The sequence below is a fragment of the Triticum dicoccoides genome, chromosome 1B, assembly GCF_002162155.2.
Source record: "Triticum dicoccoides isolate Atlit2015 ecotype Zavitan chromosome 1B, WEW_v2.0, whole genome shotgun sequence".
In the NCBI taxonomy this organism is placed as follows: Eukaryota; Viridiplantae; Streptophyta; class Magnoliopsida; order Poales; family Poaceae; genus Triticum; species Triticum dicoccoides.
Genome location: NC_041381.1, coordinates 460,518,147 through 460,571,871, shown reverse-complemented (window position 1 = coordinate 460,571,871; position 53,725 = coordinate 460,518,147). Strand labels below are relative to the sequence as shown.

Sequence of the window (53,725 nt, the reverse complement as noted above, 5' to 3'; positions counted from 1 at the left end):
CCGGTAACCTCCCGGTACTCTGGTAAAATCCCGATTTCACCCGGAACACTTTCGATATCCAAATATAGGCTTCCAATATATCAATCTTCATGTCTCGACCATTTCGAGACTCCTCGTCATGTCCGTAATCTCATTTGGGACTCCGAACAAACTTCGGTACAACAAAACTCATAAACTCATAATATAACTGTCATCGAAACCTTAAGCGTGCGGACCCTATGGGTTCGAGAACTATGTAGACATGACCTAGAACTATTTCCAGTCAACAACCAATAGCGGAACCTGGATGCTCATATTGGCTCCTACATATTCTATGAGATCTTTATCGGTCAAACCGCATAACAACATACGTTGTTCCCTTTGTCATCGGTATGTTACTTGCCCGAGATTCGATCGTCGGTATCCAATACCTAGTTCAATCTCGTTATCGGCAAGTCTCTTTACTCGTTACGTAATACATCATTCCGTAACTAACTCATTAGCTACATTGCTTGCAAGGCTTATAGTGATGTGCATTACCGAGAGGGCCCAGAGATACCTCTCCGACAGTCGGAGTGACAAAACCTAATCTCGAAATACGCCAACTCAACATGTACCTTTGGAGACACCTGTAGAGCTCCTTTATAATCACCCAGTTACGTTGTGACGTTTGGTAGCACACAAAGTGTTCCTCTAGTAAACGGGAGTTGCATAATCTCATAGTTGTAGGAACTTTGTATAAGTCATGAAGAAAGCAATAGCAACATACTAAACGATCAAGTGCTAAGCTAACGGAATGGGTCAATTCAATCACGTCATTCTCTTAATGATGTGATCCCGTTAATCAAATGACAACACATGTCTATGGTTAGGAAACATAAGCATCTTTGATTAATGAGCTAGTCAAGTAGAGGCATACTAGTGACGTTAAGTTTGTCTATGTATTCACACATGTATTATGTTTCCGGTTAATACAATTCTAGCATGAATAATAAACATTTATCATGATATGAGGAAATAAATAATAACTTTATTATTGCCTCTAGGGAATATTTCCTTCACCACTGTCGCTTGTACATAAGGTTGGAGTTTGAGAAAGACTAGATTTCCAACAGTAAAGGCACACTCAGTCCTCTTCTTATCAGCGTGTGCTTTAATCCATTGCTGGGTGCGAAGCAAGTGCTGACGAGCAGACTGTTGAACCACTGCTCTAGCTTCCAGCCATTGTTGAAGATCAACTGGGGCTACTGTATCTGAAACTGGGATGCCAAAGTAACGAGGACTGTGACCATACAACACCTCAAATGGGGACTTGTTCAGAGCCGAATGCCAGTTTGTATTGTACCAGAATTCACAAGGGGCAATCCAACGTGCCCATTTCCTTGGATGTGCGCTGATAAAGCAACGGAGGAAACACTCCACTTGTTGGTTAACATGCTCCGTTTGCCCGTCTGTTTCAGGATGGTACGCTGAGCTCATATTAAGTGTAGCACCAGTTCTTTTGACCAACAACTGCCAGAACTGACTAGTGAAAACCGGATCCCTATCTGAAACAATCAGCCTGGGCATACCATGTAGTTTGTAGATGTTATCCAAGAACAGTTCTGCAATTTTCTGTGCATTGTAAGGGTGCTTCACTGGTATAAAATGGCCATACTTCATGAACTTATCAATCACAACCATGATGCAGTCAAACTGGTCAGAATGAGGCAAACCGGAAATGAAATGCATGGTTACTATATCCCAAGCTCTAGTTGGCACTGGCAGAGGAGAGAGCAAACCTGGGTAAGCTACCCTTTCTGGTTTAGCCTGCTGGCAAACAAGGCATGATTGAACATACTGTTTCACAAAGTTTTACGCACCCACTTGAACAAGACATGAATCCTTTTATATGTTACTGGAGAACCTGAATGACCACCAACAGGGTTGTCATGGAAAGCTTGACAAATTTTGGAGTGCAGAGTAGGGTTATTGCCTATCCAAATTGTTCCTTTGTATCTGATGAGCCCTTGCACTAACTGATAATGTGGTTTAGAAGCAGCTTGGACAGCCAACTGTTGTAGCAGGTTTTGAGCAACATGGTCTTGTGTATAGCTGTTGAGGGTCTCTGTTAACCACTCAGGTTGTGCACAAGATATAGCCATCAGCTGATCACCATTGTGTGGCCGTCTGGATAGAGCATCTGCAACAGTATTCTCTAATCCTTTCTTATAGACAATCTTATAATTGAGGCCCATCAGTTTTGTTAAAGCTTTTTGCTGCCAAGGAGTGTGAATTCTCTGCTCAGTCAAATTACATAGGCTCTTTTGATCAATTCTGATGAAAAACTCTTGGCAGTGCAAATATGGCCTCCAATGGTCCACTGCTAGCAATATAGCCAAATATTCCTTTTCATAAATGGACAACCCTCTATTTCTTGGTCCCAATGCTCTACTTAAAAAGGCTACAGGGTGACCTTCTTACATGAGCTAGTCAAGTAGAGGCATACTAGTGGCGTTAAGTTTGTCTATGTATTCACACATGTATTATGTTTCCGGTTAATACAATTATAGCATGAATAATAAACATTTATCATGATACGAGGAAATAAATAATAACTTTATTATTGCCTCTAGGGCATATTTCCTTCAGTCTCCCACTTGCACTAGAGTCAATAATCTAGATTGCACAGTAATGATTCTAACACCCATGGAGTCTTGGTGCCGATCATGTTTTGCTCGTGGAAGAGGCTTAGTCAACGGGTCTGCAACATTCAGATCCGTATGTATCTTGCAAATCTCTATGTCTCCCACCAGGACTTGGTCCCAGATGGAATTGAAGCGTCTCTTGATGTGCTTGGTCCTCTTGTGAAATATGGATTCCTTTGCCAAGGCAATTGCACCAGTATTGTCATAGAAGATCTTCATTGGTCCCGATGCACTAGGTATGACACCTAGATCGGAAATGAACTCCTTCATCCAGACTCCTTCATTTGCTGCTTCCGAAGCAGCTATGTACTCCGCTTCGCATGTAGATCCCGCCACGATGCTTTGTTTAGAACCGCACCAACTTACAGCTCCACCGTTTAGTAAAAACACATATCTGGTTTGCGATTTAGAATCATTCGGATATGTGTCAAAGCTTGCATCGACGTAACCATTTACGACTAGCTCTTTGTCACCTCCATAAACGAGAAACATATCCTTAGTCCTTTTCAGGTATTTTAGGATATTCTTGACTGCTGTCCAGTGATCCACTCCTGGATTACTTTGGTACCTACCTGCCAAGCTTATTGCTAAGCATATGTCAGGTCTGGTACACAACACTGCATACATGATAGAGCCTATGGCTGAAGCATAGGTGTCGGTGTCAAAACCGGCGGATCTCGGGTAGGGGGTCCCGAACTGTGCGTCTAGGCGGATGGTAACAGGAGACAAGGGACATGATGTTTTACCCAGGTTCGGGCCCTCTTGATGGAGGTAAAACCCTACGTCCTGCTTGATTAATATTGATGATGTGGGTATTACAAGAGTAGATCTACCACGAGATCAAGGAGGCTAAACCCTAGAAGCTAGCCTATGGTATGATTGTTGTTCTGTCCTACGGACTAAAACCCTCCGGTTTATATAGACACCGGAGAGGGCTAGGGTTACACAGAGTCAGTTACAATGGTAGGAGATCTACATATTCGTATCGCCAAGCTTGCCTTCGACGCCAAGGAAAGTCCCATCCGGACACGGGACGAAGTCTTCAATCTTGTATCTTCATAGTCTTGGAGTCCGGCCGATGATGATAGTTCGGCTATCCGGACACCCCCTAGTCCAGGACTCCCTCAGTAGCCCCTGAACCAGGCTTCAATGACGACGAGTCCGGCGCGCATATTGTCTTCGGCATTGCAAGGCGGGTTTCTCCTCTGAATAATTCATAGAAGATTGTGAACACCAGGATAGTGTCCGGCTCTGCAAAATAAATTCCACATACCACCATAGAGAGAATAATATTTACACAAGTTCAATCTACTGAAGTATTTTGTGGCGTGACATCACACCACAACCAAGCCTTTACTCGAATTGTTTTTTATTACACCACCTCAGCGCGTTTAGCGAAGCGGTTTCCTTGGCATGTCTTGTCGAAGCAGAGATCGTGTTCCCCTTATTCCGGGATTCCCTTCAATACGGACGTGGGTAACCCAACCGCGCCATTGATTATGGCGCTTGGGAGATAAGCGAGTTTTACCAGGCCGGTGGGTACGCATAGTTTCGTCCGCCCATATAAGGGGATAAAGATCCACCCTTTTACCTACGCCTTTTTCCTCCTTTGCTTATCCATCTCCGTGAACTCGAGCTCCAACGCCCAAGTCCGCACATCTCACCTCAACCTTCTCCAACTATGTTCAGAGCGGGAGGCAAGTGGATGGCCTCCTCCGTTACGGAGGGGCACATCAAGAAGCTGCACAGCGCCGGATATCTGTCCAGCGACATCGCGCACCGGCTCCCCGACAAGGGGCAGCTCATACCCACCCCCGGGCCCCGTGAGAGGGTGGTATTCCTTCCCCATTTCCTCCGCGGACTGGGCTTCCCACTCCACCCCTTTGTCCGGGGGCTCATGTTCTACTACGGCCTGGATTTCCATGATCTGGCCCCAAATTTCATCCTCAACATCTCGGCGTTTATCGTCGTGTGCTTGGCCTTCCTCTGCATCCAGCCCCACTTCGGCTTGTGGCTCAAGACCTTCAGTGTCAAGCCGAAGGTTGTGAAGGGCAGCCAAGCGGAGTGCGGAGGTGCCATGGTGGGCAAGATGCCCAACGTTACTTGGCTCGAGGGCACCTTCGTGGAAACCATCAAGGGGTGGCAATCGGGGTGGTTCTACATCACCGAGCCGCGTGACCCTGAACGGGCAGCGGCCCCCGAATTCAGATCTGGCATCCCCATATGGCTCACCTCCTGGAAAGAGAGTGGCCTAACATGGGGCGATTCGGAGGAGCTGACCGGACTCCAAGTCTGCGTCCAAAAGCTAGTGAACAAGAAGCTCAAGCTTGTCAACGTAGTCCAGGTCATGCTCATCCGCCGGATTCTCCCGTGCCAACAACGGGACTTTAATATGTGGGAGTTTGATTCGGCGCAACACCAGACTTTGAACATGCTCTTCGACACTACATACGAAGAGGCCTGGAGGGTGCTGTTTAAGGGCGCCGAGGCTCCCGCATCCGCAACCAAAGATCGCGGATTCAGCTCGCATTGTCCGGCTAGCGAGGTAAGTGATTTTACCCTTTACGGGACACTTGTTTTCCATAGTTTGACTCTATGCGGGATCTAAACTCCCTCTCCTTTGACAGGACTGGCTGAAGAAGGCCGAGCGGACTAACTATCCGGCCCCTTTGCCAGATGACCCAGCGGACGCCCACTTAACGGGGCTGCTAGTTCCGGCACCCCACATGGTGCCGGAGAAGAAGGCCAAGAAGAAGGCCACGGGGACTCGAAAGAGTTCCTGTCTTCAGGTGTCATCGGACTCATCATCCGATGACTCAGAGGCGGACTCCTCCCATGAGGACGAGGAGGAGAAGAAAGAGGCCTCTCCCCCAGCGGGGGGAGGGAAGAAAAGGAAGGCCTCCCCAACGAGGGAGGCCGAAGGGTCCAAGAAGGGAAGGACTCTTCCCCCGGACTGTTCCGCCAACGCCGGTGACGACGACGAGGATTGGCCTTCAAGGGCCAAGCCCCTGGTGAGATTGTAAGTGTCCGGACTCCCGAATAACTTCATGATTTTTCTTTTCGCCACATGGTGTCTTTCTAATGCCGCATACAACCCTGCAGTCCGCCCAAGGACGATCTTCCCGCTTCGTCGAGCGGGTCCTTGGGTGCGTCGGATGTGGATAGTACATCACTTCCGACCGCCTCCACCCCCGCGACGCCGACGACGCCGAGGTGGGATCCCAGAGAGGGACCCACCCGGAGGAGGAGGCCCCGGAGGTGCCACATGGCAACCTCCCGGACTTCGTACCGGACTCCGCACCAGAACGTGCAGTGGTTCCGGAGTCCGGCGGGCGGCCCCTTCGTAAGAAGGGCAAGACCGTGACGCCGGCGGCCTCCGTCCAACCGGAGGCGCCAAATAGCTTGCTGGAGGCGCTCAACGGCGCCTCCATCAAAGAGGAACACCGCACCGTCATGAGTGCGGTGATTCAGAAGGTTCAGCTCGCCAAAAGCGGGCTGACCGAAGCCTGCAGCAGCCTTCTAACAGGCTTTGAGGTAAGAATTTTAATATATGTAAAATGGTACCGCATAGACAGTAGCCCCTGATGCTCGGTTTGGTGTTCGGAAAGAAAAGCCGGACTGAGGATCTAAAAAGATATACGCAGGAGTCATAAAAAATATGTCAATATGGGATTGCAGGCTGCGCTGCTGACCTCTGCCGCACTGACTGCGGAGGTCAATGCTTTGAAGCAAAGCTACAAGCGGTCCGAGAACGAGCTCGGCCGTGCCAAGAAGCAGCTCGAGGACAAGGAAGGTGAGTAACACCTTATTAAAGTTGTACCTTACAGAAAAGGATTTGGTTGCAAGAAGAATGACAAGGATAACGTGGGTATTGCAGGGGCCACGAACGAGGTGGCGACCCTAAAGGAGGCGGTGTCCACGGCCAAGCGTAATGCGGCCACGGAGCGCACCGAGCGAGAGAAGCAGGAGGCGCGGGTGGCGGAGGTACAGCAAGAGCTCCAGGTTCTTGTGGAAAAACATGAGAGTTTGGAGCGCGACTCTAAGACTCGAGAGTCCGAGCTTGCATCGGCTCTTGAGAGTGACAAAGCCTCTAAGGCCGAAGCCCACAAGGCCCTCCAGTAAATCGAGGCGTTGAAGAAAATAGCGGCGGGTAAGGCATTTTTCATGCAAAGCAAGCATGTGAATGTGAATTACCTATTACTTACCCGTATTCGGAGCTCTCCAGGAGCGTTCGCAGATCTGCCCCGCAGCATGTCCGATGCTGCCGCTTTCTACAAGGCCGAGGAGGGGAGCTTGACGAAGAAGGTCTTCTGGTCTCAGTATGCTGAGGCCGGACATCCGGTGCCCCTTAGCGACCAGCTGAAGCAGCTGGTCGAGCTCCACAAGGTGGCCGAACAGGCCATGAAGGGCCTCGTAGTTCGGCTGTGGCCCAAGGAGGCCATGCCTGGGAGCTACTTCGGTCTGGTGCGGCGGCTGGTGGATGCTTGTCCATGGGTTGAAGTCATCAAGCACTCCGCCTGTGTTGAAGGTGCCCGTCGGGCCCTTGCCCGTGCAAAGGTGCAATGGGGCAAGATGGATGCTGAGAAGCTTGTGACGGACGCCGCCGCCGGGCAAGGAGTATCGCATGCCCGAGATGTATTATAAGAGTGTCCTGAAGGGTGCCCGCATTATTGCGGGTGAGTGCTCCAAAGATGTAATATTTGAGTAGACTCGCATTTTGTTATCCTATGCGCTGAAAACTTTGTTCATATGCGCTAAGCAATGTTTATTAATTTAAAATATTACCTTCTGTGCGGCTGTTTATCAAATTTGAGAGATGGCAAGTCGTCGGCTTCATCCCCCATGCCACGAGTGCTGGGGTGTTCGGGATAAATTTGAGCACTCTTGTTCCCATTTTCGGGTCCATCTAGGGAGGCGCTCAACACAACGAACGAGGCAACCGGACTTATAATGCTTGAACACTCTCACTTAGCCATAGAATTCTATAATTTTAAATTTCGGCGAAGCCCCTAGTGTTCGGAAGGCCGAATTCGGGGCGCTATCCACGCCTGGGCCGGACAAAGCCGGTTCCTCGCTCTAAGCGGCATAAGTCTTTAGGGACTCGAAAAAAAACTCTCGAACAGCGACCGGCTCTCGCCTCATCATGACGGTAAGTTTTAGCTTTCTCCACTGAGGCGCTCGCCCAGTTCAACTGGTGCGCAATCGCAGTGGTTCTCCCAGTGCTACCTTAGCCGATACAACGGAACGTAAGGTACCAAAACATGGGAGCCGGGCAAACCCAACTATTGACCCAAGACATGATTCGGAGCCGATGCATATAATGCTATAAGTTCGGGGTGCCGCACTTGTGAAAGTGTTCGGACTTATCACACCATAATGTGGGGAACTTAAGCCCCTGGTGTATTTAGCCGTACCAAAGTGTACGGATGCAACATGTCGTAAATGAACATGTGTATAAGAAAGGAATGCAATTATAAGCAAAAAGGTGCTGCATTGTTTAATTCAAGAAATACCGCTATGAATGCAAAACGATACAAATAGTGCGGTAAGCAAGGGATGGGACTATTAAACATGTCCCCCTCTAGGGGTAGGCTGCGGAATGGTGTATAAAACAGATTTAATGCTCGTAATGGAGACCACCTGGATATTCGTCGTAGCCTTTTTCCTTCCCTGGCTGTTGCATCGTGAGTTCGGCAGGTCTACTGCCGGACAGGGCCTCTGATGAACGGAGTCCTGTAGGTAAAAAAAATAAGAAAAAGGGAAAAAAAGAACGACACACTTGAGAGCCCCTGGTGTGGTTAAGCCGCATTCTGGGCCTATCGTGGTCGTGCCCCTCCCCCTATGCCCATGGTATCTCCAGAGCGTAATGATGTACGCGAAGGACCAGTCTTGCAATTTTGCAGGGGTTGGGGTTGGGGCCGCATTGCTACGCGTGCTCGGAACGTGCTAGGTGGTCTTGTTGTAGGTTACTCCGGGCGCGTTTAGCTGTGTCCGGTCGCTTAACGGCCGGACTCGAGAATTGCCTTAAGAGGCTGCACTGTACTTCTGCCGCGAGAGCCGCTGTATGTTCCTCCGTTCGGAGAGAGCGTTTAGTGTTTCCGTTGACCGTGATGACTCCTCGAGGGCCTAGCATCTTGAGCTTGAGGTATGCGTAGTGCGGCATCGCGTTGAACTTTGCAAACACGGTCCGTCCGAGCAGAGCATGATAGCCGCTGCAGAACGGAACTATGTCGAAGATTAACTCCTCGCTTCGGAAGTTATCCGGGGATCCGAAGACCACTTCCAGTGTAACTGAGCCTGTACAATTGGCCTCTACACCTGGTATGACGCCTTTGAAGGTCGTCTTCGTGGGTTTAACCCTTGAGGGGTCTATGCCCATCTTGCGCACTGTATCCTGATAAAGCAGGTTCAGGCTGCTGCCGCCGTCCATCAGGACTCTGGTGAGGTGAAATCCATCGACGATTGGGTCTAAAACCAATGCGGTGAATCCGCCGTGGCGGATGCTGGTGGGGTGGTCCCTTCGATCAAAAGTGATCGGGCAGGAGGACCATGGGTTGAACTTCGGGGCGACTGGCTCCATCGCGTATACGTCCCTGAGTGCACGCTTCCGCTCCCTCTTAGGTATGTGGGTTGCGTATATCATGTTCACCGTCCGCACTTGTGGGGGGAAACCCTTCTGTCCTCTATTGTTCGGCGGTCGGGTCTCTTCCTCGTCATCGCTATGCAGCCCCTTGTCGTTGTTTTCGGCAATTAGCTTGCCTGCCTGCTTGAATACCCAACCGTCCCTGTTGGTGTGGTTAGCTGGCTTTTCGGGGGTGCCGTGTATCTGGCACGAGCGATCGAGTATTCGGTCCAAATTGGACGGGCCCGGAGTAGTTCTTTTGAATGGCTTTTTCCGCTGACCGGGTTTGGAGCCTCTGAATCCGACATTGACTGCCGTATCCTCATTATTGTCGCCGTTAATGCGGCGTTTGTTCTTGTTGCGACGCGACCTGCCATTGCGGTCCTTGGTATCCGGACTGCTAGAATTTTTGCTGAGGTTGTTGCTGCGGGCTAGCCAGCTGTCCTCTCCCGTGCAGAAGCGGGTCATGAGTGATGTGGGGGCTGCCATGGATTTCGGCTTTTCCTGTCCTAGGTGCCGGGCAAGCCACTCGTCGCAGATGTTATGTTTGAAGGCCGTGAGAGCCTCCGCATCCAGACAGTCGACGATTTGATTTTTCTTAGTTAAGAACCGTGTCCAGAATTGTCTGGCTGATTCGTCTGGCTGCTGAATTATATGGCTTAGCTCGTCAGCGTCTGGTGGTCGCACGTACGTGTCCGGGAAGTTATCAAGGAATGCGGCTTCCAGGTCCTCCCAACACCCAATTGATTCTGCTGGCAAGCTGTTAAGCCAATGCCGAGCTGGTCCTTTAAGCTTGAGTGGGAGGTATTTGATGGCGTGAAGATCATCGCCGCGGGCCATATGGATATGAAGGAGATAGTCTTCGATCCAAACTGCGGGGTCTGTTGTGCCATCATAGGATTCAATATTCATGGGTTTAAACCCTTCGGGGATTTGATGATCCATTACTTCATCTGTGAAGCATAGTGGGTGTGCGGCGCCTCTGTATTGGGCTATATCACGACGAAGCTCAAACGAGCTTTGTCTATTGTGTTCGGCCCAGCCGGACTTGCTGTGTCCGGCGCGACGGTTGTCGTCACGTATCATGGGGCGACCACGCGATCCGTAGATCGATCTTGATTGTCTTGCCTTATCCTCCAATATATCTCGCAAGTCCGGAGCGTTCCCCTATGGCTTTGTGCTTTTCGAGCGATGCCGGGGTACGGTTCTAGCGGAGGGCCTAGAGGCCTCCCTGTCACGGCCACGAGGTGGTGGGTCAGCCGTATTGTGCGCTGATGATGCAGGTTTATATGCTTCCTCCTCTAATCGGGGGAGCAGCTTGCGTTTGGGGTAGCTTTTGGAGGGGCGTTCGAGCTCATGCTCTTCGGCCGCAAGGACTTCAGTCCATCTGTCGACTAGCCGATCTTGATCAACTCTAAGTTGTTGCTGCTTTTTCTTGAGGCTGTTTGCCGTGGCCATAAGCCTGCGTTTAAAACGCTCTTGTTCGACGGGATCCTCAGGCACGACAAATTCGTCGTCGTCGAGGCTTGCCTCGTCTCCGGAGGGAGGCATGTAATTATCATCCTCTACCTCTTCGTCTGCCACTCTCTCACGAGGGATGGCTTCTCCGTCCTCCTGTGCTGAATCTTGCTGGAGGGGGTTGTCTTCGGCACTGTCTGGGCTATTATTATCTCCGGTGCGGGAATCTCCATTCTTGCTGTGGCGGGATTTAGAGCGGCGCCGCTGACGCCGGCGCTTGGTCTGTTTCTTGGAGGGGTCGTCCTCCACTGTTCCCTCGCCATTCCCATCCTTTGGGATATCCACCATGTATATGTCGTATGACGAGGTGACTTTCCAGTGCCCAGTAGGCGCTGGTTCTTGGTCGTCTCCGGCATCGTCGTCCATACCGTCGATGTCCTCGGAGTCGAAGTCTAGCATGTCGGTTAGATCATCGACAGTGGCTACTAGGTGGGTGGTGGGTGGGCCTTGAATTTCTTCGTCGTCCGCATCCCAACCGTCCTGACCGCAGTCCGGCCAGGGCTCTCCTGATAACGAGAGATACTTCAGCGAACTCAGGATGTCGCCGAAGGGTGAGTGTTGAAAGATGTCCGCAGCAGTGAACTCCATGATCGGTGCCCAATCGGATTCGATTGAAGGGGGCGCGGGAGGTTCGGAGTCCGGCGAGGAGTCCGGCACCTCGGAGTCACGGGCTTCACAAGGGACAAGGTTAGTGTTCGGCTCCATCGCCGTAGAGGTTGCATCCCCCGAGGCGGTGTCTAGCCACCCATCCTCGATCTGCGCAGCCGGCTCCGAATCGAGGGTCGGAGCGGGCTCGTGTGCGGCCTCCAGGGCACTGTCCGGCTGCAGAGCTAAATCATGCCCATCGTGACAGTGCGGCGCGCTCGGCTGTGGCTCGAATCCATCGAAGATCAAGTCTCCGCGGATGTCAGCCGTGAAGTTCAGACTTCCAAATCTGACCTGACGGCCAGGGGCGTAGCTTTCGATCTGCTCCAGATGGCCAAGCGAATTGGCCTGCAGTGCAAAGCCGCCGAATACGAAGATCTATCCGGGGAGAAAAGTCTCACCCTGGACTGCGTCGTTGTTGATGATCGAAGGAGCCATCGAGCCTATCGGTGACGACACAGAGGAACTCTCAATGAAAGCACCAATGTCGATGTCAAAACCGACGGATCTTGGGTAGGGGGTCCCGAACTGTGCGTCTAGGCGGATGGTAACATGAGACAAGGGACACGATGTTTTACCTAGGTTCGGGCCCTCTTGATGGAGGTAAAACCCTACGTCCTGCTTGATTAATATTGATGATGTGGGTATTACAAGAGTAGATCTACCACGAGATCAATGAGGCTAAACCCTAGAAGCTAGCCTATGGTATGATTGTTGTTCTATCCTACGGACTAAAACCCTCCGGTTTATATAGACACTGGAGAGGGCTAGGGTTACACAGAGTCGGTTACAATGGTAGGAGATCTACATATCCGTATCGCCAAGCTTGCCTTCCACGCCAAGGAAAGTCCCATCCGGACACGGGACGAAGTCTTCAATCTTGTATCTTCATAGTCTTGGAGTCCGGCCGATGATGATAGTTCGGCTATCCGGACACCCCCTAGTCCAGGACTCCCTCAATAGGGAACATCTTTCATTTTCTCTCTATCTTCTGCCGTGGTCGGGCATTGAGTCTGACTCAACTTCACACCTTGTAATACAGGCAAGAACCCTTTCTTTGCCTGATCCATTTTGAACCTTTTCAAAACTTTATCAAGGTATGTGCTTTGTGAAAGTCCAATTAAGCGTCTTGATCTATCTCTATAGATTTTGATGCCCAATATGTAAGCAGCTTCACCGAGGTCTTTCATTGAAAAACTTTTATTCAAGTATCCCTTTATGCTATCCAGAAATGCTATATCATTTCCAATTAACAATATGTCATCTACATATAATATCAGAAATGCTACAGAGCTCCCACTCACTTTCTTGTAAATACAGGCTTCTCCAAAAGTCTGTATAAAACCATATGCTTTGATCACACTATCAAAGCGTTTATTCGAACTCCGAGATGCTTGCACTAGTCCATAAATGGAACGTTGGAGCTTGCACACTTTGTTAGCACTTTTTGGATCAACAAAACCTTCCGGTTGCATCATATACAACTCTTCTTCCAGAAATCCATTCAGGAATGCAGTTTTGACATCCATTTGCCAAATTTCATAATCATAAAATGCGACAATTGCTAACATGATTCGGACAGACTTAAGCATCGCTATGGGTGAGAAAGTCTCATCGTAGTCAACTCCTTGAACTTGTCGAAAACCTTTTGCAACAAGTCTCATCGTAGTCAACCTGTTTATCACACTAGACTTTACCACCAGCTGCAACTGAAACAAATACTGGCTTGATTGCTTTAACATTGCTCAGAATGGAGAGCCATTTGTTATTGATGAACGAATGGGTACTGCCAGAATCAACCAAAAACTGCATAAAGGTGCCTTGCATCTGCATAGACAACTTAAAAGACATGGTGGTAGGTCCCTGTTCACAGGCAGCCGCTGAAATAAGCATGAGATTATCTAAATCACTATCGGTGTTGTCAGGAGAAGTTGTAATTGAGCCCTGGAGTTGCTCAATTAACTCTTGCACTACATGTAACTGCACTGTCGGTTTGCATTGATGATCCTTAGACCACTTCTCACCACAAATGAAACACAAGCCTTTGGCCTTCCTGTAGTTTCTCAGGTTAACCCACTTCTCATCAGTAGTGTTGTGTTTAGAGCTGTCATGATTCCTCCTGTCCTCAGTGCTGCGTGTTCTGGGGCCAGTGGTAATTACATGAGCAGTGATTCTCTTACTGTTGCCCAGCAACTGCAGTCCCGTGCTCTCTCCCAATTCCTCATGCAGGAGAGCCAACTCATATGTTGTATCCAGGTCCTAGGGTTTCTGCATTGTGATAGTCATTCGCACCCCGGGTTTAAGGCCATCCACGAATCTGGTAGTGTAATGGAGTGCATCTGGGTTGTCCTCATATGCTGTCAACTGATCATAGAGTTCGGCGAACTACTCCACATATTCTTCCACACTGCCGGTCTTTGATATTCTGAACATTTTCCTTAGCAAGTTCTGATGCTGATTCCTTTCGAACCTGTTCTGCAGAACTTGACAAAATTCGGTCCAATTTAGATGAGAGAATCGTCTCTGTATAGATTCCAGCCAACGAGCAGCAGCACCTTCGGACTGTGAAGTTGCATAATAAACCCATCGGCCATTGGGAGTGCCCCACATCCTGAAATAGTCCTTGCATCTAGCCTGCCATAATCTGGGATTGGTTCCATCAAATCTGGGCAGGTCAACTCGCGGACCTGAATGGAATTGCTCAACTGCTTCCCCAACGGCGAATTCCCTGGGTGACTGGCTGTCACGTGGGGATTGGAGATCTCGCAGCCCTCGCGCTAGTGGTGGCACATATAGCGGTTGCCCCTTCCCTCTCTGGATCCGGTCCCGGGCGGTGAACTCCGACGAGAAACCTTCCCGGCCTGATGCCGCATCACGAACCCCAGACGAGCTCTCTGGTCTCTAATCCCCTTCCAATTTGTCAGGTCGGTCCATCTCCTGGCGGATCTGCTCCATATCCAGGTTGATCTCTGAGCGGACGCCATCGATCCGGGTGGAGATCAGGCCATCCAGGGTGCGGGTAGTGTCCTGCAGCAACTTGGTCATGGATTTGAGTAGGTCATCGTCATGTACCTTGAAATGGTGGTCGAGGTCGTCGGAAATCGAAGATTTGACGATTTCGTGGATGTTCCTCCCTTCCGCCGAGAGCTTGTCCATGGCTCCTCCCGATGGCGGAGACGAAGACGGGTAGCGTGCGGGTGGCGGGGAATCTCCAGGATCGGAACGACTCTGATACCAGATGTAAGCGCTGGCCGGATTTCACCGGAATTCGGCCATAGCCATGAATATTCCTCCCATCCTCCCTCATAGCGAAATACAATAGTCAGGCCGAAGCCACCAGTTCAATCCCGAATCTCAGCCACACACATGCGCGCGCGCCAATAAGAAGGCTATTGTTACACCCTGTCAACGGGACTAGTCTGGGCCTGCAAGCCACTGGGGAAGGTTACGGTGACGATTGGGCCGGGCCTTCGGCCCACGAGCTAGAGCTGTAAACCTTTGAGCCTTGACTTGATCACCCTCGACACCAGTCACAGTGCTCGAGCTGCTGACAAGAGGGCACGACAAGACTACTGGGGAGGCTCTACGGGGTCCTGGCGAGTCCTAGAGCACGGTGGCGAGCTCGGGTGGGCACAACATCGACAAGGACGACGGTGATGAGCTCCGTTGCGGAGTGGGCTTCGGGCGGCGATGGCAACGGCGGCTACGGTGATGGATCCGTGCGGGGGAGCGAGGGGAGAGACGTGGTGGCTCACCGGGAGCCGTAGGGAAGTGGTAGTGTGCTCGGGGAGGCGCGGAGCATCCGGAACCGATGGCGATAGACGGCGGTGATTCGAGGAAGGAGAAGAAGATGGCGGCGGCATGGAGGCTTCCCAGCTCGTTCCGTTCGGCGTAGTCGACGTAGTCGATGTTGGGGAGCCGTTCGGGCACGTCGGCGGGGCAATCGGGGCACGGTAGCCGCGGGATCGAGCGTCGCGACGGCGAGCTCTCGGGCAAGCTCGCAGCGGGAGCGATAGAGAGAGCGAGGGGGGAAAGTGGGGGTAGCTAGGGTTTCCAGGGGGTCGAGGGTGGCCTTAGCCGCGCGGGGGCTCGGCGGATGGTCGCCGCATGGCCATCCGCGACCTGGACGAGCACCCGGCGGCCACCGAGCTCGGATGAGCAGTAGGAGGAAGGAGGGGACTCCAGGTGGGCTGGGACGCACCTGTAGCTAGTAGGCCTAAGTGCACAGTAGAACTTAGGCCCCTTTTTATTTTCTTATTTCTGTTTTCGGTTTTCCTTTTGTGTTTGCAAAAAGTTTATCACCTAAATGATTTTTATAAGATAAGGGAGCTAGCTCATAAATTTCAGTGCAATATATCCTAGCACCAAAAACTAGTTTGGGTAAAATAGTATTTCAAAATTAAATTTAGATTAATTTTAAGGTTATTAATTGTTGTTGTTAGCCATTGTTTCAGGTTGTTAGTGTCACTTAATTAATCCATAAAATGTAGGTTACTATTTTATAACCGCCTTTGAATTATTTTCCATTTAATGAACATTTTAGTTTCTGATTTGAACAATTTTTATTTTCCACTTTGAATTTAATTGAAGTTTGAATTAGGAGTTTGAAAAGCTATATGATGCAAATGATGATTAGACACTCTTAAATTTGCTGACATGGCATTAACTAAGGGTGATCACTGTAGTGTGATACTGGGGACGTTACAGCGGCGTCCTGGCGGCAGCGGCTAGGTTAGGAGCACGGCGGCGATGCTCGAAGTAGGCGAAGAACACTGACAGCGTGACGAAGACCGGCGCGGATGGTGGCGTTCCCGCGCCAAGGGAGGCGGCGCGACGCATACCACAGGAAGTCGACGCGTAGGGACGGCGAAGTGGACCGCGGACCGCGGCACTATGACCCAAAGGGGCGACGCAGCGGCGGCGGGCAGGTCAGGGCGGCGGCAGGGACCGCGGGCCACGGCGCTACGGCCCGATGGGGCGGTGCAACGGTGGAGCACGGGTCGGTGCAACCGCGGGGACGGCCTCGGGACGGCGGCTGGGACCGCGTATCGCGGCACTACGACCCGTAGGGGCGACGCAGCGACGACGCGCGAGTCGATGCAGCCACGAGGTGAACCGCGGGGCGGTGGCGCGCGCGAGGTCGGGGACGTCGCTCGGTGGAGGCGGGGTGGCGGCAGAGTCCGAGATGAGGCCGGTGACGACGGACGGTGTGGGACATCGTGCGGACGAGCTTGTCAGCACCGGCACCCGGGCTGCCAAAGCAGCGCCGGCGCCCGGGCAGCGAGACCCAAGCGACCAACGGAGCAGCGATCCCGAGTTAAGGCAGCCGACGAGCCTAACGCAGTCGTCCCGACGCAGCCGAGGACGAGGCCGGCGAGCTAGACCGCCGGGCCGTCGTGCAAACGCGGCGGAGGCGGGTGGCGTGGATCGATTGGCAGGCCGACGCGCGAGCGGCGGCTATGATTTGCCGCCGCATGGCGCGAGGCCGCCGGGTGTAGGCGATGCAAGTTTCTCGGTCGGAGCAGGGCGGTGACGGCCGGCGCAGGGCGACGGGCGGGTCGGCGCGCGGACGACGGCCTTGAGGGCTACCTGTCGCGCGAGGCCGCCGGGTCGGTGAAGTAGCCGGCCGGTCGAGCCGGTGTCGGAGTAGAGGCGCGGGGTGTCGACGGCGGCGGCGGGCGACGCAAACCGATCAAGCATAGATCGAACAATAAAAAAAAACGCCGATCAAAACGACCGGCGTGAAAGCGAAAAAAACCCGGAGCAATGGCTCGGCAAGAAGACTCTCTAGGGCAGCCGGCCAACATGGCCGGCGGACGAACCCTACGTACGGGCGGCGCGGCCCCAGGCGGCGGTCATGGAGGCCGACCGCCCCGGGGGCGGCGGTCGGGTGCGGAAGCGGTGACGGCTAGGGTTTAGAATCGAGATAAGGCTGATACCTGTTAGAAATGAGAGAGATTTGGTGGAATAGTTTGTTGTATTGTTTGAGCCTCGTGGGCATATATATATAGGAGTACAATGATCTATTTGAAGTATAAGATAAGGCAGAACAAATTCTAGTTTATTTTGTCTTTTTTAATAATCATGATACTCAACAGATATCAAGTTGGCAACTCTGGGCCTCTCCTCATTTTCGTTTGTGCACGTTCATCGGCAGTGTAATGCTTTGGCTCATGTTTTAGCTAGGTCTTGTTTCGTGTTTCTTTAACTTTGCTCCCGAGTGTATTCAGGAGACTTTGTATGACTTCGCAAAGCCACCGGCGCTACCGTGTTCGCTCGGTGAAGGGTAGCTGTACATCGACCCTCCCAGCACGAGGTCCTCAAAATCTGAAGGATAGTTTTGAAGGGTGGTGTTCTGTTCCTTTTATTTTTTGCTGGGCTGGTTCACACCAGGAAAGCTTCGATTCCCCCGGGCGTCATGCCGGCGTCCCGACGGCGCACGGCGGCGGAGTTCCAAGGGAACGGCAGCCTAATGCCGCCGTCGGCGCACGTCATCGCTTCTCCCCGCGGCGGTGGCGCGCCCAACCGGGAGGAGCACGCGAACGGCGGCGGCCCGGCGCTCCGGGGAGCAAAGCCAAGAGGCGGCGGCAGCGTATTCTCAGCCAGTAAGGTCACCGGCAGGAGGCGGCCGGCGGGGCGCACGCCACTATGGCGACTCGGCATCTTTGCCTCCCTCGCATTGAATCTCGCCGCACTCGCGCTCCTACGCCACCAGTACATGGTCAGCTACCCGAACCATCCCGGTGTCGTCTCTCCAGGTCAGCAACACCGCGCCTGCGCCCCGCAGCCGGGCACCAGCGGCGCGGCGGCGAGAGCGCCGTCGACCGGGAAGCCGGCAGTGACTTCCGACTCTGTTATTAATCTGGACCAGTAAGCCCCCGTTCCTTCAATTTTTCTCTGTAGTAAATTTCTGCATTGAAATATCTCCAATTTGAAAAGCCGGCGAGGAGTGTTCTTCCCGGCGGAGCATGTCCTTGTTCAGTGTCAGACAATGTCATAGAGGCCATCTCATTCTACAAACGCGTTTGACTGACTTTTCGTTCTGTCGCTGCAGCGGGGACCCGACCATGTTTGAGGCCTTCTGGAGGGAGACCGGCGACGCGGCGGAGCTCGTCATCCCGGGGTGGCAAACGATGAGCTACTTCTCCGACGTCAGTAACGTGTGCTGGTTCATGGTGCCTGATTTCGATCAGCAGGTGCGCCGCCTCCACCGCACGGTCGGCAACGCCGCCGTGGACGGCTACCACGTCCTCGTCGGCACCGGCTCCACGCAGCTCCTCATGGCGGCGCTCTACGCCCTGTCGCCGGTGGATGCCGTCGAGCCCACCAGCGTCGTCTCCACGGCGCCCTACTACTCGGTAAGTGCGATATTACAAAAAACAGTTTCCACTCAAGTTCAGACCGTTAGTCGCTCCCTAAGTTTACATAAAAAGTCACTCTTGATCTGATCATGGATCATGGATGCAGTGGTATCCTGCCGTGACCGACTTCCTCCGGTCCGGGCTGTTCTGCTGGGCCGGCGACGCAAACTCGTTCGTCGGCGACGCCTACATCGAGCTGGTGTGCTCCCCGAACAGCCCCGACGGCGCCATCCGCGACGCCGTGCTGGGCTCCGGTGGCGCCGGGAAGGCCGTCCATGACCTTGCCTACTACTGGCCGCAGTACACCCCAATCACTCGACGGGCCGACCATGACATCATGCTCTTCACCATGTCAAAGAGCACCGGGCACGCCGGCACGAGGATCGGGTACGTGTCGCTCGCCGCAACTTCACCGAACGTTACTCTGAAGTCTGAACTGCCCAACCTGAAACGAAAAGCGATGCTTCTGCAGGTGGGCATTGGTGAAGGACCGGGAGGTGGCGCGGAGGATGACCAAGTTCGTGGAGCTCAACACCGTCAGCGTGTCCAAGGACTCGCAGCTGCGCGCCGCCAAGGTGCTCAGGGCGGTCTCCGACGGGTACGATTACGACGGCGGCGCCTCGGCCTCGCGTCACCGGCTGTTCGACTTCGGGCGGCGCAAGATGGTGGAGCGCTGGAGGATGCTGCGCGAGGCCGCCGCCGCGTCCGGCATCTTCAGCCTGCCCGAGGAGACCTCCGGCCGCTGCAACTTCGCCAACGAGACGGCCGCCAATAACCATGGTACGTAGTACGCTCACACCATGGCCTAAAGTCTCGCGTGCTCTCAGCTCTCAGTCACCCACCTCGCGCCATTGTTTGATCTCTTTCGGCAGCGTTCGCGTGGCTGCGGTGCGACAGGGAGGACGTGGAGGACTGCGCGGGGTTCCTCCGCGGCCACAAGATCCTGACGAGGAGCGGGGACCAGTTCGGCGCGGATCCGAGGTACGTCCGGGTCAGCATGCTCGACAGGGACGACGCCTACGACATCTTCATCGGGCGCCTCGCCTCGCTCAAATGACAAATGAAGACCGACGGCAGCGCGTGAAGGCTTCATTCGTCACGCCGGTGCTGAGTGGAAACCTCTTATTAGGCTGGTCATAGTGAGGAGTAACTTAGACTAGTAACATGCATGTTACTAGTCTATGTTACTACCTCTATAGTGGATAGTAACATATATGTAGTGTCATGCATCACCTCGTTTATTACTTTGTAGACTCATTTTGCATTGGGAACCGCTATGTGATGGTAACATATTATGTTACTTTATTTGCCTCTCTCTTCATTAATTACCTGACACATCATTTTTTTTGCTTATGTGGCATGTATGTTACTACCTATATTACTCCCACTATGACCAGCCTTACCCGTGCCGCTCTACAGATGGTTCTCCGACCAATAGTATCTCTGTATTCAACACATTTCTTCATTTAAGTCACTGTATTTCACCAGCTGGATCCCACCCACGTGATTTGACCAGCTCGACCTACCTACGCGATTTCAGTCATGTCCCTCGCTTTACACACTAGCAAGTGTGCACGCGCAACGCATGTTTAACGTCTTGACTAATATTACAACCGGATATGAGAATTAATATGCATAGAAAAATATTTTTATTTTTCAACCGGGCTCTCAACCCCTTTCTATTAATTTCGCAATCAACGGAAATACATCAGTCTGTATCCAGATGTTCTTAGTGCCCAAACCACTACAACTAACAGGATGAAAGATATAAGCTTTTTTGAGATCAAATGAAGCTGAAAGGGGAGAGCGAGCTGGCGCACCATCAGGAAACCCATCGCAGGATGATCCTGGAACGGACCACCCGCCATGGGACGAAAACCTGATGACACTCATAAACCGCAGACCAAAAACGACAGGAGAGGAAATCCCAGGATGAGGCAAGTTAAACAACATCTGCGACTAGGCTAACCGTAACCAGAAGACATAAAACCAGCGGGCATCAAACCCCAGTGGGAGGCGGCAAGCAAAAGGACCGAGCGCTGAGCACTGCTAACCAATCTGGATCCCTTCTCTGTCACCCAAAAGGGATCTGCCTCGAGGGAGGGACCTGTCCGCCAGCGCAGCAGCCGCGTGAGCCAACCTCTTCACTCCAGCCTGGAGCTTCGCCCTTTCTTCTTCCTTTAGCAAACCTGACCAGTACAGCAAAAACGAGCATGCAATGAAAACAGCCTCAAGAGGAGAACGAACAATATGATTATCAAATGTGACTTTATTGCGGAGGGTCCAAATCCCCCAGCATATTGCAGCAATAATCATCATGTAAAACTGTTTCCCATCCGGAAAGAACTTATAAAGCGAAGTTAAGCTTTGCCACAGAGAGCGAGGGCAACATGAAACCCCGGCCGTCATGCCCAACACCCCCCAAACCGACCGAGCAAGCGAACAGGTAAAGAACAAATGATTTGCTGTCTCGACTTCATTACAGAAGGAGCACACAGGATTTCCCGGCCAGTTTCTAATGCGCATATTATCACGAGTGAGAACTGCGTTCTGAAACAGCTGCCAAAGAAAAATCTTAATTTTCAGCGGAATAGGTGCTTTCCATAGCATCCTATAGTTAGGACCTGAAAGATTTCTTTCCAACCATACATATACGGATTTAGTAGTAAACTTCCCTTTACTATCAAAATCCCACAAGATTCTATCTGGGGAGTCATTCAACGACAGTTTCTTAGCCTCCATAACCATCCAAGCCCACTACTCACCCAACACCCCAACCAGTCTACGTCTAAAGCCCAGCTCATAGTTGTTAGTCGCCCAAGATGCAACCGTGCATTCCTGCTCCTGGCAAATACCAAATAGATCAGGAAAGTGATCTTTCAACGCAATATTCTCAGCCCACGGATCATACCAGACCCTAGCCAGGTTTCCACTTTCGATTTTAACTTTTCTTCCTGCCATATAAGAATCCTTGACCTTCATAATTGCTTTCCAGCAGGGAGAGTCCGAAAAGCGGCTCCGAATGGTAGCCACTGTTTTGTTCCTGAAGTATCTAGCTCTTACAATACGCTGCCATAGCCCATCACTTGTTTCTAACTTCCACCACCACTTAACAAGTAGGGCAATATTTTGTTTATGAAGATCTTTAATCCCTAATCCCCCAATCCTTTTCGATCGACATATCCTCGTCCACTTAACCATATGGTATCCATGTTTCTTATTTTTCCTCCTCCAAAAGAAACGTCTGCGATGTTTATCCAGCTTCTCAATAAAGGTCTTATTAAAAAGGAACATTGACATGAGGAAAGAGGGAATTCCATCCAAACTGGACCCTAGCAACGTTAGTCTAGCTCCAGAAGATGCTGCATATGCTACCCAGGCATCAAGTTTTTTGATCATTTTTCCGTCAAGGAAATCTAGATCCGCATTCTTGAGGGTAGAATAAGTAACAGGGACTCCCAGATATTTCATGGGAAGTGTGCCCACTTGACACCCAAACATGTTGGCATACACCAAATCAGTATCATTATCCCCCCCGATACTAAATATTTCACTCTTCTCAAAATTGATCTTAAGCCCAGACATAAGTTCGAAGAGATAAAGCAAGAGCTTGATATTCACAGCTTTGTCAATATCATGCTCAAAACAAAGTACTGTGTCATCCGCGTATTGCAGGATGCAAACCCCATTCTCAATAAGATCAGCAGCTAAACCTTTAATGAGGCCATTTTTTTGTGCTGTAAGTACCATTTTGGTCAGACAGTCAGCCGCAATATTAAACAGAAAAGGGGAGTGAGGATCCCCCTGCCTCACCCCCTTAGCACTTTGGATGTAAGGTCCCACTTCATCATTGATCTTGACACTAACTGTGCCATTCTTCAGTATTTGCGAGACCCACCCACACCACTTAGAATTAAACCCACGTTTCCTATGACAGTCAAGCAAAAAGTCCCAATTGACTTTGTCATATGCTTTTTCAAAGTCAAGTTTCAAAACCACTCCCACCTGCCTTCTGAAATGAGTATAATGCAAAATTTCATGGAGAGATAGGATTCCATCCACTATGTGTCTCCCCTTAATAAAAGCACTCTAGTGAATACTAAACAACTTGTGTGCATATTTGCTAGCTCTAATATCCATGGCTTTTGTAAGTAGTTTGTAGGGGCAGCGCAATAGACAAATGGGTCTATATTGTTGGATCCTACTAGCATCAGTTGACTTAGGAAACAAGGTTATGATGCCATAGTTAAGTCGTTGTACATCTAGCTTGCCATCATGAAACCAATCAAATAAGCATAGAAGGTCTTGGGCTACTACCTCCCAGCAGTGTTGATAGAATTCTACAGGAATATCATCTGGACCAGGGGCACGGTTAGAATTCATGCTAAACAAAGCTTTCTTGATTTCTTCTAACGAAAAAGGTCGAGTTAATTCCTCATTGTCACCAGGAGTAATCATCTCATCCTGAGACCATAGAGCAGCATCTATCTGACATAAATTGCCAGGAGCTGGACCAAATAAGGATTTATAGTATTCAGTAGCATGGACCAGAAGGTTTTTAGTGCCCTCAATAATAGTGGACCCACACTCCAGGGAGATCATGGAGTTTTTCCTACGACGGCCATTGGCTACTTTATGGAAGAAACCAGTGTTATTGTCTCCTTTCAGAAGCCACCTCTCATTAGAGAATTGATGCCAGTGTAGTTCTTCTTCCACATACATCTTATTAAGCTCCACTAGAATATCCAACTTCCTAGTGTAGGCATCCCCACATAAACCATCAGTCTCTTCCAGTTTTTCAAGCTCCTGCAACTCGAGCTTGATAATTTTTCTCCTGATCTTATTGTGACCAAACAAATTAGATCCCCAGCCCTTAAAAAACTTCTTAATCCTCTTAAGTTTAATATTCAAGGAGTCAATGGGGTTTGAAGTGTATACATGCCTCGACCAGATCTCAGAAACCAGAGGGAAGAATTCTGGATTACTGAGCCAAGCATTATCAAATTTAAAACACCTGCTACCTGGTGTTCTAGAGGAGGCACTCCCACCATCCACTAACAAAGGGTTGTGATCTGATATATCCTTGACCAACTTATGTACAGAAGCAAGAGGGTATAGATCCTCCCACTCAGGAGACATGAGAACTCTATCTAGCTTTTCCAAAGTTGGGATTTCTTGTTTATTTGACCAGGTGTAACACCCACCAGTCATATAAATCTCTCTCAACCCAAGTAGATGAATAACAGAATTAAACACCTCCGAGAAGTGGGATATAGATGTTTTTTTGTTCTTCTCCCCACCATGCCGAGTGATATTAAAATCTCCCCCAACTAGATAAGGAATATTACTGTTGTGACACATAGATGACAGTTCAGCAATGAATTCAGGCTTCTGTTCATCATGTGCAGCACCATACACAGTCATCAAGGCCCAGCTACAATTTTTGTTCTTATCGAACAGGTTCAGCTGCAGGATATATTTACCACACTTAGTCGTAAGGATATCATATTTTTCCTTGTTAAGCCCACAAAGAATGCCACCAGATTTCCCCCTTGAAGGGATCCATTCCCAATGAAACTTCTGATAAGGGTCAATTTGCCTAAAGAAAGCAGGAGTATACGACTTCTTCATAGTTTCCTGAAGTCCAATAAAATCCAATTCATTGGCACTTATCATGTCAATGAGGCAGGTGGACATGCTTTTTTTACCCACTCCCCTACAATTCCAAAAAACCCCTTTCATTTATACCGATCGGGTTTATCTCTCACTCTGGTAGGTCTGCCAGGTTCCATAGCAGCCTTACCCACCCCCTTTTTCTGTTGACTTCTATTCACAGGCCCGCTGGATTTATTGGGAGATAAAACCACCACCGATTTCTTACGGTGATACTTCTTTTTCTTGTTTTTAGATTGAACCAGGATGAATGGTTCTTCAATATCTCCACTATCATCGTCCCATGTTAAAGAGAGGGGCACATCATTGCCAAACCCATCACTGACAGTTATTTTTTGTGAATTACTATCAATGTTTTTATCCTGCAACAGACATCTAGAAAGTTCTAATTCACGTAAAATATCAACAGTAGCAAAGTCATCATCAGGTATTTGTATCCCCATCAAAGATGCACGCAATATAATGGCAGAGTCAGATAAAGCATGAAATTGATTTTTTGAGCTGGGCATATTCGTACCTTCCAAATTGCGCTTCTTCATTCTGTTGGTGGCCACATCTCCCACCTTCTCCAACTTCTGCTTCTGTCTGCGCGAGATATCTTCTCCCTGACTCATGCAGTCATGAATTGGGGATCCAGAGGGAGATTCAACTGTATAGACACTGCAGTTTTCTCCTCCTTCCATGAAACCCTCTTCGAGAGGCACAATGTGAGGCAGGGAGGGCCAAACCACATAGTCTGACAAGGGAGGAAAAGCATTCCCATAAGTATTCACATCGTGACACATAAACAGAGGTGAGGGTGGAACAGGAGTAATCATTCCCCAAGCACCTTGATGCACACTGATCTCATTACTGGGAGATTCAGTCATCTCTTCCACTTTCAAATCCTTAGAGACATTCTCACATGATTTTTTATCAGATTGAGATCCACAATAAGACATTTTTTCAGCCGCATGTTCTCTGGCCATAGTCTCAATCAGAAGCTCTGTGTTGTTACCTTCCTCACTCTCATCTTCTTCTTCACTCTCAGCCACTGCCGGAAGCCTCTGCATACCCTTACCATAGTTCTGAGAGGAAACATTACCAGTCATGGATGTATTCGTCTCCCCCTGCCCCATGGAAGAAGCAGGATATGAGTCCATCCTTGCTTTCTTGGGGAAGGAAGGAGATGCACTGCTATCCACAGCAGTATAGGACTGACTTTTCTCAGCACCCACAGTCACAACTTTTTCAACTTCATAGAAAAAATCATAATACTGTTCTCCCAGCATTCCTTCAGCTGAAGGGGGAATTTTCTCAACCTCTCTACAACCGAGAAGGATTCTAGCATATTCAGGTTTATGAACGGTCGATTCATCAACTTCTAAAGTAATCCCAACTAGAGCTCCAACATAAGCTATATGTTCAGTGCATCTTTTCTCTATGGGAATGTTGCGAACCCTAACCCATGCTTTCTCCATAATGCCTTTGGCTCCAATAGAAGCAGTCCAAGGAGTAATACATACAACAATGTTCCCTTCCTTCAGAGGCAAGCGTTTTCCATAACAACATGCCCTTTCTACTTCACTAGCATTAGGGAATCGCATCACATACTGAGCAGGGCCAATAGAGCGGGCCGTACAGCGCCATTTCTTTTTCCCAGGTTTTTTGGCAAATATAGCATTAAATTCCTGCTCAATGTCTTTAACAGTAGCATCACCCTCCACTATAGTAATCACCACATTATTAGTTTTCTCTGCACTATGTTTAGCAGCACACATATCAGGAATATAGAAGAATCCCTGACCAGGCGACTGAAACCCACACATGAGAGGAATGCATTCCCAAGGCCTCAGAACTTGGCAAAGCTGAGCCATATGACCTAATTTGTTGCATTTTTCGCAGCGAATAGTAGGACAGCAAGGAGCGAAATGACCTGGGAGGGAACAGTTGATGCAGATCTCGGCATTGCCCTTGGTCGTTGCTTGCCCAGGTGCAGGATGCGGAGGCGGCTCCTTGGAGCCCGCCGTCTTCTCCTTGGTCGCGCCGCTCATGGCACGCGCAGCAGCTTCCCATCTGTCTCCAACTTCACTATCACCAGATCTCGAATCTCCCGACGTCGCCAGTGGTGGATCTGGCCGCTGCAATACCATGTGTCGAGACTGATTTGGCAGCGGAGCCCTTCGCCCACCTCCGAACCCTCCGCGCGCTGTGTTGTCGCGCCAACCACCAGATCTCCCCCCGCCCCGATCTCCCATCGAGGCGCGCGGCGCACCCCCCGCCTGCTCCGCCGCAGTCACTTGGGCGAAGGATCGGTCGTCACCGCCAGCCTTGCCCCGCCACCAGCCAAAGGAATCAGGGAGGAGAGGATTGGGGAAGGAAACCCTAGGGCGCTCCCATAGATGCTTGAAGAGAGGCGCGAGGTGTGCGTCTCGCGTAGTGGAGCTAGGTGGGGGAAATGAGGCGACTCCCCTCGCCCCCTGCGCTCTAGAAGGCGCCACGCTCGGCCTGGTGTTGGGCCCCGCCTGTCGATCGGGTGGCCATGAAGGGGCTCCCACGCGTCCCGCCGCCATTAGCAGGCGGTTGGTGAGGTGCGGGGCCATCCCGACCCGGTCCGCGTCCGCCTGAATCTCCACATGCCCCCCGTGTACCGCACCATGGATCGTGCCGTGTGTCGCACCCACTGGAGACGCGCTCACCGCCGGGGATCGCTTCCTTATCCTCGCAAAATGACACGGCATCGAGATAATGTCACCAATGTCTATGAATTCCCCTGCACGGAGGAAACGCGCATCCACTATGACTCCGCGGTCATCCACCAGATTAAGCCGGAGAGCATCACGCCGGAGAATCAACTCGCCATCATGGAACGTGAGCGAGCGGTGCTGCAGATCGGCGTCGTAAGATATGCGCCATCTCTCGTCCCGTGCGTCGCCCTGTGTGTCGTGCGAGCACGAAGCCATCTGAAGGGGGAATTTTCTCAACCTGTTTGGTGATGGTTGGCTGTTTAAATTTTGGTTCTCCAATAGAATGAGTTTTATAGCACCAAACTTTTTATCAATCGACTATAATTTAAATGAGTTTTAGAAAATGCTATATTTTAGCAATATACATTATAGTAGAGACACAACTAATTATATTAGATATCTTAATATGCTTACACAATTCTAAACGTGTCAGTACTTAAATGCATGTCTGGACTATTATAGATTATATTTGAAGGTGCGAGGAAAAATTCTATAATCAAGTGAAAAGTTAACCCAATTTCAAGAACCTATATAAAAGTTATAAGACATAAAAGCACCCCATGCGAATGCCATAATGAGTCGGTACTTAGATGTAGCTTATCATTGTGCGTGCAACACAGAATCTCAAACCTCAACAGGCAAGACAAAATCTCACCTCCGGGTGAAAATCTTGACCCTATCACTGCATTTTCTCCGAGGTACAGAGGAAAACCGGGTCATTAAGAGACAATTGCTCTCCTTTGTCATCCTATCGGTGAGAAAGCCATGAGCTAGTGACTAATAAAAATAATAATGGAAAAACATGTGCTCATGGAACTCGAATCCTTTTTATCATGTCAGCTGGACCAGAGATCACACATAAGCAAGAAATCACGGACAGTCAGTACTGCAATCACCAGAATGTCACCACCTACCGGTAGCACATACAGATGGACAACAAAGTACGCACAACCTAGCGTGTCATTATGTTTGTTCATATGCCTATCCTTGATACTCTCAACTGTAGTTCCCACATTCCCCCTAGCGCTCCTCCCCTAGCAAGTCCCGCCTCCCCCGCCGGCGGCCACTCCGGCCCCGGCGTCCACCCCCGCTTCCGCCGATGGCCACCCAGGCCCCGGCGCCCTCTGCCTTATCTGGCGGCCACCCGGGCCCCGGCGCTTCCGGCGTCTCCTTCTGCGGCTCTCGCTCAGGAGCTGTTTCTCCATGGCTTTGGGTTCGGCCAGCCCTGCTTCGGTGTCGTCGAGGCTGCAACCCATCGTCTCCGACCTGGGGCTGTCAGGCTAGTCTGGTTTTGCGGGCGCGTCCACCGGTGCGGGGGGGTGCGCTGGCTCGAGCAATCGATGGCCCGGCTGCGGGCTCTTCCGCGCCATGGCCGGGGCCGTCCCGCAAGGCTCTCTGGCGCAAAAGGAAAGCGCTTTGGAAGCAGGCGGCGGCGGGTGGAGCCCGGTCGCGCTCGCCGGCGTCATCCCAGGAGAGGAGAGAGATCCCGGCGGATTTGTTTGGCCTTTGCTTCACGTGCTTCAGGGAGGGTCACCGCCGGGAAGATTGCAACTTTCCACCGCTGTGCATCCAGTATGGTCTGGAGGGTCACATTTCTTCGGAGTGCAAGCGGCCGAGGAGTCCAAGGCCGGAAGAAGATCTCCGGCGGGATGCTGTTGCCAAGGTTGCATGTGCTTCGCAACCGTCGATGCAGGCCGGACTCGCGAACAGGCTGTCACCGGCGACTAGGCAGACCGCTCCTTCGGAGAGGTCCTCGCCAGTGCTAGTCGACACCGCACCTTTGGGGTTCGGGCAGGCATCGATTGCAGCTGTCGCTTCTGATGACATCTCGTGCTCCGTAGGATGCCAGAGATGGAGGATCTCGAGCAACATTTGAGGCTGGCGTTGGTGGCATACGTGGGCGGCACTCGGCTCACGGTGTCGTGCCGGGAGGCGGCGGAAGGAGTGTCGACGACCCTGCGTATTCCCCTCCATCGATTCTTTGTCCACAAGTTCCACCCCGAGGACTTCCTGGTGGTTTTCGCTACGCCAGAGCTGCGCAATAAGCCATTGGCGGTAGGCACCGTTGAGTATGGCTTCTTCAAGTTGTTCATCAAACCGTGGCTCAAGAAAGCGCAAGCGTGACGAGAGTGATGCGTACTCAAGTTGACCTCATGATCGAGGGGATTCCATCGCATGCGTGGATGACCGAGACGGCGGCCGAGCTCCTTGGCTCGTTGTGTCTGGTGGAGAGTTTGGCTCCGGAGACGGAAATCGTGAAGACCTCTCCCTCTTCAAGCTCTGAGCCCGGTGTGGATCCTGATGAAGTGCCGGTGGCCAAGCGGCTATGGGTGTCGGAGCCGGAGGAGAACGGAGGACCGGCAGCGAGGTTGCCGACGTCACGTGCTTTGCTGGAGTATAAGACGCTCATTCACATTGGGAGACTACGCGAGCACGAGGGTTCAGAGTGTTGGTTGAGGCCTCCTAGTTCCGATGGTAGCGGGCAGAGTGGCTTGCCAGGGAACTTCGAGGACATCTCGGGTCGGGGAGAATGACGCGTCTTGCCGTGGTCGAGGGGTGCACGTGATCACCGCGGTGGGGCGCCGGATAGTGCTGCGCATGGCGGCACCTACAGGCAGGCTCTGTTGGGGCGCATCAGGCCGTCAGTGTGGAGGATACCGCCGATGGCTCGTGGCAAGGAGTTGTCGGCGAGCGCACCCGTGGTCACCACAGCTTCTGTGACAAGGACAAGCTAGGAAGGAGTGGCGGCTGCAGCCCAAGTCTCGCCGATGGTGCAGTTAGCCACAGAAGATCCAGGCAGGTGCAGTGGGACCCCATCACGCCAGGAGGCTACGGTGGCCATCATATCACAGGTTCCGTTGGGCCCGGGTAGCCAGGCTTTTGACCAAGTGGAGAGAAGGGACCAGGCTCCCACCAATGCCAGCTCGCAACAGACGATGGATAACGTGATTCGTGCGGATCCCAAGAAGGATGATCAAGCTTAGAATAAGACGTGCCAGGAGGCGGCTTTGGGGGATTCAAATCCCGCCATCCCCACTACAAAAAAAGACACATCCGTGACATTTTGGGCCGAACGAAAAAATTTCTGTCATACTTATGACACTTCTATGACGATAATTGTGACAAAAACCGGTATCATCATAGATGTGGTGGGATCCTACTTCTATGACAAAAAATCATGACAGAAAATGGGCTTTTCGTCCTGGGCGGGCCGGAGATGCACCTGCATGACATTCTTTGGGCCGTCCATGACGGAAAAAACCATGGTAGAAGCGAGGGCAAGGAAAATATCAGGGAGTTCCCGGTTACGATGGGTGGTCGGGGGCCAAACGATGCGCGTTTCTCTCATGCCGTACGCGTGTGGGTGCGAGGTGTTGGGCTCTAACTGAACCTGAGAGAGGCGTCGCCTAACTGAACCCGAGCAATTACACTGCAGGCTATGCGTTACTGAACCCGAGCGATCGAGTGATTCCTTCGCTACTGCTACTAACTGAAGCCGATCGATGTTGCCTCTGGATGAACAGTGAACGTTGTTTGGGGGTTTGGATGAACAGTGAGTGTTGCTGGGGGGGTTTGGATGAACAGTTCCCGGTGGGGGTGGATGAACAGGACCCCGTGGTTGCCTCTGGATGAACAGGAACCCGATCGATCGAGTCGGTTGGGGCTGGATGAACAGGACCCCGTGGAGGGCTGGATGAACAGGATGACCCCGTGGAAGGCTGGTTGAACAGTAGCCCGTGGAGGGCTGGATGAACAGTAGCCCGTGGAGAGGGCTGGTTGAAAAGTAGTCAGTGGAGTAGCGCGCGGTGGAGGCTGGATGAACAGTCGCATGTGGAGGCTGGAGGAGGTCGACGGTGGATGAACAGTAGCCCGTGGAGGCTGGAGGAGGTCGACGGTGGAGATGAACAGTATCCCGTGGAGTCCCGTTTTGCGGTACGCCACACCCCTCCCAATGAACAGGACCCCCGTTTCGACCGTATTGCTCCAACACAAGTCTGTTTTCTCCATTTTGTGGTACGCCACACCCCTCCCGATCAACAGGACCCCGTTTCGATTGTAGGAGGTCCAACACAAGTCCATTTCCTCCGTTTTGCGGTACGTCAGACCCATCCCGATGAACATGATCCTGTTTCGAACATAGCCGGTCGAACACAAGGCCGTTTCCTCCGTTGTGCAGTATGCCAGGCCTCGTTTCCATCGGCTATTCCGTCCAAGACCTCTTGATAAACACGACGACGCATTCCGTTCCGACCCAGCCGGTTGGCTCCCCATGAACACGACGACGATGTTATTTCTCCATTCCGACCCAGCCATGTACACGAGTCCTGGCTGTACGTATGCGCGAGTAGGTGTTCGAGACCACGCCCGTACGTACGTGGTCGTATTTCCTTTCTTGCACCCTTGCCGATGTACGTACATGTACATGCTACGTGCGTGCCTCTACTACGATACGTGCGCGTCTACATCGACCAGTATGTACGTACACGTTCGCGACCAGAATGACAACGCTACGTACGCTTCAACTAGGTGGGTCCCAACTGTCAAGCACTTCCTTGCGTGCGAAGATGTAGCTGGTGGGTCCCAGCAGTCAGGGGGCGAATCGTTTTTTTTTGCCCGGACGCACTTCCTTGCGTGCAAAGATGTAGCTGGTGTGTCCCAGCAGTCAGGGGGGAAACGGGGTTTTCACGAAATACGGTGGCCCGTCCGGTGGGTCCCCGCTGTCAGGTGGAGAAATAATTATTTTGCGCGTAATAAGGAGGCACTTCCTTGCGGCCGCCGTGGACCCAGCTGTTAGCCTCTCCACATACAGTACTCTTCCGATGGAAGTCGTTCCTTAACCATGTTGACCACGACGCGCCGAGAGCACCAGGGTGGTGGACGACGGCGAGGCCTAGGAAGGGGACGACACAGAGCCGGGGAAGACGCGGCAGTGGAAGCCCACACGGAGAGGAGTACGAGGATTCACTGGTTCGGCTGCGGTGTGAGGCTGCCATCGCCGCAGGGCCTGGCGAGCGATGGGAATAGTAGAGGGCAGTGAGGCCTCCGCGGTAGCACAACTGGCCACGGGAGGCAGGAGCATGCGCCACGACCGGCGCTGCTTTCGGCGGCTGGAGCAAGAAGACCAGAGGTTGAAGAAGCACTACGGCCGTTGGATGGACATCGTACGGTCACTGGAGCTAGAATCGTTCATATTGACTAAGTTGACAAAGCCCTCCATCCCTGTCAACTTAGTAGGCCCACAAGTCAGCCTCCCACCAAGGAGGGTCCCAGCAAGCAGGGGGAGTATTCATTTTATTGTGCGTAATAAGGAGGCGCTTCCGGTGGGTCCGAGCTGACAGAGGGGGGAACGTTTTTTTTGCGAAATACGGTGGCCTGTCCGGTGGGTCCCAGCAGTCAGGGGGGAAACGTTTTTTCGCAAAATGCGGTGGCCCGTCCGGTGGGTCCCTGCTGTCAGGTGGAGGAATAATTATTTTGCGCGTAATAAGGAGGCATGTCCTTGCAGCTGCTGTGGACCCAGCTATCAGCCTCTCCATGTACAGTACTCTTCCGATGGAAGTCGGTCGTTGACCACATTGACCACGCCGCGCCGAGAACACCACGGCGGTGGACGACGGCGAGGCCTAGGAAGGGGACGACGCGGAGCCGGGGAAGACGCGGCAGTGGATGCCCACACAGAGAGGAGTACGAGGGTTCATTGGTTCGGTGCAGTGTGAGGCTGCCATCGCCGCAGAATAATAGGGGGTGTGGGTGAGTGGAGGGATGGCCTGGCCAACAGTGGGAGTAGTAGGGGGCGGTGAGGCCTCTGCCGCAGCACAACCTGCCACGGGAGGCAGGAGCAGGTGGCACGACTGGCGCTGCTTTGGGCGGCTGGAGCGAGAAGACCAGAGGTTTAAGAAGCACTACAGCCGTTGGATGGACATCGTACGGTCACTGCAGATAGAATCGTTTATATTGACTAAGTTGACAAAGCCCTTGGTACGCATCAACTTAGTAGGCCCACAGTTCAGCCCCCGAAACAGTGTGCCTCAGATGTCAGGGGGGGAATCATTTTTTGGGCGGCCGAAACTAGAATATCCGAGATTGAAGAAGAAGCACGACATCCGTTGGATAGACATCCAATGGCTACTGCTGCTAGAACCGTGTGTTGACTATAATAAGTTAACAAAGCCTTGTATACGCGTCAACTTCTTTTTTTAGGGGACGCGTCAACTTAGTAGGCCCACAAGTGTGTGATAGAGAACTATAGCCCATTTGTGATTTGTAAGAATGTACAACCCGTTTTTGAATTCTAATGAAATTTACTACAGCCCATTTACAGTTTGTTAAAAGTACAACCCATTTTCTAGCTAGGACAACGATTAATAATTTCAACCAACTGTTCAAGACAGAATTCAATAAAATCTCCCACATTTTGATGCGATCCGAAATATTTTTATCCCGAAATTTCTAGCCAGATTAAATATAAATGTGTATTACGTAAAATCCAACAAAACATTGCGTACGCAACAATTAAAAATTAAGATTTTCAAAATCTATAAATAATATTTTATAAATTAATTTCGTGTTTGGTGCATTTTTTTATAGTTACTGTCCAGTTTTTATAATTACATCCCATTTATTATTTTTTAAAGCCCATTTTCCTGTTAAGCCTAATGCATCCCTCATAGGAAAGATTTGCAGCCCAGCGGGGCGGAGAATAACAAGTTGACCTTGCCTGGGTATTCCTCAAAAAAACATATAGCTGGGCTAGCCATTTTCATCTTGAAAAAAATTAATATCTGGGCTGGATATCTGGCCTGGGCTAGACGGGCCATAGCCCGCCCAGTTAATACCCTGCTCTCCTCTGAACAACAACGAAAACATCGCCAAGAAAAACTCTGCAGTGCTCACGCCTCAAAAACACAAATACTGCTCGAGCTGCTTGGTCCCAGCTATCGGCCGCACCTTATGCAATTCTCTCGTTTATATTGACTACATAGGTTGACAATGGTGTGGGACCGTGATGTCAGGAAACCAGGAGGAAGCAAAAAAATATAGTTGTACATAATAAGGAGGCACTTGCGTACGTACGGCTATGGCCCTAGTGGGTCCCTACTGTCATCCAGTCAAAATAACGCCATCTCCTGAATCCTCATGTTCGTTGACCATGTTAACAATGCTCGGCGCCACGGCAAGCGCAACAACTCGAAGGACGACAGAGAGGGCCTCGCGGGCCCTACGGATGGTCTGATACAGCACCCGCTGCTCATTCAGGAAGCCAGGATCATCGGACACCTATGAGCACCTTCGTGAGACCGAGACAACATGAAACGGTAAGGCCGCGCTTGGAGCTCTGGTTTATTTCACACCTCTATTAAGACACAAGTGTAATTTACTCGTCATCGGAAACAACGAGTAAAATACAGACGTAATGAAACTGAGGTCCCGAGGTCTGTAAGTAAAACCGGCGGGTTACGCGTGTAATTTGAGAGATTAGTGTATATTTTACTAGTCAAAATCGACCAACCAAGCGCTTCGCCTGAGACCATCTGCTTTTATTTACAAGCGTCAGTTCTACAAGCGGTTTTGGTTGGAAAATGATGATCCAATCACGGCCTGAGATGATGAGTTGGTCGGAAGATCATATGGTTTCATGTCTAACCTACCCGACTTGTCGTATAGGCTATGAATGAAACATAAGACGATGAACTTCTTAAGAACGGAAACAATAGAAGAGGATGATCTTCTTAACAAGCAAATCACTGGCATTAGATTGACATGCAAAACAATACAAAGCATTATTCTCAGGAGGCACAGTGAACAACTCGTGATGCCGCATGCCACAACATTCCAAGCTCAACTTTGCAATCAAACACAAGGCCTGGCATTACATAGACAATATTCAGAACAAACTCTTAACACATGAATATCTCAGTAGAGTAACTATTTACTTCTAAACTGAACACAAGAATAGGAAAAAACGATCGACGCTGCTCACAGCAAAGGGAGTCCCACTCAAAAATATCAAATGCATGTCTTCTGGCTAACATCAATGAGCAAATTTTGACAAGGTTTTCCAAGTCCAATATATTAAACTAATGTATTCTTGCTAACATCAATGATTAAACTTTGGCAAGCTTTTCCCATTCAAAATATGTAATGCCTATGATCGTGGAGTCCTGTCATGGCTTCTTGTATTTGTTTGGGCACTTTTTGCCTAGTGCACTCCCACGTGTTGTAGAGTTGCCTATGCTCTCTGCAGACTAGTCATGTCACTAGCGTCTACTAATACTCTGTAAAGCTTCTTGGTCATTCCTTCTGTAATGTAGCGCAAACAGTGACTGCTTCTGCAAAGTGGAACGACCAACTGGACCCAGTAATGCATCAGTTTGCCTTGGACACATTGGCTCCTTTTGTGCAGTTCAACTAAAATCAAAGTCGGAATAAAACCGAGCTTTAATTTTGATATCCTTGTAAGCAACAATAGGTATAAGGAAAACAATTACTAAGAAATAACGGTTGATGACTTGTACTCCCAGAAGAAAAGCATCTACTGATCTACCTTATCTTAATGGGAAACAAAGCAGGAGAGTAGCAATTCTCCATCAGTGTGATTCATTCATATTGACTGAGACATTATCTTAACAATGCCTTATTTCAACATATATAAAGAACAACAAAGCAGAAAAGTACCATTCCTAAAACAATGCGACTGATTCATTTTAACAGAGACATTATCTTAACAATACCTTGGTTAAACATGTAGAAAGAACTACAAAGCAGGATAGTACCATTCCTAAAACAATGCGACTGTTTCGTTTTAATAGAGGCAAAAAAGGAATCAATTACTGGCCAATAAAGGAGGATGAAACATGCGGCCACAAAAATGGTAATCCCACCAATCACTGACAAGTGTTGCAGTTTTGAACTAAGATTCAGTAGTTAATTAATTCTGAGGGTGGCATTGCTTAATTTTACCAGCGGTATTAGATTAACAAAAAGCATAAACAGTTCCAGGGGAGAGTGGGCGCAACAACAACATGTGCTTCCATCTACTTATAAAGGGGGTGATGCAGAGTTTTGTTGTAACAAAGAAACAAGCATCATGTCTGGGTTGGAACAATTTTTGCTCACTTGATGGTAAAAGACAACGGTTCAATAGCTTCAATTCAACATTTATCCAAAACAGTACCAATACAAGTAGCACAACATCTCAAAGCACACTGCACCATCATGTGGATAAAAGTCGGCACTGACCATTCTTAACCAAGACTTGAAACAGCTCGGGAGGATGATTTGAACGAAATCCCAACACATATATGAACCGATCTCCTTTTGTGCAGTTCCACCAAAATTAAGCAAAGTCGCCGGTGTGACATTCAAGTTGAACTGCACAAAACACTCTTAAAACAAAAGTGTTTCGTATAGAGAAGTAAAATGTCGCAATAGCAACAAGTTGAATAGATATCCCTATTTAAAAGAGGCAAAACAGGAATCAATTACTGGCTAATAAAGGAGGATGAAACATGCGGCCACAAAAATGGTAATCCCGCCAATCCCTAACAAGTCTTGCAGTTTTGAAATAAGATTCAGTAGTTAGTTCTGAGAGTGGCATTGCTCAATTTTACCAGCGGCATTAGATTAACGAAAAGCATAAACAGTTCCAGGGGAGAGTGGGCGCAACAACAATATCTGCTTCCATCTACTTATAAAGGTGGTGATGCAGAGTTTGTTGTAACAAAGCAACAACCATCATGTTTGGGTTGGTCCCATTTTTGTTCACTACTTAATGGGAAAAGACAGCAATACGATAGCTTCAATTCAACATTTATTTAAAACAGTACCAATACAAGTAGCACAACATCTCAAATCACACTGCACAATCATGTGGATGAAGGCCTGTACTGACCTTTCATGAGAAGACCAACATAAAATACAAATCTACCAACGCAAATAGGAAATCCAATCTCGTTTTGTGCAGTTGCACTGAAATCAAGCAAAGTGTTTCGCGTACCGAAGCAAAATGTCGCAATAGCAAGAAGTTGAATAGACACCCCTGTTTTAACAGAGGCAAAAAAGGAAACAATTACTTGCCGATAAAGGAGGATGAAACAAACTGTGACAGAAAGAAGCATCTAACTTATCTTGATGGAAAACAAAGTAGGATAATAGCATTTCTAAAACGGCTGCATTGATTCATATTAACAAAGAAATTCTCTTAAAACAACATTCGTTAAAAAATGTAATTTACTTTTAATAGTGGCATTGCTTCAATTTTTCGACGGCATTCTTAGATTAACAACAGCAAAATAGTTGTATGGGACATGGCTGCACCATGTGCGTCCACACGTATAAATGGGTGATGTAGAGTATGTAGCCAAGCAGCATATCTGTGTTGGTCCTATATTTGTTCTCTTTGAACCTTTTTCCTATGTGAGGGCAGCAAATCTAGTCATGCACAAACTACCTGACCCCCCAGTTTCTTTCCCTTTTCAACAAAGAGATTGGTTCCTTACATATGTGTGTACTGGGTTACCCCCTTTTCCCCTTTTCAACCAACAAAGCAGCTGGATAGCCAGTCTATAATACTTTCCGTCCCTCCTTTCCTCATTGAACCACGTCCTAGATTCATGCTCCACCCACCGCACCCTTCTTTCCTCTTTGAACCAAGACCTAGATTCGACTACAGATCGAAAAAGATCCACATGCAGCTAGAGCAATGACGGTTTCAAAGAAACTTATACCTTAGGGTCGTCGGGATGTGGCAAGGCGTGCGGAGGGAGGCCGGATCTGCCTACACTACGTACGTCAGCGAGGAAGAAGGGGTCGGTGGCTCTCCCGCACAGGCACTGGGTGAAAGAGAACAATGCAGCCGGTAGTGGATTGCCTCCCTCGCCGAATGCGATAGAGTGAATGCTGCACCTCCTCCCCTTCCCGGTGCGACGGGATGCGGACGCCTCCTTCACCAGTTGTTGGGGGGGGGGAGACAAGAGGCCAACGCAATCTTGTTTAGATCTGGTGAAGAGAGGGTGAGAGATTGTGAATATAGCAAACCCTAGAAAAGGAACGCTGAGCCTCCAGTGTGTATATATATATGTAGTGCGACGAGAGTGTGGAGAGTGCAAACCCTAGCGAACAAGCGCTGAGGCTCCAGCTTATATATATATATACTATAGTACATACTGAGCTCCGGTGCCTTAACTGCATCTGCTTTTGGCTGTATGATAGGTGGGCCAGCCACATTTTTGGCCCACCTGTCATAAACCCAAAGGCAGGTGCACTAAAGTCAATGAAGCTGCGTCCATATAGCAATGTTGAGGATATCACTTATCGTTATTGTCTCGGTCAGCTAGGGATTAGAGATTAATCGGAAATCGGCCGATTAATCGATTTTATCGGTCGTCTATTAATTGGATTATTTTTTTGGAAATCTGAGGTTCCCAACACGAAAATACGCTATATTCAACACAAAAACAATTTTTGACAGAAGTGTTACCTTGATTTATAGCTTTTCAATCATTGTATAATGATAGACAAAATAGGACAATAGTAAATATTCCATAACAAGGTCCACAAAACATAAATAAACACCGTTTTTGCAAACATAGTGCTATGAATAGGTCTGATTTATCGGTAGATTCCTGATTAATTTCTTCTCAGAGTGATAAATTGGTCCAAAAGATAAACGACAAAGATAAGGCATAATCTTATCGGTCACCCCCCGACTAGCGATAAATCGGAAGATTAATCGGTGAATCGGAAGATTTCTTAAATAGTGCCATATAGTACTCGTGTATATACGACTAGTGGAGTGGTTTTCTTATTCTCTCCATAACAATCATTTTAAATTGTGTAAGCATGAAACGAAACTCTTTATTTAACGTGCCAGTGAAGAAAACTACTACTCTCTCTATTCCTAAATATTTGTCTTTCTAGAAATTTCAACAAATGACTACATACGGAGCAAAATGAGTGAATATACACTGTAAAATATATCTATATACATTCGTATGTGGTAGTCCATTTCAAACCACTTCAAAGACAAATATTTAGGAACGGAGGGAGTACTTCCGATGAACTAACAATCCACGCGTCCTGGTCGCACTTCCTGTCCTTCACGTGCGGTACGCTACCCTCCCTTAAGTGAACAACCACACATGCGCAAAATTATCGGAAACGTGTGAGAGTGTGTACAAATAAAGAATTTTAATTTCAATTGTCGGAAAGGTTTGAGAGTATGTACAGTTTGCCCTCTCTAATAATTATGGTTTGTTGTGTTCGGCCTAAACTTGGTCAAACTTTACAAAGTTTGACTTCAGTCAAATCTAATACGCGGAGTAAATAAAAATGGAGGGCTACTACATCCATCCTGGTTTTTAGTCCACACCATTTTTTAATCAAAGTTAATAGCTGGACAAATAAAATTACAGGGGAGCTGGAGACAAAGTTGTGAGAAGGCTTAGAAATTAATACAAAACTTATGCTCTTAGTACCAATGTCGATCCTTCTTCGAGGAAACATTTGGTTCATAGCCAATTGTGTGATAAAATTGCACCAACGTGAAAGACGACTGCGTCTCCAATGCAACCAAGGTGAACTGACGAAGGATATCATCTTTGTGGGTAACAAGCCAAGAGCACTGATGGAGGACAACTTATTTTTCATTGAAAATCGATCAGTTTCACCAGCCGATGCAACCATGAACATCGATAGCTCATCGTGGTGATGCATCATCCATTTGGCATCAAGTTTGGGTGAGGCACCTATGAAGTTTGACAAATCCTCACTGTGGTCTGTTTCTTCTCAGTAACCAAGCTCGAGGAAGGAAGAACCACGTGGCAGAGGACAGTGAGGCGGAACAACAATGGCCATCCAATTTTGGGCAGTTCCACTAAAATTGAGGAATACACGCTCGGGTATGGAGATACGCATCGCTGTTTCCAAAAATATAAAAAAGGGATATAGTGTTGTTACTTTGTTTTACAAGATTAACAATGACATCTCAATTGTCAATAAGTATTAATGAAAAGTACACTAACAAACAGAAGCATCATGATTATCTTGATGGGAACTAAACTAGGATACCCGAGAAAAAAGCATTTCTTCATTTAACTAGTGATAGTATTAGATTAGCAGCAGCAATAGGAGCATATGGACAATGACCGCACAACCACCATGTACTTTTTGTTGAAACAACATGTATACCTCCACTGAGGCATAAATCAGGACAGCTTTTCGAGTGCATTTCCTCTATAATAGTAGGTGATGTTGCACCAGCCGACGAACCCTAGCAACTATACATGGGGAGCTAGGGAGTAGTCACATAGAAGAAAACTCGCATGCAGCGACCTGGGGAGCTGGACCAGTACAAGAAGTTATACCTTAGGTGGGCGAGATGTCGCTTAGGCGGGCGCGCGGGATCTGCCCACACGACGGCAGCGAACAAGGGCGCGGAGGACCTTCGTCCGTGCCAGTGCCGGCTCCGAGAGGACGGTGCGCACCGGCTTCCTCCATCGGTGACGGCGACAACGTCAATGCTGCACCTCCTCACCTCCTGCAGCAGACGGGATTCGGCCAAATCTGTGACCACCGGTGAGGAGAGAGATAGAGTGGACACTGTCATCTTGTTTTGATATGGAGAGGGTGAGAGAGCGAGACGCGAGAAACTCTATCAAACAAGAGGCTATGAAGGAGTAAAAAAAATCTCCCCATAGCAGTGGTTTTAAATAGAATACACACGTTCCCAGAAAAAACAAACGAAAACTGGCGGACAATTTTTGAACGTACCAAGAAAGAAAACTCGATCAAAAACACGCCCCCGCTTCCAGGTCATGAGAGTCGTCGCGCGCACACACATAGACATAGACATGCATATCCATGTTTACGTAAAATTCCATTTCCATCTCCATCTCCAATCATATTTGTCAAACTAGCACATTATTTACGTTGTTAATTATATACGCAACAATATTAACGTACAACATCTCTTGTTTGCGGGCATCCGGACCACTGCCACGGCCGCTCCTGACCAACCCAAACCCTCTTCATCACCCGCGCGTGCTTCCCGCCCAAAATGTTCAGTGCCGCATTCATGCCCGGCCAGAGCGGATGCGACCACTCACTAGCACCGGCATTGAAGCGGCACGCCGTCCGAGAGAGCGTCGCCCGCGCCGCTTCCTGGTGCATGCGACTGATCCACGTTCAAAGGTCGCAATACCGGCCACAACATGCATGTAAAAAGTTCTTGGGAGTCCGTGCTACAGCTAGCTGTCCTCCCACAACTCATAAATCTCTTTCGAGTAGTGCTAGTACTCCATGGCGCGATCCACCGACAAGCATGCGGGAAAGTTATCGTATACTCGGTTTGTGGTGAGTGGCATGCCGAGCGACTGTGTGGGGTCAAGCCGTGGCGGAGGGTGAGACACAAACGCGATAGACGTGATTTAAACGTTGGTTTTGCTCGATGGCGCGATCCAACGAAATGAAACGTTGGTTCCTCTCCGTTTCCATTTTTTCTCCGTAAAAACAGAAACTTTCCACTCCATTTTCATTTCTATTCCAAGGTTGCCCCATTAAAACATTCCATCAAATACAAAGGAAAACTAACACGCATGCTGATGCATCTCAATGATTCACAATCATAGCCAATATTTACTTCACAACTAAAGACAAAAGTTGTGAGAGCGTGTACGAAAGAAAAACTACTGATGGGGTCACTACGACTTAAACCCTAAACCCTAAATAGGATTTAATTTCCTGGCCAGGTAGAACATGTCGAAGGAAAGACGGCTGGCACACTCGGATCATACGATGCTTTTGTGCAGTTCCACTAAAATCGAGCTGAGCATCCCTAATGGTAAAGATATTGAAGAAGTGTGTTTAGATAATAGTACTTGCACTAGTTCATGAGACATAAACTCATCACAAGTAGAAGCCAGTAGAAGTTGAGAAAGATCGACATGGAGATGGAGCTACGTGGGGAGCTGCGGTAGTGGAGCAAGCTGGCTCCAAAAGGAAGATGGACTACCTGGGACGTCGGGCTGTAGCTAGAAGGGCGGTTGGGACGCAGCATTGGCTCATACCACGGTGACCCCCAATTGGGACGCACCGCCTGTGGGTTTTCTCCCTCGCCAATGTTGACCGCGTCTACGCAGAACATTGTTCCCTTCCCCCAGCTGCGGGATCAGGCCGGATATGTGACCAGCGGTGTGGCCACCGTCGTTCTATGCTTGTGAAGAGAGCAACCCAAGCAAGCAGTCTTGTAGCTTAGGCTCTTACTAGTGTATATATAGTGGTTTTATTTTTCTCTCCATATCAACCATTTTATATTGCGAACGTGTCATTGAAGAGTGAAATGATGGTTGCTTCTTCCGACTAACTTACTGTGTGATTTGACTGCTCCTTAGTGGCCCCTACACATACTCCCCCTACGTGTATGCAATAGTCACACGTACACATGGACGCAAAAATGCGCGCGACGCCCTAATGCATGTATGTCCGAGCACACGGCGGAACACATACGGTCACGCTCAAGTGCTCAACCTACACGTGCATGCACACACATACTCAGCCAGGGTGAGCTAGTGATCGTATAAACACCGGAAAATGTATATATTGAGCGCAATGAGCGTATTATGAAGTCCACTAACCGTATTTTTACAAATATACAATGACATACACTGTATTTATCTCATTTTAAATTAAGCCATATTAACCGAAGAGGAGGCAGTATGGACTAGCATTACTTTGTTGTGTCCCGTCAACTTGCCGAACAAGGAGAAGCTTGCAGGATGGTAGAAGCTTGCATGCGGTGGCTCACAGGACAAGGAGAAACTTTTGACTAATGCAAGCTCTCCCTCACTCAGACAGTGGACGTGCAACAGTTAATTTGGTGTCAGATTGCCAGAAGCATACACTATACTAGTACTATTATTGTTTGACTTCCCGAAGAGGCGAACAGCCAAGTGCAAAGTTTACTAGTACTAGTACTACTACTATAGTCTCTAGAGGTATGTACTATACTGGTACCAGGAACCGGACAGAGGAGCATCTGCACTCTTATTATATTTTTTAAATGTGATAAAGGAATGTTCAACACATTTGGTTCTCTTCGAGGGTTCTCGCATGTGATAATGGAAGTTGATTGCATGGAACACTCGCCACAATTCTCGCTTAATTCTGGCTCATATCCTGTTACAAATAGAAGTGCTCGGTAATATTTCCTCTTTTTTTGTTATTCAGCATGTAAACAGGTCAGCAAACATTGCGGCGCATCTTTGTGCGAGCCATGCTTGCTGCACTTTGAATGTGGCCGAGAGCTGGCTTGATGAAACATCGCTTCCTACTTTTTTGCGGGGTACCTCGCTTCCTAGTGACCAGTGTCTTGGCTGATTGTCCTAAGAATGCTTATATATGAATAAAGCTCTCTCATTTACCCGCAAAAAGGATTAAGCCATATTAACCGGAAAGGAGGGAGTATGGACTAGCACTACTTTTTGGTGTGTCCCGTCAACTCGCAAAACGAGGAGAAGCTTGCAGGACAAGGTGAAGCTCGCTTATGCCTTTTGACTAATGCAACCTACCCTCGCCCAGGCAGTGGACATGCATCAGTCCATTTGGTGTCAGATTGTCAGAGGCATACACTGTACTACCCAACATGCGGAGTACCATCATTGTTCGACTTCACGAAGAGGCGAAGAGCCAAGCGCAAGGTTTAGTAGTACGAGTAGTACTACTACTAGAACCGCATGGTGGAGCATCTATACTCTTATTTTTTAATCTTTGATAAAGTACACATTTATTCCGGATAAGGGCGGAAAATGACAGCCCAACATGTAATGATGATATCGATCAACCATGCTCGGATATATCTTGGCCTCCGTGCGAGCACGTCTGTGTGTCCTCGCTCCTCGTCTCTCTCAAGGAATGGCGGGTTGGCTATTTTTCCATCAATTGAGATTGGTTTGCTTACACTCCGGTCCCACATGGCAGTGATATGCCAAGAGGAGGTGCGTTGACCGACTGGCCATACGCGTACTTGGTTTTGCACCTTCATACTACTCCTCCCTCCATCACAGTTTACAGGGCGCGCTTCATTATGATGCATTTCTCTCAATGCATTCCACCACCAGAGAGACTTTAGACGCGTTTGGTTTAATGCTCAATTAATTAGGGCATGGTAACCGCAATCAAGTCCACAATTTTCACTCGATGTACTACTACGGAGTGGAGTAAGTGCATGCATGTGTGTACCCGGGGTGGAAGCACTGCATGCATGTGTGTACGCATTATTTCCTCTAGTAATAGACGTCGTGCTATAACTACCAATGCTATTTTTCAGGCTGATCGCTAGTCGCCTTGGTCCTAGAGATTTTTTCTTTTTCTGAAGTGTGCTCTATAAACAGTGACGGATGGAGTAGTATGAGCGGATTCAAAGAAGAGCGTATTGATGGTTGCTTCTTCCGAGCAACTTACAGTGGGAAAGGTGGGGTTTATGATTTGACTGCTCATTACTCACTATTAATGCGGCACAACGACCGGGCCGAGTCTCCCATGCGGTTGTGCACTACCCCCTTGGTTCTTAAATATAGTCTGGAGTATTTGTTTTTCTAGAGATTTCAACGAGTGACTACTCAAATATTTGTCTTTTTAGAGATTTGAATGGACTACTACATACAGATGTATATAGACATATTTTAGAGTGTAGATTCACTCATTTTGCTCCTTATGTAGTCACTTGTTGAAATCTCTAGAAAGACAAATATTTAGGAACGGAGGGAGTACACATACGAAGAAAAATGAGTGAATCTACACTCTAAAATATGCCCATTTGAAATTTGTAAAAAGATAAATATTTAGGAACACATGAGTATAATTTTGTGCATCGCACATGGACCCGGATGCTGAAGAGGCTTCTGGCAATGCTATCAAGCTTCCAACATTTGCTTACATAATTGACGTACTATACAAATAATTTTCCAGCGACATGAAATTGTACAATGGTGTGAGCTTTCAGCTTTTGTTTCGTGTGTCTTGCCATCGATGCTCTTTCAGAAGCAATAAAAAACTAACTTCCTTGCTAATGCATCTCAATTATTAGTAGATCAGAGCTAATATTTACATCACAACTGAAGACAAAGTTGTGAGAAGGTGTTAAATTAAAATTGATCCATGCTTTCATTGGCAGCAACGTCCCCCTAGCTCTGTCTAAATCAACAACGCATGTTGGGAAAAAGTAGTGGTCTGGAGCATGCAACATTCCGATCATTTTGTGCAGTTCCACTAAAATAGAGCTGAGCGTCCCTGTTCCAAAGATATTAAGTGTGACTACGATAATAGAGGACTGCTGATGAAACAATAAACACACAAATAGAAGCCGGTCACCTTTGCAGCCTCTCTTAAGACTAACTAGTTGGAGAAGATTAGGCTCGGAGTTGGATGAGGAGGATAGAGCAAAAGCAATCTCCCTTTGTGTAGTCGCACTGAAATGTAGAGATATTGCCCGTGTGACATTTTAGTACAACTACACAAAACACTCTTAAGAAAAAAGTGATTTGTGTAGTTCACCAAAAGGTCGGAATAGCAACGAGGTGAAATGGATAGCCCTGTTTGCAAAAAAGAGGTAGAAAGGAAACAATTACTGGCCAATAATAGTTGATGACACATGCGACGACAAAAAAAGAAGCATATTCCTTGTCCTAAGGGAAGATAACAACACGGTTGTGTTTGTCTAAAACGGTGTGGGGACGAGATTGCAATATGGAAAGTACAGCGGACGAGCTACGTTTTGGGTAAAGAACTATGGAAGATCCACATGCAGCAACGTGGGAAGACGGCCAGTGGAGCAAGGCTGGAGGGGATACCTGGAGGTCGTCAGGATGTAACTAGGTGCATGGCGGAGGGCAGAATCTGCCCATACCACGACAGCGAGCAGGTGGCGTAGGCCCTACCACACCGGAGCTTGGTCAGAGAGAACAGCGTGTACCATAGATCGGGACGTGCTGCTGCTGGGGAACGTTGCAGAAAATTAAATTTTTTCCTACGGTTTCACCAAGATCCATCTATGAGTTCATCTAAGCAACGAGTCAAGGGAGAGAGTTTGCATCTACATACCACTTGTAGATCACGAGCGGAAGCTTGCCAAGGGGATGGTGATGATGGAGTCGTACTCGAACGTGATTCGGATCACCGATGTCCTAGTGCTGAACGGACAACACCTCCGCGTTCAACACACGTACGGGACGGGAGACGTCTCCTCCGTCTTGATCCAACAAGGAGGAAGGAGAGGTTGAGGAAGGCAGCTCCAACGGCAGCACGACGGCGTGGTGCAGTTGGTGTGGCAGTATTCCGACAGGGCTTCGCCAAGCACGTACGGAGGAGGAGAGGTGTTGGGGAGGGGAGGGGCTGCGCCTTGAGTTGTGGTGTGTTGCAGCCCTCCCCTCACCCCTCTATATATAGGGGAAGGGGCAAGGGGGGGCCGGCCCTCTAGGGAAAACCCTAGGGGGGGCGGCGGCCAAGGGGTGGGGGGCTTGCCCCCCAAGCAAGGGGGGTGCGCCCCCTTTAGGGTTTCCCCCCAACCCTAGGCGCATGGGCCCAAGGGGGGGCGCGCGCCAATCCCACTAGGGGCTGGCTGCTATCCCTACGCAGCCCAAGTGGCCCCCCGGGAGGGGTGGTCCCTCCCGGTGGACCCCCAGAACCTTTCCGGTGGTCCCGGTACAATACCGGTATGACCCCAAAACTTTCCGGTGCCCATTTAACAATTTCCCATATATAAAACTTTACCTCCGGACCATTCCGGAACTCCACGTGACGTCTGGGATCTCATCCGGGACTCCGAACAACATTCGGTAATCACATACTTGTCTTCCTGATAACCCTAGCGTCACCGAACCTTAAGTGTGTAGACCCTACGGGTTCGGGAGACATGCAGACATGACCGAGACTCTCCGGTCAATAACCAACAGCGGGATCTGGATACCCATGTTGGCTCCCACATGCTCCTCGATGAAGTCATCGGATGAACCACGATGTCGAGGATTCGATCAAAACCCCGTATACAATTCCCTTTGTCAATCGGTACGTTACTTGCCCGAGACTCGATCGTCGGTATCCTAATACCTTGTTCAGTCTCGTTACCGACAAGTCACTTTACTCGTACCGTAATGCATGATCCCGTGGCCAACACCTTGGTCACCTTGAGCTCATTATGATGATGCATTACCGAGTGGGCCCAGAGATACCTGTCCGTCATACGGAGTGACAAATCCCAGTCTCGATCCGTGTCAACCCAATAGACACTTTCGGAGATACCTGTAGTGCACCTTTATAGTCACCCAGTTACGTTGTGACGTTTGATACACCCAAAGCATTCCTACGATATCCAGGAGTTACAAGATCTCATGGTCGAAGGAAGAGATACTTGACATTGGAAAAGCTCTAGCAAACGAACTAACCGACCTTTGTGCTATGCTTAGGATTGGGTCTTGTCCATCACATCATTCTCCTAATGATGTGATCCCGTTATCAACGACATCCAATGTCCATAGCCAGGAAACCATGACTATCTGTTGATCACAACGAGCTAGTCAACTAGAGGCTTACTAGGGACATATTGTGGTCTATGTATTCACACGTGTATTACGATTTCCGGATAATACAGTTATAGCATGAATAAAAGACTATTATCATGAACAAAGAAATATAATAATATCACTTTTATTATTGCCTCTAGGGCATATTTCCAACAGTCTCCCACTTGCACTAGAGTCACTAATCTAGTTACATTGTGATGAATCGAACACCCATAGAGTTCTGGTGTTGATCATGTTTTGCTCGCGAGAGAGGTTTAGTCAACGGATCTGCGACATTCAGATCTGTATGTACTTTGCAAATTTCTATGTCTCCATCTTGAACATTTTCATGGATGGAGTTGAAACGACGCTTGATGTGCCTGGTCTTCTTGTGAAACCTGGGCTCCTTGGCAAGGGCAATAGCTCCAGTGTTGTCACAGAAAAGTTTGATTGGCCCCGACGCATTGGGTATGACTCCTAGGTCGGTGATGAACTCCTTCACCCAAATAGCTTCATGCGCTGCCTCCGAGGCTGCCATGTACTCCGCTTCACATGTAGATCCTGCCACGACGCTCTGCTTGCAGCTGCACCAGCTTACTGCTCCACCATTCAACATATACACATATCCGGTTTGTGACTTAGAGTCATCCAGATCCGTGTCGAAGCTAGCGTCGACGTAACCCTTTACGACGAGCTCTTCGTCACCTCCATAAACGAGAAACATGTCCTTTGTCCTTTTCAGGTACTTCAGGATATTCTTGACCGCTGTCAGTGTTCCTTGCCGGGATTACTCTGGTATCTTGCTACCAAACTTACGTCAAGGTTTACATCAGGTCTGGTACACAGCATGGCATACATAATAGATCCTATGGCTGAAGCATAGGGGATGACACTCATCTCTTCTTTATCTTTTGCCGTGGTCGGTGACTGAGCTAAGCTCAATCTCACACCTTGTAACATAGGCAAGAACCCTTTCTTGGACTCATCCATTTTGAAGTTTTCAAAATCTTATCAAGGTATGTGCTTTGTGAAAGACCTATGAGGCGTCTCGATCTATCTCTATAGATCTTGATGCCTAATATATAAGCAGCTTCTCCAAGGTCCTTCATTGAAAAACATTTGTTCAAGTAGACCTTAATGCTGTCCAGAAATTTTATATTATTTCCCATCAAGAGTATGTCATCCACATATAATATGAGAAATGCTACAGAGCTCCCACTCACTTTCTTGTAAACGCAGGCTTCTCCATAAGTCTGCATAAACCCAAACGCTTTGATCATCTCATCAAAGAGAATATTCCAACTCCGAGATGCTTGCACCAGCCCATAAATGGATCGCTGGAGCTTGCATACTTTGTTAGCGTTCTTAGGATCGACAAAACCTTCCGGCTGCATCATATACAGCTCTTCCTTAAGATGCCCGTTAAGGAATGCCGTTTTGACGTCCATCTGCCATATCTCATAATCATAGTATGCGGCAATTGCTAAAATGATTCGGACGGACTTAAGCTTCGCTACAGGAGAGAATGTCTCGTCGTAGTCAATCCCTTGAACTTGTCGATAACCCTTAGCGACAAGTCGAGCTTTATAGATGGTGACATTACCATCCGCGTCCGTCTTCTTCTTAAAGATCCATTTGTTTTGTATCGCTCGCCGATCATCGGGCAAGTCAGTCAAAGTCCATACTTTGTTTTCATACATGGATTCTATCTCGGATTTCATGGCTTCTAGCCATTTGTTGGAATCTGGGCCCGCCATCGCTTCTTCATAGTTCGAAGGTTCACCGTTGTCTAACAACATGATTTCCAGGACAGGGTTGCCGTACCACTCTGGTGCGGAACGTGTCCTTGTGGACCTACGAAGTTCAGTAGCAACTTGATCCGAAGTACCTTGATCATCATCATTGGTTTCCTCTTCAGTTGGTGTGGGCATCACAGGAACATTTTCCTGAGCTGCACCACTTTCCCGTTCGAGAGGTAGTACTTCATCGAGTTCTACTTTCCTCCCACTTACTTCTTTCGAGAGAAACTCTTTTTCCAGAAAGCATCCGTTTTTGGCAACAAAGATCTTGCCTTCGGATCTTAAGTAGAAGGTATACCCTACAGTTTCCTTAGGGTATCCTATGAAGACGCATTTTTCTGACTTGGGTTCGAGCTTTTCAGGTTGAAGTTTCTTGACATAAGCATCGCATCCCCAAACTTTTAGAAACGACAGCTTAGGTTTCTTCCCAAACCATAATTCATACGGTGTCGTCTCAACGGATTTAGACGGTGCCCTATTTAAAGTGAATGTAGCTGTCTCTAGAGCGTATCCCCAAAATGATAGCGGTAAATCGGTAAGAGACATCATAGACCGCACCATATCCAATAGAGTGCGATTTGGACGTTCGGACATACCGTTTCGCTGAGGTGTTCCAGGCGGCGTGAGTTGTGAAACGATTCCACATTTCCTTAAGTGTGTGCCAAATTCGTGACTTAAATATTCTCCTCCACGATCTGATCGTAGGAACTTTATCTTTCGGTCACGTTGATTCTCCACCTCATTCTGAAATTCCTTGAACTTTTCAAAGGTCTCAGACTTGTGTTTCATTAAGTAGACATACCCATATCTACTTAAGTCATCAGTGAGAGTGAGAACATAACGATATCCTCCACGAGCCTCAACGCTCATTGGACCGCACACATCGGTATGTATGATTTCCAACAAGTTGGTTGCTCGCTCCATTGTTCCGGAGAACGGAGTCTTGGTCATTTTTCCCATGAGGCATGGTTCGCATGTGTCAAATGATTCATAATCAAGAGACTCCAAAAGTCCATCAGCATGGAGCTTCTTCATGCGCTTCACACCAATGTGACCAAGGCGGCAGTGCCACAAGTATGTGGGACTATCGTTATCAACTTTACATCTTTTGGCATCTACACTATGAACATGTGTAATATTACGCTCGAGATTCATTAAGAATAAACCATTGACCATCGGAGCATGACCATAAAACATATCTCTCATATATATCGAACAACCATTATTCTCAGACTTAAATGAGTAGCCATCTCGTATTAAACGAGATCCTGATACAATGTTCATGCTCAAACTTGGCACTAAATAACAATTATTAAGGTTCAAAACTAATCCCGTAGGTAAATGTAGAGGCAGCGTGCCGACGGCGATCACATCGACTCTGGAACCATTCCCGACGCGCATCGTCACCTCGTCCTTCGCCAGTCTCCGTTTATTCCGCAGCTCCTGCTGTGAGTTACAAATATGAGCAACGGCACTGGTATCAAATACCCAGGAGTTACTACGAGTACTGGTAAGGTACACATCAATTACATGTATATCAAATATACCTTTGATGTTGCCGACCTTCTTATCCGCTAAGTATTTGGGGCAGTTCCGCTTCCAGTGACCCTTCCCCTTGCAATAAAAGCACTCAGTCTCAGGCTTGGGTCCATTCTTTGACTTCTTCCCGGCAACTGGCTTACCGGGCGCGGCAACCTCTTTGCCGTCCTTCTTGAAGTTCTTCTTACCCTTGCCCTTCTTGAACTTAGTGGTCTTATTGACCATCAACACTTGATGTTCTTTCTTGATTTCAACCTCTGCTGACTTCAGCATAGAAAATACTTCAGGAATGGTCTTTACCATCCCCTGCATATTGTAGTTCATCACAAAGCTCTTGTAGCTTGGTGGGAGCGACTGAAGGATTCTGTCAATGACTGCCTCATCAGGGAGGTTAATATTCAGCTGGGTCATACGGTTGTGCAACCCAGACATCTTGAGTATGTGCTCACTGACAGAACTATTTTCCTCCATCTTACAACTATAGAACTTGTCGTAGATGTCATATCTCTCGACCCGGGCGTGAGCTTGAAAAACTAGTTTCAGCTCTTCGAACATCTCATATGCTCCGTGATGCTCAAAACGCTTTTGGAGCCCCGGTTCTAAGCTGTAAAGCATGCCACACTAAACGAGGGAGTAATCATCAGCACGAGACTGCCAAGCATTCATAATGTCTTGGTTCTCTGGGACGGGAGCGTCACCTAGCGGTCCTTCTAGGACATATTGTTTCCTGGCAGCTATGAGGATGATCCTCAGGTTCCGGACCCAGTCCGTATAGTTGCTGCCATCATCTTTCAGCTTGGTTTTCTCTAGGAACGCGTTGAAGTTCATGTTGACATGAGCGTTGGCCACTTGATCTACAAGACATATTTGCAAAGGTTTTAGACTAAGTTCATGATAATTAAGTTCTAATCAAATTATGAACTCCCACTTAGATTAAACATCCCTCTAGTCATCTAAGTGTTACACGATCCAAGTCGACTAGCCCGTGTCCGATCATCACGTGAGACGGACTAGTCATCGTCGGTGAACATCTTCATGTTGATCGTATCTTCCATACGACTCATGTTCGACCTTTCGGTCTCCGTGTTCCGAGGCCATGTCTGCACATGCTAGGCTCGTCAAGTTAACCCTAAGTGTTTTCGCTGTGTAAAACTGTCTTACACCCGTTGTATGTGAACGTAAGAATCCATCACACCTGATCATCACGTGGTGCTTAGAAGCGACGAACTGTAGCAACGGTGCACAGTTAGGGGAGAACACTTCTTGAAATTTTGTAAGGGATCATCTTATTTACTACCGTCGTCCTAAGTAAACAAGATGCATAAAACATAATAAACATCACATGCAATTATATAAAGTAGTGACATGATATGGCCAATATCATATAGCTCCTTTGATCTCCATCTTCGGGGCTCCATGATCATCTTGTCACCGGCATGACACCATGATCTCCATCATCATGATCTCCATCATCGTGTCTTCATGAAGTTGTCACGCCAACGACTACTTCTACTTCTATGACTAACGCGTTTAGCAATAAAGTAAAGTAAGTTACATGGCGTTCTTCAATGACACGCAGGTCATACAAAAATAAAGACAACTCCTATGGCTCCTGCCGGTTGTCATACTCATCGACATGCAAGTCGTGAATCCTATTACAAGAACATGATCTCATACATCACAATTCATCATTCATCACAACTTCTGGCCATATCACATCACATGATCAATCGCTGCAAAAACAATTTAGACGTCCTCTAATTGTTGTTGCATCTTTTACGTGGCTGCAATTGGGTTCTAGCAAGAACGTTTTCTTACCTACGAATAACCACAACGTGATTTTGTCAACTTCTATTTACCCTTCATAAGGGCCCTTTTCATCGAATCCGCTCCAACTAAAGTGGGAGAGACAGACACCCGCCAGCCACCTTATGCAACTAGTGCATGTTAATCGGTGGAACCGGTCTCACGTAAGCGTACGTGTAAGGTTGGTCCGGGCCGCTTCATCCCACAATACCGCTGAAGCAAGAAAAGACTAGTAGAGGCAAGCAAGTTGACAAGATCCACGCCCACAACAAAACTGTGTTCTACTCGTGCAAAGAGAACTACGCATAGACCTAGCTCATGAAGCCACTGTTGGGGAACGTTGCAGAAAATTAAAATTTTTCCTACGGTTTCACCAAGATCCATCTATGAGTTCATCTAAGCAATGAGTCAAGGGAGAGAGTTTGCATCTACATACCACTTGTAGATCACGAGCGTAAGCTTGCCAATGGGATGGTGATGATGGAGTCGTACTCGAACGTGATTCGGATCACCGATGTCATAGTGCTGAACGGACAACACCTCCGCGTTCAACACACGTACGGGACGGGAGACGTCTCCTCCGTCTTGATCCAGCAAGGAGGAAGGAGAGGTTGAGGAAGGCAGCTCCAACGGCAGCACGACGGCGTGGTGCAGTTGGTGCGGCAGTATTCCGACAAGGCTTCGCCAAGCACGTACGGAGGACGAGAGGTGTTGGGGAGGGGAGGGGCTGCGCCTTGAGTTGTGGTGTGTTGCAGCCCTCCCCTCACCCCTCTATATATAGGGGAAGGGGCAAGGGGGGGCCGGCCCTCTAGGGAAAACCC

At 48.8% G+C, this 53,725-nt stretch overlaps 2 protein-coding genes across 3 annotated transcripts; one reads left to right on the top strand and one right to left on the bottom strand.

Moving 5' to 3' along the window:
* The first annotated feature begins 17,841 nt into the window (after nt 1–17,841).
* Nucleotides 17,842–19,950, top strand: LOC119341237 (tryptophan aminotransferase-related protein 2-like). The gene is made up of 5 exons (XM_037613112.1): nt 17,842–18,321; nt 18,506–18,809; nt 18,919–19,199; nt 19,285–19,592; nt 19,685–19,950. The coding sequence occupies exons 1-5, from the start codon at nt 17,870–17,872 to the stop codon at nt 19,867–19,869; spliced, it is 1,530 nt and encodes a 509-aa protein (XP_037469009.1). The 5' UTR covers nt 17,842–17,869; the 3' UTR covers nt 19,870–19,950.
* Nucleotides 19,951–20,493: 543 nt separating this feature from the next.
* Nucleotides 20,494–26,655, bottom strand: LOC119306930. Of its 2 annotated transcripts, XM_037583014.1 has the most exons (3): nt 25,315–26,655; nt 25,003–25,221; nt 20,494–21,001 (listed from the first exon to the last, which is right to left on the bottom strand). In XM_037583014.1, exons 1-3 carry the CDS (start codon nt 26,615–26,617, stop codon nt 20,862–20,864), a joined length of 1,662 nt encoding a protein of 553 aa, XP_037438911.1. In that variant the 5' UTR covers nt 26,618–26,655; the 3' UTR covers nt 20,494–20,861. The 2 variants fall into 2 exon arrangements, with proteins under 2 accessions (XP_037438911.1, XP_037438909.1); XM_037583012.1 differs by having other exon boundaries at nt 25,003–26,655.
* Between the last annotated feature and the right edge of the window lie 27,070 nt (nt 26,656–53,725).

What these genes read in the sequence shown, in the direction of transcription:
- LOC119341237 (XM_037613112.1), top strand. Translation starts at nt 17,870, where the DNA reads ATGCCGGCGTCCCGACGGCGCACGGCGGCGGAGTTCCAAGGGAACGGC. An exon ending in CCACGGCGCCCTACTACTCG is followed by an intron (nt 18,810 to 18,918) that starts GTAAGTGCGATA and finishes TCATGGATGCAG; the next exon opens with TGGTATCCTGCCGTGACCGA. An exon ending in CACGCCGGCACGAGGATCGG is followed by an intron (nt 19,200 to 19,284) that starts GTACGTGTCGCT and finishes ATGCTTCTGCAG; the next exon opens with GTGGGCATTGGTGAAGGACC.
- LOC119306930 (XM_037583012.1), bottom strand. Translation starts at nt 26,617, where the DNA reads ATGGTATTGCAGCGGCCAGATCCACCACTGGCGACGTCGGGAGATTCG. An exon ending in GAAGAAGCGCAATTTGGAAG is followed by an intron (nt 21,002 to 25,002) that starts GTACGAATATGC and finishes TGTACTGGTCAG; the next exon opens with GTTTGCTAAAGGAAGAAGAA.